We start from the raw sequence: 69,473 nt of genomic DNA, 5'->3' as shown, positions 1-69,473 counted from the left end.
ATGATCATTAGGGAGTTTGGGGAGAGGAATGGCAGAGCAGGAGGGCAGGAAGCCGTTCAGATAATCCCCCTACCTGGGGTGAGACCTGCTGACAATTCTTTGGCTGGTTCCATCAGGCAGCTACAAACCCGACCCAAAGAGCAATGACATGAGGGTGTGCCGGTCCTTGGGCTATTGGTCCTTCAAAAGAGAGTAACGCAAACTAGTAGAAATCTGCAGAGCCTGGGAGCTGAGGAGAGGAGGAGAAAGCCAGAAGTTTATGGAGCCTCATAGCCCCCTAACTTCTGATGCCAAGTTTAAATCAATGAAATATTTTAAGTTGAGAGCGGGTGAAGGCTTTTTCCCCTACTGGGCTCTTTTTGTTTCTCTTGCACCTCATCGCTTCCGCAGGTGACCCACGTGAGGGTGAAGGAGCAGTCTGAAAGCTTGGGCAGCCGAGGAAAATGAGTAAGAAGCAAGGAGCAGCACACAGAAACCCTTATGCCTTGACCCCAACCTCCTGTGGCGCCCACCACCTGTCCGAAGGGATTGGGAAGGAAACGTGCAGTGAAAACATGGGGAGATGAGACTAGAAAGAATGGGGAGAGAGGTGTTGGACTGAATTTGACCCTGGGAAAGGGGGAGGAAAGGTGTTTCCCTGAGTTGTTTTTTGTCCTTTTTTTTTTTTCTCAATACTCGAATCAATAATTAAAAGTTTATGTTAATTGGTAACATTCTTTGTCCACCCTCCTTTTACGTGCTGCTCCTGGCAGCCCTCCACACGGACCCGCTATGCTTTCAGCATTGCATTTCCACCAGCTAGGCTCTCTGTGTTCATGCTTCCCAACATATGGTTCATTGGCATTTTTAGACATCCAGCCCATTTTTAACACGCTTCTATTGCGGCACAAGGGGCTGCCTGGATACGTGACATCTGCGACTCTTTGAGCAGCAGAGAACAGCGATGTTGAGGTGGTGGCATCCATCTCTCTGTTCTGCCCCACCTGGTCTCACAAATGGTGCATGGGGTCATGCCTCAAGGTCCCTGCAGCCAAGCAGCAGCTTCTCTCCTACTCCAAAGTCTCACCTGGTCAACAAGCTAGCTGCACCGGGGACACTTTGCCGCAAGGGGCGAGAGGCCAGAGCCTGGCCCTGCAGCCGGGGAGCGCGTGGAGGTGGGCACAGAGCGTTCATGTTCAAAGGGACCTCTTCAGAAAAGCCTCCCAGCTGCAGTCTCACACCACGACCCCCCCCAGCACGTGGCCCAGCAAGCCAGATGTGAGCCTGCTGGGCAGCCTGGTGCTCCAGATGTGAGCCCACTGTACAGTCCAACGGATGGGTTCCCATTCGTTGCAAGCTAAGGCACCTGATTTGTCTGTCTGAAATGTGGTCTCCTTTCCCCTGTGAGGCCTCTCGTCGTGTTCAGAGTTCACTGAGGAATGGGAAGGCATGGATGGGGGGGAGGCTCACTGTGGACAATGCAGAGATGAAACAGCAAAGCATCTTGCCTACTGCACACCACTTCCCAATTCTTTCAGCCTTTCCCATTCCCATTCCCGGGGTCTCTGCACTGCGGTTGCAGTGCTGTGACTGTAGAGCACTTAGCAAGGCAGGCGGTGGCCCACCCAGCCAGGAGGAGACCTCTCGTAGAGCTAGAGAAGAAATTCTGGGGAGTACTGGGCACCTGGGGTGGTTGCGGGGGTCTCCCAGACATGGTGGCAGTAATGAACTGCTTGAGGTTTGTGAAAGGAGACAGGGAAAGTCATCTGGGAATCTGCATTAGGCATCAGTCATTCCTTGGCCAAGGGAAACAGCTTAGAGGGAACGTAAATCACTGTGCTACCTCCATTTTCTGCTGCAAGGTACTGTTAGCATTTTTCGGAAAGGCAAGAGTTAATGTTGGTCTTCTGGAGCTGAACACGGGAGGGTGAGAATTACGTGGAGATTCCCTGCTGGTTTGTGAGAATCTTCCCCCTGGAGACAGCTGAGCTATAAACTCTGCAGCTGCAGGTCACCCTTTGGAGTCTGCTCAGCAGGCTGGAGGGACTGAGGGCCTTGGAGGAGAAGAGCTGTCACATACTGACAGCTCGTTCGGAAAGCTGGTGAGTCCTCTCCGGGAATCTGTTCACATGAGCATTGCTGTGCTGTTTGGGGCAGGCACCGGAGCGAGCGAGAGCAGAGGAAAGAGAGAGTTTGAACCAAGCCCTGAGGTAGGTCCACATCTGTAGTGGGATGAAAAAAATCACACTTGAATTCTTCCGAGGTATGGCTTTACTTTTAGTTTAGTCTGGGAAGCTGTGTTGGGTTCTAGCACGTCAGTCTCGAGGGACTGTATAGTATATGTAGACTGACAGAAAGGGGTCTGCACTTAGACAGCTAAACAAGTGACCCAGTTTTCACTAGGCTCTTGTTAAGTGCCCTTCTTCCCCCAGAAGCTTATAAGCTCAAGCCAGGATAAAAGGAGCAACCTTTAGCCTTGCCTGCTGGTTGCTGGCTGTGGGTAGGACTCAGAGGCAGCTTATCTTTCTAGGATATAAAAAGCTTGTGCGGGGTCAAACCAGAAGCCTGCCTAGGCTGGGAACTGGTCTCCAGCTGTGGCTGCACCTCCGTATGTAGCTGGCAGAGTCTGCCCAGGTGTGGTGCAGGGGTCCTGGAAGACCAGTGTTGGAGATGTCTCGGGAGGAGGCTGTCAGGGCTGCGTGGGCCTCCCACAAAGAAGATCCAGCCCTTGCCTCCAGCTCCTTGCCGAGATGCCGTGAGGGCACAACATGGCTCTCACTGCACCAGGCGATAATCTTGGGCAGCACATGCCAAGGTACAGGCTCAGCTGATACTCAGAAAAGAAACCTCCAGGTGGAGCTCCTTAAAATGGACAGAGCTGCAGCCAGGAATGGGCTGCCTAGTTCATTGCTTCACACACACGCTCAGTTGCCACAGCAGTGGGCATGGGCATGAGCTCTAAGGCAATGCAAAGCCCTGTGTTGCAAGGCAGGACCAGTTAAAACTGACAGGTCTCCTGAAGGGAAGGGCATGCGATGCAGACCAGGCTGTGAGAGCCACATGCAGAGCGATGGACATAAATCCCGACTCAGTAACACATCCACAGACTTGAAGGATAGAAGGCTCTTTTCTCATCATGGCATCTCGCTTACTGCCTTAGCCATGCTAGAGAATCCAGTCGATAATTCCTGGGTCAGCCTCAGAAACATGGGCTTGAACAAGTCCGTCTTGTCTAGAACCATGCCCAGCTTCTAATGAGAGGAGAGAAACTAAAGGAACATTTCTGGCATCTCTGGGAAATTCTCTTCTGATGCTTCGTTGCATCTTAGTTGCAGCTGTACAGCCCAGTTGTGTCTGAAGGTTGGAGATTTCACAGTGGTTTCACAATGCAGAGTAACAAATCAACTTCACACATTATAAGGGTTGGCAGTGAAAGTAGCACAAACTGTGTATGTTTTGCAAAGTCTAATGATTCTTCCTACTATGTTTTATTGAAAAGAAAGACTTCAAGGTGAAGCTTACAAAGGATGCTTCTCCATGTCAACTTCTCTGCTTCCAGCAACACCACCGCACTTGTGTTTTTCCTGACTGGCATCCCTGGCCTGGAAGCTATGCACCGCTGGATTTCCATCCCGTTCAGCACAGTGTTTGCCATAGCCCTTCTTGGGAACAGCACCCTCTTGTATGTGATGAAGACAGAGCCATCTCTCCACAAGCCCATGTTCTATTTCCTTTCCATGCTGGCTCTCACTGACTTGGTGCTGTCCCTGACCACCGTGCCCAAAATGCTGAGCATCTTCTGGTTCAATGCGCGGGAGATCACCTTCAAGGCCTGCCTTGTGCAGATGTTTTTCCTTCACTCTTTTGCCATCATGGAGTCGGCAGTGCTGCTGGCCATGGCTTTTGACAGGTATGTTGCTGTGTGCAACCCCCTGCGATACAGCTCCATCCTGACCAACTCCCTGATAGCCAAGATCGGGCTGCTGGCTCTGGTCAGGGCATCCGGCCTCATGTTGCCCCTGCCCTTCCTCCTCCACCGCCTGCCGTATTGCCGCTCCCACGTCATCTCCCATTGCTACTGCGAACATATGGCAGTGGTGAAGCTGGCCTGTGCTGACACCAGATTCAATAATATCTACGGCATCTTTGTGGCTCTCTTCATCGTGGGGTTGGATCTGCTGTGCATTGGGCACTCCTACCTCATGATCCTGAGAACTGTGTTGAGCCTGGCAACCAGGGAGGAGAGACTGAAGGCACTTGGTACCTGCCTTGCCCACATCTGCGCCATCCTGTTCTTCTACACCCCTGTGGTTCTCTCGTCGGTAATCCACAGGTTCGGTCACCACATTGCCCCTCATGTGCACATCTTGATGGCCAATTTGTACCTTCTCTTCCCTCCCATGATGAATCCTATAGTGTATGGTGTCAAAACCAAGGAGATCCGTGAGCGGGTGCTCACTGCATTTTCTCGCAAGAGGCTCTAAGTTCCAGGTGTCACCTGCTGCCGGTCCAAGTTCAGCTGCGCCTTCTTATCACTTAGACCCCCCAGAATGATATAGGGCTCCCAGGAAGCTTCTCCAAACACTTCCCTCCTGAACAGGCCCCGTTATCCCTGCTACACTATGGACATTCTGCCTATATTTGCAAGGACAAGGTCCCTACCGTGTCGTGAGTTACTTGCTCCACTCTGGGATCGGCAGAGTGGGAAGTCTGGCACATCTTTGGCTGATGCAGCACAGGGAGCAGACGATCCAGCTGTGCTGTGGTGATCAGCAGAAACTGGACTTGGGTGCAGTGCTCATGTCTACCTCAACCTGAGACACTGAGGACATGAACACCAGCCCCCATCGTGGTCATCCTGCAAGTGGTTGAAATTGACCTGTACTGCAGGAGGTCACGGTTTACCGCAAAGCTACCAAAGGCCATCAACAGGAGCACAGATGGCTCCATGAACAGTGGTGAGTGGATGAAGAAGATAGGAGGGAACCATTGCATCTGATTTCCCTGCAGTTAAACCAGCATAAACCCAGCACAATATGTACTGAGGACAAATACGGACTGATGTTACTGAGGGACAACACGGCCAAGAAAGAGAACGTGGGCTTCAGTTCTGTCTTTTTGCATAAAAGATGATGCTGCTGCCAAGATTTATATAGAAATATATAGAGCAGAAAAGGAGAGCAACCCAGAGGTGAGAAATCTTCCGACCTGGGAAACTTGTCAGGGGGAACAATGTAGGTCTGATACGGTGTTCTTGAATGCTGACATGAGCGCCGTGCAGATTTGCTTAAGCTCCTAAGCTGTGAAGTGAAGAACAATGCTTATCAACTACGCTATTGTAAGGCTTACTCCCATTGCTGGGCCACAGAGTCCTGTTTTTCTCCCCTCCTTTCCCCCAGCCCTCTCTATCTGTGCATTGGGGTAGTACCATGAGAAGGGTAGACATGCCCACCAGCTAGGCAGGTGGTGAGAGCACAAGCCTGGAAAGCCACCAAGTGAACGGACCTCTGAGGGTGGGGAGGCCCCAGAGGGGCTTCAGCTCCCTAGGACAGTACTTGTGGCAAGTGCAAAGGTATCTGCCTCCAGGGCTTGTGCTGCCATGTGTCAACACTGGAGTCTTCCCACAAAACCTCCTGGCCACCTCACATCAAGCGTACCCCAGCATCAGAGGGCATGGTGCAAGCAGATCACTCTCTTTCCCTCTTTTAAGGTCTTCCTCTTACATTTGTAGCTTCTTTGCTGTGCACTGACTATCCATCCAGTTTTCAGCACTGACACACATTTGCCAGTGCCGACGGCGGAGAGCATTACACACATCCCGCTTCCTCCTCAGTCCCAACCCTGCACTCTGCCCCAGCAGCAATGCCTGTGCTAGCGACTGCTGGGATTGTGCTGCGCTCAGTGCTGCTGGGGTGTCTTGGATGTGCTGCTGGCGTGGCTGCAGGACCAAGCGCCCGGGGCGATGCAGACACAGGAGCTACCTGGGTGTCAGCCCCATATGGACTAAGGCTTGGCATGGGCTTTTACCGCTCCACCTGCCAAGAAAGCACAAGCTCTGGGCACGCACTGCCGAGGGGACTGCAAGTACCCAAGCTAAGGTGAGGGCTGAGGTGGGGGCATGGAAGTGCAGGTAGATATCCAGCCTGTACTGGCTTTAAACAAGTGGTTGACTTGCCAAAGGTGGGCTGACCAGGCAAGGAATTTAACCGCAGTCTCATGAGGCAGCCACTAGGAGGATGGGAGGGAGCTGGAGAGCTGGTAGCACCTCTGGCCATCCTGGCCAGGGCCTCATTAGCTGCAGGAGTTTCAGAGCAGCTTGGAGCTACTCTCAATTCAACTGGTTGGCAGCTTTTCTTAAGCAATCATCCAACACCTGGCTGGGGCAGAGATCGCCAGCTCAACAGCTGGGCCTGATCCTCCAAGGACTGGAGGTGGATCCTCCCAGTCTGTAAGTGTGGGGTGCTACAAGTGCTGCAAAGACAGGTGCAGAGTGTCAGCGTCCTGCTGGGACTCCTAAATGTCAAGCACCCACTTCCTGCCCCCAAGCTCCCTCCTCTGTCTCTCGTGCAGGGTAGCAGTTCTGCAGGAAGACCCCCTGGCAGTGTGCAGTCATGCCTGCACCAGTCCAACAGACAAGTGCGTGTTTTGTGCTTCCAGCATGCCTGTCACACACCTCACCCCCAAGCACCAGATGCAGAGTGTGGGGAAGGTGTGTGAAAACAGCTGGATACCCAGGCACTGGGCACACCTGGTGCAGGTCTTTTGCTCAGCCAGCACAACGAATACCAGAGAAAACTTGAGAAGACTAGTCCTGCTATCACTTACAGCGTGTGCATGATTGCATGGAGAAAGGAAAAAAACTTCTTCAGCCTTTCTCTTTATTGCATGTAGAGATGTGCTGTGAGATCTGAGTGAGCCCACGCAAAGTTACCCTTACAAGCTGTCTTGTCTTGGAATTAAACCAACTGGTATTTCCCAGCTGCACTGGGGACAGGGGTGGGGCAGAGCGGGGATAGGACCTTGTCACCTGAAGAATACCCTGGCAATGCGGGCTCGTATCTGCTTGGTTTTCACACTGTAGACGATGGGGTTCATCAGGGGTGGGAGCAACAGGTAGACGTAACCCATGAGAATCTGCACCAGGGGAGAAGAGCTGCCCCCAAATCGGTGTATTATGGACAAGCCGATCATGGGCGTGTAGAACAGCAAAACGGCACAGACATGGGACACACAGGTGTTGAGGGCCTTGAAACGCTCCTCCTGGGAGGCAATGCTCAGCACAGCTCTGAGGATCATTATGTACGATAACAGGATGAGAAGCGAGTCCACACCAACGGTAGAGATGATGACAAAGAAGCCGTAGATGCTGTTGACTGTGATATCGGAACAGGCCAGTTTCATGACCTCCTGGTGCAGGCAGTAGGAATGGGAGAGGACATTGTGCCGGCAATACTGAAACCTTTTCAGGAGGAAGGGGAGCGGAAATATTAGAGCCACACCTCGCACCATGAATGCTAGTCCCATTCTTACTATTCTAGGGGTAGTTAAGATAGATGCATACCGCAGTGGGTTACAGATGGCGATGTAGTGGTCAAAGGCCATTGACAAAAGCACAGAGGAGTCAATGAAAGAAAGCGAGTGGATGAAGAACAGCTGGACGAAGCAGGCATCGATGCTGATCTCTCTGGAGTCAAACCAGAATATACCCAGGATAGTAGGCATGGTGGAGATGGATAAGCAGAGGTCTGTGAGAGCCAGCATGGAAAGAAAGATGTACATGGGCTCGTGGAGACTCAGGTCTGTTTTTATAATAAACAGGATGACAGAGTTGCCCAGCATGGAAATAACATACATGGAGAAGAACAGGAGGGAGATGCAGAGGTTCATGGCCTCCTGGCCAGGGATACCTGTGAGCAGGAATACTGTGGGCTTCATCTGCGTGTCATTGAACACGAACATGGCACATGGGATGGAGCTGAACCCCTCAAAGTGTGCTTCCTGCAAAGGATCACAAGAGATGAGATGACATTTAGTTGTGCTATCCCACTGCCAATTTGAATTGAGGCATTCCAGAGGGCTCAAGGGAAAGGAAGTAGGCAAAAGCAAAATCTTGGGCTTATGCTGTCGATAAAAGATCTGGAATGAACCCCGGCCTGAGATCCCTTTGTTTCTGAAACACCTGATGCTAGTGACTGTCCGGGGAGTTTGCTAAAGATCCCACAATAAAATAAAACAAAAAACAATCCCCTCAGGGAGAGGAGTCCCTGCTCAACTCTGGGGGTTATGTGCAAAAGCAGGAAGGTCTGCAGAACCTTTACAAAAATAGTTCCTTTTCTGTACATATGTTCATTACAAATGCACAATGAAAACAAGGTGTTTATTGCACGTCTTCATCCTGCCTTAACCTTATTTACCCATGTGTTCCAGTGCCTCCTGGGTGGGTGAATATTGATTGTTGCTTCTGCAGCATGGCTATGCATTACAAATAGGGTTTTCTTTTCTTTTTTTGTAAAATCTTCTCTAAACTTGCGGTACCCAGTTCTATCATTCCCTCTTGATGATCTGTCAAGAAAAGGTGAAGGTTCTGGCTCTCCAGGGGCTAGAAGCTGACCTGAAGAATATCTTTCCAGATTCCTTGGTTCTGGTAGACTTCCTCTAGGTTTATAGAACAAATCCGAACCAGTCCATGCCAGCAAGGCACTTATTAGGGTGTAAATCCAAACAGGAGCCTACCTCCTCCGGCCACGTAGTGGTTGTACAAGTACCTGTCTGTTACAAGTCAGTAAGGAGAGCTGCTTTGACTGGTGGGCAACATCGCCGGTGCATGAATTCCTCAGGCAACCTTGGAGGACTGATATTTATCGATGGCACGTGTCATTGTGCACAACGAACAAGTTCCCTTTGCTGCACCTCAGCACCCCTTTTGGCCAGAACTTAAGTCAGTAGTTTTGCTTGCCCATGAGTTTTTAGCAAATACCGCACAGAATAATGCCTCAGACTTGTATATGAAATTTCAAACAGCTCTAGTCCGATTCCAAGAGACAAAACTATGCAATTACTTTGTGAACAGATATTTCAAAAGCTCTACTTGCATAAAAAAATGCTTTCGGCATGTTTATTTACTATCCTTTCCAAAGACGTTAGAAAGTGAAGCTACTAGTATTCTCTCCGTATCTTGTCTTTCCCATACACTTCTTTTCTCTTTCTCTGACACATTGGAGAGCTGTGAGAATGATTAAAATCGTGAAAAAGATGCCTTATTGTGAAAAACTCTAAGGAGCTCGGTCTACTGGGTTTATCAAAGTGAATTTGAAAGTCTGAAAAATGACAAACTAGAAGTCACAAACTCAAGAGACAGGATTTTAGCTCAGTCCTCTTCAGCCTAGCTCCCAAGATATAATAAGATGCAATGGTGGAAGTCTGAAGGTAGACAAATTCAAATTAGACACAAGACAACGCTTCAATTATAAATATAAAATTGCAACAGTTCCATTAAGGCTGTACCGGATTCACCATCCCTGGTGATTTTTTTTAATGACTATTGGAGAAGGAATTGGGTGAAGGCTCGTTTGTTCTGTGCCATTTATTTGGAGGGTTTTGTTCTCTCTAATTTAAACAAGATGAACTCGAGGCCAAATGTACAGTCTTGATGAAGATGAAAAACAGGAATACTTGTGCCCTATTGGGTCTTACAGAGTGCAATGTTGAAACCAGTGCCTGGATTAGCATACCCATAATGCTTTGAAAGACTTAGAAAGAACTACTGGGGCCCTGTGGAGCCCAGAGAGAGAGGCCTTCAGCAACACACACGACACCACCACACCCTCTGGGCTTTGCACCCCTGCCAACCTCACACAGGGTCCAAATCCATCTGCAGCCCAGCTGAACAGTCCTTCCTGGAGCAAAACCCTAATGCTGCCACAGAAGAGGACTTCAGGCAGTGTGTGAAGGGCTGGACGGGAAGGGGGAGCAGTGCACAGAGCTGCAGCTCAGGCTTTGGTAGAGGGGTCACATTGCTCACACAGGCAACCTTTCCCTAGGTGCAGTCAGCAATTGCACCTTCATCCCGCAGCGCAGCTGAAATTTAAGAGAAACTCTTTCTGCTCAGCTTCTCTTATTTTGATATGAACCTTTCTGCTTAATAATCTGGAGCAAAGAATGAATGCTGTGGATGATGGTGAGGACAGAAGCAAAAAGCCAGAGCCACACGGGAGATGCTTTTTGTGCTGTTTTATTCTTAGATGTAGGCACCCATACCATACCTATTCGTACCAATATCCAGAGCTGAAAGTGCAGTTGGGGAGACCGAGGCTGTCAGCGCAGAGGAAAGTCCCCACTGAACGAGACTTTATAACACAAGTATACCAACCACACTTCCTCAGCCTGGCAGTTCGCCCAGGAGAACATTTGTCCTAAGCCCATAGCAATATGAGTCTGCTATATAGCCGTGCATGTCCCTTGTACATTTTTCTGCTGGTACATCTCTGGAGGAGATGGTGCACAGGGTATGGTGGAGGCCAGCAGTCCCACAGGCACGTGGGTCACAGAGCTAGCAAGGATGGCTAGAAGCCGGCTGCCAGCGTTCATGGCTCGTTAAGTCACAACACAAATTGCACCCACTGCTTGGCCCGGAGCAGGGCCCCTTCTTTCTGCTCTTCCTTGGTCAGAAGGTCAACGTGCGCACAGCGCCGGGCTGCTCTGCAGCCTCTTGAGGATCCTTTGCCGGATCTGGGTTATTTTGATGCTGTACACAATGGGATTCAGCATGGGGGGGATGAGGACATAGATGAAGCCCATGAGGATGTGCACCAGCGGGGAAGCATGCTCGCCAAACCGGTGCACAATGGTCAGCCCTATGAGGGGGATGTAGAAGATGAGGACAGCACAGAGGTGGGAGACGCAGGTGTCCAGAGCCCGGAGGCGCTCCTCCCCAGAGGCAATGTTGAAGACTGTCTTCACGATGATGACATAGGAAAGGAGAATGAGCAGGGAGTCAATGCCACATGTGGCCAGGACTGCAAAGAGGCCGTAGATGATGTTGACTCTCCTGTCCGAGCAGGCAAGCTTCATCATGTCCTGGTGCACGCAGAACGAGTGGGAGAGAGTGTTGACTCTGCAGTACCGCAGCAGCCGGAGGAGGATTGGGGTTGGGAGTGTAAAGAAGGCACCCCTGAAAACCATCGCCAACCCTGTCTTGGCTATCCTGGAATTAGTCAGGATCAGGGAGTATCTGAGGGGGTTGGAGATGGCAACAAAGCGGTCGAAAGCCATTGCCACCAGGGTGCCAGACTCCATGAAGGACAGGGAGTGGATGAAGAACATCTGAGTGGCACAGGCATCAAAGCTGACCGCTCGGGAGTTGAACCAGAAGAGGCGGAGCATGGTTGGCAGGGTGGTGGCAACCAGACACAGGTCTGTCACAGCCAGCATAGCCAAGAACAGGTACATGGGCTTGTGCAGGCTCGCCTCTGCCTGGATGATGGCCAAGATAGTGCAGTTACCACAAATAGCAACGAGATACATCAGGCTTATAGAAATGGCAATCCAAGGGTGACTATTTTCCAGGCCAGGGAAACCAGTCAGTAGGAACATCAAAGGCTTGGAGCTGCCATTAGTGGCCATTGCTGGAGAGGCCTTTCCTTATCCTGTGTCACTGCTTGCCAACCTGCAGGGAAAACAACAGACTGGTTAGTTAGGAGAAAAGGTGTGGGAGGAGAAGATTCCAGCTTTCTCTGCCGGGGGACAGATTTACTCTGATCCTTTCTAAGGTTTCCGTTAGCATTGTGGAAGAAAATTATAAAATCAGTGTTGACAAAATCCACAGATGGCACAAACTTTGGTGGAAGGGTAAACAGGGAGGACAAAAGATTGTGCAGATGGGGGGCGTGGGGGGGGCAACAGCAAACACACTGCTTTGGCCCTGAGAAACTGGGAAATTCACCACTGTAAGATGCAAGTGGTTGTACTTCCTAGAAATTGGCAGGAAGCTGGAGAACGCTTAGAGAGGGGGGTCAAAAGAATTTGGGGGCTGGAAAACAGTTTGTGTTGAAAAATAACTAAGTATTTTACCTGGGAATAGGTCAAGTGGTGACTCCTCTGCAGTCTGTGCATATTACACAGGCAGCAAGTGATGGCTGAGTAAGCAGCCACAGCTGTAACAAAGCCTCATCCTTCGGGTGAGGATAAATGAGAGAAATTGTGTTAAAAAAAGTAGTGGGGTGACTTCTGAAGAGAGTGGGGTATTCTCCATTGACCAGAGGCTTCATCTGAAGGCTGGGTGTGGGGCCGAGGTGGGGAGGGAAGACGGTGCCCTTGGTGTCATTCCAGCCTGCGCTTAGGATGAGCCCAGGATGCACATGGAAATCTGTGTGAGCTGAGACTCACTCCTGGCTCTCACAGCTTGCAGAGAGTCTTCTGCTAGCACCCAGCCTCCTTCAGCCACTAGCTGAGCTCCAAATCAGAACCAGAATGCATTTTTGCCCCCACTACTCTGAGGACAGGCATTTCCAGACCTCCTCATTCAGAGCTCTGGAAAGCATGACATTTCCCACTTGACTTTGCTGCTGCCTGGGCTGCCCTCACCCTTTCGAGCGCCAGCAATGTTCCCTTGCTGAGACAGCACGTACTCTTTCCCTCACTCATGCAATTTCTCTTGCTGCTCAAAATCCACTTTTTTCTCATGCAAGTTTTCCTCTAGTTGCTTTCCCACCTATGCTTCTTGGCACACCGTTGCCTGCTAGACTCACCAGAGTCCCTTAGTGCTGCATACAAATAGACACAAAGATTTCTTTCCACAGCTCACACCTTGCACTTGTTGACACCAAACTTTGTCTGTCATCCAATCGTGTGTTCTCGTAGCTGTGGCCAACCTAAAGAACGCATAACACAGCACCCTGCCTCTGTTGCCCTGTCTCTGCAGGCAAGAGCTGTTGTCCGCAAGCCCCAGGGTGCAATTTTAGGGTATGTCTCATTGTCCTCAATGCTGATCCTCTGCTCTTCTGCCCCAACTCCTTTTTCATCAGGGAATGACTTTTAGCTTCAAGAAGGCACTTAAGTGCCTTCCCCTGCCTCTCTGTGGTTACGTCTGGGGTGCCAAAGGCAAGGCAAGTGACTGTGGAAGCTATGCCTAACTTTCATGAAACACTGCAGAGAAATACCTGATCCTACTGAAGACACCGCTTCAAATGACCGCACCATGACGGTCAGAAGTTGAAATGCAGCTAGAAATCAGGCACGATTACGCAGTTTACCTGTGCTCTGCATCCATCCGCAGGAAGAGGTGTCCGCACGGCACAGGGAGCAAGCAGAGCAGCCTTCTTGGAGAAAGCAATTGGCAGCGCCCCACCAGGAAAGGATTTATAGTGCAGCTCTGCAGGGATCAGCGGGCGCCATGGGAACTGAAGCAGCACCATAAATCACAGGTCAGCCACTTAGTGCCAGCCCCAGGGAAACAGGCTCCATCCTCCATGCCTGGGCTTGGCACTCACTTTAACCCGGGAGGCATGGTCTGATGGTGGGCTTGACAAGTGTTTTGGCAGGGCTTGTAAGATTACCTCTTGTCTTGACTCCAGCTGCGCCTGAGGCTCTCATGGCCAGACCCTGCCCGTACACCAAGCATACAAAGGAACAGAAAGCAGCTGTGGTGCTCCCCACCTTTGCCCTTGGCTGTAGGGTCTTGCCTGTACCATGTTATGGCCAGCAATGGTGCACCAGGCAGACGTCCCTGCAGCAGCACAGACATGCACTGGTAAACATGCGCTGCACAGCACACTGCTGTGAGCGTGTCCTTGCTGGGCCTGGCTGCCAGGGTGCCTCTGTCCTGCCACGGAGCAGGTGCTCTTGCAGGAGCCAGCTCAGAAAGCTCTGCACTGCTCAGGGCTGTGCAGCACAACTTGCGTATCCTGCCTCCATGGCCACATTCCTGTACGAAGAGTGCAAAGAGATCCAGAGCCTGCCTGGTGTCCCATACAGAGCAGGGAGATGGGGAGTGGAGCATGTGCAGGAACATCCCTGAGGGAGCAGACGCCTTCAGAAAGCAGGAGCTGGCGAAGCACTGCTGAGTCGCATCTAAGGGGCAGCTTGGGGTTTCCAGACACCCCATACCTTAGGGTCTGGGTGTTGTGAGCTCAGTTCCCATGTTGCCCAGGCAGATCATACAAAATGGTTTCTCCCACATCTGAGACATTTGGGCCATTCTCAAGCTGTGCCCTGGAGGCTTTTACATAGCCAAAGCAAAACAGGGCCAGGGATCCTGATGACAGAATTACAGAATGGCTGAGGTTGGAAGGGACCTCTGGAGATCCTCTAAGTCCAACGCCCCTGCTCAAGCAGGGTCACTTAGAGCACGTTGTACAGGATGGCATCCAGGTGGGTTTTGAATATCTCCAGAGAAGACGACTCCACAACCTCTCTGGGCAACCTGGTCCAGTGCTCTGTCACCCTCACAGTGAAGAAGTTTTTCCTCATGTTCAGATGGAACTGTCTGTGTTTCAGTTTGTTCCCGTTGCCTTACGTCCTGTTGGTGGACACCACTGAAAAGAGTCTGCCTCCATCCTCTTGACACCCTCCCTTCAGATACTTGTACACGTTAATAAGATCCCCTCTCAGCCTTCTCTTCTGCAGGCTAAACAGGTCCAGCTCTCTCAGCCTTTCCTCATAAGAGAGATGTTCACGTCTCCTAATCATCTTTGTAGCCCTTCACTGGACTTGCTCCAGTAGTGCCACGTCTCTCTTGGACTGGGGAGCCCAGCACTACTAAGAGTACTCCAGGTGTGGCCTCAGCAGGGCTGAGGAGAGGGGCAGGATCACCTCCCTCCACCTGCTGGCAACACTCTTCCTAATGCACCCCGGGATACCATTGGCCTTCTTGGCCACAAGGGCACATTCACAGAATCACAGAATCGCTGAGGTTGGAAGGGACCTCTGGAGATCATCTAGTCCAACCCCCCTGCTAAAGCAGGGTCACCTAGAGCACATTGCACAGGATTGCATCCAGGTGCGTTTTGAATATCTCCAGAGAAGGAGACTCCACAACCTCTCTGGACAACCTGCTCCAGTGCTCTGGCACCCTCACAGTCAAGAAGTTTTTCCTCATGTTCAGATGGAAGCGTCTGTGTTTCAGTTTGTTCCCGTTGCCTCGCGTCCTGTCACTCGGCACCACTGAAAAGAGTCTGGTCCCATCCTCTCGACACCCTCCCTTCAGATACTTGTACACGTTAATAAGATCTCCTCTCAGCCTTCTCTTCTCCAAGCTAAACAGGCCCAGCTCTCTCAGCCTTTCTTCATAAGAGAGATGCTCCAGTGCCCTCATCATCTTTGTAGCCCTTTGCTGGACTTGCTCCAGTAGTGCCACATCCCTCTTGCACTGGGGAGCCCAGAACTGCACACACTATTCCAGATGTGGCCTCAGCAGGGCTGAGGAGAGGGGCAGGATCACCTCCCTCCACCTGCTGGCAACACTCTTCCTCATGCACCCCAGCATACCATTGGCCTTCTTGGCCACAAGGCCACATTGCTGCCTCATGCTTAACTTGGTGTCCAGCAGCACTCCAAGGTCCTTCTCCGCAGAGCTGCTTTCCAGCAGCTCAACCCCCAACCTGTCCTGGTGCATGGGGTTATTCCTCCCCAGGTGCAGGACCCTGCACTTGCCTTTGTTGAACTTCATGAGGTTCTTCTCTGCCCACCTCTCCAGCCTGTCCAAGTCTCTTTGAATGGCAGCACAGCCCTCTGGGGTATCAGCCACTCCTCCCAGTTTGGTGCCATCAGCAGACTTGCTGAGGGTGCACTCTGTCCCTTCCTCCAGGTCATTGATGGAGAAGTTGGACAAGACTGGACCCAGTCCTGACCCCTGGGGGACACCGCTAGCTACAGGCCCCCAACTAGACTCTGTGCCACTGAGCACAACCCTCTGAGCTCTGCCATTCAGGCAGTTCTCAAGCCACCTCACTCTCCACTCATCTAGCCCACACTTCCTGAGCTTGTCTGTAGGGATCTTATGGCAGACAGTATCGAAAGCCTTGCTGCAGTCAAGGTAGACAACATCCACTGCTCTCCCCTCATCTACCCAGCCAGGCATTCCATCATAGAAGGCTATCAGGTTGGTTAGGCATGATTTCCCCTTGGTGAAGTCATGCTGACTACTCCTGATCACCTTCTTTTCCTCCACATGCTTGGAAATGGCCTCCAGGATGAGGTGCTGCATCACCTTTGCAGGGATGGAGGTGAGGCTGACTGGCCTGTAGTTCCCTGGGTCCTCCTTCTTGCCCTTTTTGAAGACTGGGGTGACATTGGCTTTCTTCCAGTCCTCAGGCACCTCTCCTGTTCTCCATGACCTGTCAAAGATGATGGAGAGTGGCTTAGCAATAACATGCGCCAGCTCCCTCAGCACTCGTGGGTGCATCCCATCAGGGCCCATGGATTTGTGGGTGTCAAGTTTGCTTAAATGATCTCTAACCCACTCCTCCTCCACCAAGGGAAAGTCTTACTTCCTCCAGACTTTCTCTCTTGCCTCCAGGATCGGGGGTTCCTGAGGGCTGGCCTGAGCAGTAAAGACTGAAGCAAAGGCAGCATTCAGTAACTCTGCCTTCTCTGCATCCTTCGTCACCAGGGCACCCACCCCATTCAGCAAAGGGCCCACATTTTCCCTAGTCTTCCTCTTGCTGCTGATGTATTTGAAGAAGCCCTTCTTGCTGTCCTTGACATCTCTAGCCAGATTTAATTCCAAACGGGCCTTAGCCTTCCTCGTCGCATCCCTGCAGACTCTGACAACATTCCTATATTCCTCCCAAGTGGCCTGTCCCCCTTTCCACTTTCTGTATACTTCCTTCCTCTGGTTGAGTTTTGCCAGGAGCTACTTGCTCATCCATGCAGGTCTCTTGCCTCCTTTGCTTGACTTCCTACTCATAGGGATGCAGTGCTCTTGAGCCTTGAGGAAGTGATGTTTGAATATTAACCAGCTCTCTTGAACACCCCTTCCTTCTAGGGCCGTAACCCATGGGATTCCTCCAAGTATGTCCCTGAAGAGGCCAAAGTTTGCTCTCCTGAAGTCCAGGGTTGCAATCCTACTTGGTGCCCTGCTGCCTCCTCGCAGCATCCTGAACTCCACCATCTCATGGTCACTGCAGCCAAGGCAGCCCCTGACCTTCACATCTTCCACCAGTCCTTCTTTGTTTGTTACTACGAGGTCCAGCAGCACACCTCTCCTTGTTGGCTCCTCCACCACCTGTGTCACGAAGTTATCACCAATGCTCTGCAGGAACCTCCAGGACTGTTTGTGCCTAGCTGTGTTGTCTTTCCAGCAGATATCGGGGTGGTTGAAGTCCCCCATGAGAACCAGGGCCTGGGATTGTGAGGCTACTTCCAGCTGTCTGTAGAAGGCCTCATCGACTTCCTCATCCTGATCAGCTGGCCTGTAGTAAACACCCACAACACGGTCACCCATGCTAGCCTGCCCTTTGATCCTTACCCACAAGCTCTCCACTCGCTCTTCATCCACCCCTAGGCACAGCTCCATACATTCCAGTTGCTCTCTCACATAAAGAGCAACTCCACCACCTCACCTTCCTGGCCTGTCTTTCCTAAAAAGCACGTAGCCATCCATGACAGCACTCCAGTCATGCGAGCTATCCCACCAGGTCTCTGTAATGGCAATGAGACCATGGCCCTGCGACCGCACACACATCTCTAGTTCTTCCTGTTTGTTCCCCAAGCTGCGTGCATTGGTGTACAGGCATTTCAGAGAGGTGATCGAGCATGCAGGTTTCCCAGGAGGGATACCAGAGGATCCTCCATAGCCATGTCCCATGCACACTTCCCTGGCTGCATTCACCTGCTGGAGGCATCCCGACTTGAGCAGTCTTTTGCCAACTACCCTGTCACTATAACTCTCCCCTTCCCCCATCTTTCCTAGTTTAAAGCCCTCCTTACCAGCTTGGCCAACCTGTTGGCAAAGACCCGCGTGCCCCACCTCGTGAGGTGGATCCCATCTCTCCCCAGCAGTTGTCGATCTTCAAACAGGGTCCCATGTTCATAGAAACCAAAACCCTGTTGCCAACACCAGCGGCGCAGCCAGTTGTTAACCTGGAAAGTCCGTCTCCTCCTCCTCTCATCCATCCCCCTCACTGGCAGGATGGAGGAGAAGATGACCTGGGCTCCCAGACCCTTGACCACCATCCCCACAGGGCTGAAATCCTATCTGATGGTCTCCAGTTTGCCCTTGGTGTCATTGGCGCCCACATGGAAGAGCAGCAGTGGGTAATAGTCCGAAGAATGGACGAGCCTAGGCAGTCTTTGCATGACATCTCTCACACGAGCCCCCGGCAGGCCACAAACCTCTCTAGACATGAGGTCAGGTCGGCAGATAGATGCCTCCGTCCCCTGCAGCAGGGAGTCCCCCACAACAATCACCCGCCGCTTTTTCCGGGCGTTCCGGCAGGGCACAGGGTCTGTTGTCCCAGGTACTTCCCTGGCAGCCATGCCCATCTCCTCCTCATCCTGGAGGGCTCTAAACCTGTTCTTCAGCTTCAGGTCTTCAGGAGGAGTAGGAGCCTTTCTCCTCCCACGAGCAGTGACCAGTTTCCAGTCTTCTTCTATGATGTTATGATGTACCGTTTCACACGGCACAGAGCCCTCTGGCAACTCCACTGCTGCAGGGGGTTGGGACTCCCGAAGCTGCACAGTCTCCGAGAATACCCTGTCTATCTCTTGCTCCGCTTCTCGGATGCTGCGCAGCCTACTGACCTCCTCCTGTAACTCCCTTACCTGACAACAGAACTCTTCAACAGCAGCACACCTCCTGCAGGAGAGCTGGCTGCCAGCTCAGGCCTCCCGGAGAGGCCCCAAGCACTCCCTACAGCCTGAGACCTGCAGAGCTGCATCTGCTGTCAGAGGGTCAGTCTGGGTCGCAGCCTCTGACACAGCAACTCCAACAGCCACTGGGGAACGCGCTGTGTGGCGTGTCACGACCATACTTGAGGAAACTTACACCACAGGGAACAGAAACAAAGGTCCCTTCACACACCCTTCTGCACAAACTGCCACCTCTGTTCACTGAGCTCTGGGCCTGGCTCTTATATAGGCCTCTCCCTAGCACTGACTCACAGGGTGCTTGACCCGCCCTAATCAAGGGCCACCTGGATCAAAGGCCCCAACTCCCTCTGGTCAGGGGCAACCCAGAGAGCTTGTTAGCAGCAGCCACTCCTAGCTAGAGCTTTTCCCACGAGCTTTTCCCAGGAGAAGTCAAGGCCTCCTGCAGTTGTCCTTGCCTAGCTTCCCCTTTCCTGTTCGCAGCAATCACCTTCTAGTTCCTCGGGGATCCTCAGGAAGGCCACAACTTCCAACAAGATCCTCAAGTTCTAGTCAGAGCCCAAACACTGCTGCGCAAACTGCTGCGTCTGTTCACTGCCTCTGTTAGCTGCGCTCATTGCTGCCTCATGCTTAACTTGGTGTCCAGCAGCACTCCCAGGGCCTTCTCCACAGAGCTGCTTTCCAGCAGGTCAACCCCCAACCTGTACTGCTGCATGGGGTTATTCCTCCCCAGGTGCAGGACCCTGCACTTGCCTTTGTTGAACTTCAGCAGGTTCCTCTCTGCCCACCTCTCCAGCCTCTCCACGTCTCTCTGAATGGCAGCACAGCCCTCTGGGGTATCGGCCACTCCTCCCAGTTTGGTACCATCAGCCGACTTGCTGAGGGTGCACTCTGTCCCTTCCTCCAGGTCATTGATGGGGAAGCTGGACAAGAGTGTACCCAGTCCTGACCCCCGGGGGCCACCGCTAGCTACTGGCCCCCAACTAGACTCTGCACCGCTGATCACAACCCTCTGAGCTCTGCCATTCAGCCACTTCTCAAGCCACCTCACTCTCCACTCATCTAAACCACACTTCCTGAGATGGCGGAAGAGGATGTTCTGGGAGACAGTGTCGAAAGCCTTGCTGAAGTCAAGGCACACAACATCCACTGCTCTCCCCTCATGTACCCAGCCAGGCATTCCATCCCAGAAGGCTATCAATCAGATTGGTTCAGCATGATTTCCCCTTGGTGAAGCCATACTGACTATTCCTGATCACCTTCTTTTCCTCCACATGCTTAGAGATGACATCCAGGATGAGGTGCTGCATCACCTTTGCAAGGATGGAAGTGAGGCTGACTGGCCTGTAGTTTCCTGGGTCCTCCTTCTTGCCCTTTTGGAAGACTGGGGTGACATTGGCTTTCTTCCTGTCTTCAGGCACCTCTCCAGAGTGGCCTAGCAATAACATGCGCCAGCTCCCTCAGCACTCGTGGGTACATCCCATTGGGGCCCACGGATTTGTGGGTGTCAGGTTTGCTTAAATGATCTCTAACCCCATCCTCCTCAACCAAGCGAAAGTCTTCCTTTCTCCAGACTTTCTCTCTTGCCTCCAGGGTCTGGGGTTCCTGAGGGCTGGCATATGTACACTGGATCACGGCAAAGGTTCCTCTTGCCTCCTGTTTTATGCCCAACATCAAAAGCAGGAAGAATATGACAACTGATCAAACATCTCATGATACTCCCCGTAACTCCCTGTTCAGCTTCCAGCAATGTGAAGCTCAGGGACTTCCTGAGCAGGATGTAGTTTCTCTGCTTTTATTAACCTCCTCTCAGGACTTTCTCTTTCAGAAGACCATCGGGCCTCTTCTGTGTAAAACTTCAGCATCCACAGGGTCCTGTAGCAAGGAGTTCCACAAATTGACGACACCTTTCGTGAAATAACCACTTGCCTCTGTTCTGAGCGTGATGCTTGCTAGCTTCCTCTGCTGCCCCATAGCTCCTATATCAGAACAGGCAGTGAAGAATCAGTCAAATCTTTGTCCATCCTCCACATGCCACCATGAAATGTGGAAGCAGGAAAACCTTGGACAATGGAAGTTTTATTCCAGACGTGCGGGAGAGTATTTCACTGCTCCATCAGCACCTGCCTACTTAATTTCCCACCCTCACCTGCTGTCTTTCTCTGCATCTAGAACGTCAGGGCTAGAAAAGTCTCCCTCAGTGGCAGAGCTGAGTCCCTGCTAGTCTAGGTGTGGCAGCCTATCTTTCCCGAAAAAACTGATCAGGTGTTGCCCTAGGACTACTTTTTTTCCTTGCATTTGCTGGAAGTCAGCTGCAATCCTCCCCCCTGCTCCAGTGGCTGGGAAATGACCTCCACTTTGCGCTCTCTGCATTCCTATCCAGTTTCTATCACCACTGAAGTTAAATGTGATTACACTTTTCCCTCCCTGGCGTTTGCACCCCAGTGTGTCTCTAGAGCAACAAGGCCCTCTTTTCAGCCTGGCATTTGCTAAGTGAAACAATTGATGCTCTTTTGCCCCATTCCTGAGATCAGAGCTGCATGCCCAGTCACACCAGCAGTTTTCCTCTGAGCTGGGGGTCAGCGGCTCGAAGTGCGATGATGTGACAGCCAGAAGGACCTGCTCGGCTCTGGGCTGCATGGACAGAGACGTGACACCTTGCGGCAGAGAGACAGCGTTGCCCAAGCACCACTCCAATGGCTTGCTGTTCTCTCGGGCACTTCATGGTCAGAAAATAATGACAAACTGGAGGGAATTCAGTGAATGGAAATTAGGGTGAATCTGCAATCACTTCATGGACCACCTTCACAAGCCTTACAGAATAGATGCAAAGGAAAGCTGCTCCAATCTAGCACCCTTGCCCAATGCAAGATCACTAAGCCTACTGGACTTTTGTCCAACTTGCTCTTTTGCACTAATAGCGAGTCCACGTCCCGGGACACTGCACTTCTGTGTTCATCAGTGCATCACTGTCTTCACCACTGGGAAATCTTTCTTAAAGCCTAGGCTGAATTCCTCTTGCTCGTTCTGATGTTTAAGCCCCTGCCTTGCCCTTTCCACAGTGGACATGTAGGACGTATTTTTCCCTTACACTTCACAGTAGTCTTCAACATGCTTCAGGACTCATTGCGACCCATTCCCTAGTCCTGCTGGTCTCCTGAGCTCGCCAGATTGACTTCACCCTATTTTCTATTCACTGAATTCCCTCAAGTCTGGTCCAGTTCTTCATCCACTTCATTAGCAGTTCACAGCTCTTGCATGGTGTCAGCTCTTCACCTGAAAGCAGGCTGGTGGAGGCACATTGCTTGCATAGCTCTGTGTGCAGTACACAGTCAGACACATATGCACACGCACACACACACACACACACGCACACAGATTCACCAAACTTGTTATCTTGTCAGAAAAGGAGATGAGGTTTGTGTGCCAGGAGCGATTTCCCGCAAAGTCATGTTGATTGTCGTTAATTTAATTTGATTCCCATCCTTTAATCCTTTATTGACCAAATCTCCTATTAATTTCTTTGGCGTTCTGCTGGACACTGACGTCAGGCTGACCAGCCTGTAGTTAATCCCATCATCTTCCTTTCTCGCTACAGTAATGGCCCAAGGAAGCATGTCTCCAGCCACCATAGCATGCCAGGACTAATAAAGTTTGGCAGAATAGGCTAAAGACCTCCTCAGCCAGCTTTTAGACACCTTTTCCCTTGTGCAAATTACACAGACCTGCCAATTTATTTATTTATTTATCTTTTTTTTTTATTTTTTATTTTATTCTTAACAGAAGCTGTTTAACATACTTCTTGGCTACTAATGAATTGGCTTACTTTAAAGAATGAAGTCCTCTGATTGCCTTTCTCTCAGGTAGGCGTGGACCTTTCTCCTCTATGCAGAGGGACAGATGCCTTCTTCTGCTTTCATCTGCTTTCGCTACACTTAGTAGCTTCTAAGTTATCTCAGACGCTAACTGGCTCCCCTGTTTCACTTTTTCCGTGGTGTTTTAAGTGAAGTATTAAGGGCTCCGTTCACTTTCCTAAGCACAGCCGTCCTTTCCTGCACGCATGCCAGGGTGCAGGTTTGGCTATTCGCTGCATTCATTCAAAACATCTCTCAACTTTCTCTGTGGTTTTCTTGCCTAAATGCCCTCTGCCTTTAAGTTTTATCAGCTTTGGGCAGCTGGAACTTGAGGAAACATTGGCCATGGGTATTACAGATGGAAATGCATTTAGATCCCCACCGCTGGTTCTTAGGCACACACTGGCCCTTTTTTTCCTCACACTGAGGAGAAATGCCTCCCTGTGCAAGGGCCAGGCTGCAGGTCAGGGCATAAATCATGCAGACAGCCCTGCCGGCAGTCTCCTGCTGATAGCGATTCCCCTGACTACAAGCCTTCTCCAGCCATCACCTACAGTAATCTCAGCAAAGGGGCTGACTTTAGCCCCAAGTCACTTCTTGCTCATCTCATTTCTTTTTTTTGCAGACATGGTATCCGTCTGCGTCTGGAGCTAGTCTTCCCGATTTCCCAAATATCTGTGGATAGAAACTATGCTTTTAGGGCAGTATTCATCCCAACCTAAAGCTGATATCTGATACAGTCAGAGGAATTATGCCGCATCTGCCAGTCTCCCTCCCAGGGCTCGTTGTAAGGGAGATGGTGGTGACCATGTGGACTTCTGCCCTTGATGTGTCTGTGGGGGATGAGAGGTGTCCCAGCTCCTTGCCGTCAGACAAAACATGCCATGCAACTCTGCATGCTTTTCTTCTGAATCCTTGCATTAATGGAGCCAGTCCCCCACCTTCATCCCACTGCTCCTCCTCAGCCCTCAGACCTAAGGAGGGTCCTGGCTCCTCTCAGTTCAGAATACTGCCTGCAGAGTATCTCATCATGCAAGGCCAGAGATGCACTTTTCATACGCTGACCCAAAGCTATAGAGCCTCAGACTTGTTGCTCGTGCCTGCACTTTCCAGATAAGACCTCTCATTGCTGGGGGATCTGACCTGTCTGAGCCCTTTCCGGGTGAATCCTGGATTGCAGGAGAGGAAGATTCTTGCACCCAGGGGTGCCACCTTGCTCAGGATGCTGTGACATGCGGACTGGGCCTGTGAATCCTGCTTAGAAGCAGCTGGCTGGCTCAGAGAGGGCTCAGAGAAGTCTGCGAAGCAGCTGATCTACTGGCAGCAAGACCTTGCCCCGCTCAGGACACTCATACCTACGGCATGCTGTCTTGCAGGCCTCTAAGACATGCTAGATTTAGCTGTTTGGGAAAGTGTGGTCATTACAACAAGACACGCGAGTAGTAAATACTCCCAAACCACTCAGTGTTTACTTTCGCCACTACGTGGTGTGGAGACCCGGATCATGCACCTCCCCACTTTGCTTTCCTCACCCAGCTTGTGCAATCTGTTGGATTGACAGAGTCCTTTAAAGAGTTCAGGACGTGTTCTCCCCATCATCGTCATCTGCTTATGGCTCTTCCTCCAGACTGTGGGCATTTCTCTGCCCAGCTCTTCCCAGTACTCTGCAAAACAGCTGGTGAGAGACCATTTTTCTGCTTGGAGCGACTCACCTGTATGCATTATTAGGTGACCAAATTACTTATCGAATGTTCAGTTACCATCATCACCCACAAACCTGGAAAAGCTGAAATAGCTTCTAGCAGGAAATAAAAAAGACAACATAGAAGAACATTGCCCAGTCAAAAGAGAGTGTGTGTATTGACATAAAAATACACGAAGCCCTAAACTGCTGCTTTCAATTATCACAGGAACATTCATGGCACTGGGAACATCTCAAAACTCAACTGTGGTGGCTCACTTTTCTGTATCACCTGGAAAAAAGAGTGGGAAACGTGACCCTGATATTTGCCCCATCCCAGATACCCCTTGTGTGGAAAGCTTCCAGGCCAGGAACACCCACCAGGATGAAAGAGGAAGAGCTGCTGTTGGGGCAGTGGAAGCGGTCTGAAGCCATGCAGGAGAATCTTGCCTTTGTGCTTAGAAAAAGGGGAAATGTAGCAGTTCAGGAGCCTTCAGATTTGCAGAACTAAGAATGATAAGGTGGGGACAGCGAAGCAACCCATGAGCCAAAGCAGGAATCCACGTTATCATGACGTGTGAGATGGGAGCTCTACAGCATAACATGGCTGGGTGGGGGGAATGCATCAGAAATGCAGAAGCAATGGTACTTTTATGGTTTGCGAGTTACTCCAAGGCAAAGAGGAAGGTCATGTTTCCGAGTGTGCCACCTGGCATAACCAACGTACTTGGACAGCACACTGCTTGTGAAACGCTTGTTTCTTGATCAGTTACTTGCCACCACTCACTTAACACCTTGGGATAAGCTGTAAAAGGAGGGTGAATGGTCAGTGGTTTGCAGTCAAACTTCCCACAGACAGAGCTTTTGTCTTAGCTGTCTTGGCTTCCTTGCAATGAAAGACATAGGCTCAACATAGGAAGTTCTTCCAAACTTGTAAGGCAAAAGGTGTTCTCAGAACATGGCCTGGGACATCAACGTGGCCATGAAAGCGTCTTTTGCTACGCTGTCTTCATTCTGTCATTCGCCCATGAGAAAAGCCTGCAAAAGTAGGCAGTAGCAAGAGGGAAAGATTCCTTTCTGAGATTTTATTGTGGCTGCAGAAGCTCAAAGGTAACGCAAAAATGCCAGAGAAAAACCCTGGAGGGACAAGAAGGAGAAGAGTGAGTACTGCGCGCAGGAGCTACACATTCATTTGTGACTAAACGCTGCTACTGCTTCTGCTGCTTCTCCCCACAAAGCTGCAAAGAGCAGGCAAGTGCTGACAGCACCACACCCCTCTGCATTAAGAGAAATGGCTTGCATGATCACCCACCAATAACTTGTGAGCAAGCAGCAAGCTGTGGGGTGGCCCATGAGTGAAAATACTCATGCTAGTGACAAGGCAGAGTAAAATTCCTCTGGGCGCAGCCCAGCCCCCGGATCATTTGGCTAAAAATTAGCATTAGGCGTGGTCAGCATCATACTGATGAGAAGCAGAAGCTAGACAAATTCAGAAGAGTTAACAAAGTAGATCTTGGGAGACAACTAACTAAGGAAAAGCAGCACTTGAAGTTTTAAAATAGAGAGAGGACTTTCGTAGGATACCCCCATCTGAACTACACCTTCACCCTGGCTGTGGGGTTCCTGCGGGAGCTGCTGGATGAAAGGCCAGTCAGAATGGAAATGCTCACCTTCGGGCCTAAAAGACTGTGAATCAGGACATTCTGGAGACTGGAGCAAAACTAAAACTCGTTTTTAATTATTGCATTCCACATCCTGGTAACCAGCAGCTGCAGGAGTCAGCTGTGACTCCAAATTTGCACAGGGCAGTGAGGCTGACCAGTGGCTGCTTTCACGGATACACCTTCCAGAGCAGACCCCACACTGGCAGGGGCAGGGGCAGGGACCAGCCTTGCAGACAAGACCCTCTTGCAAAACACAGCTGTGAACCCTGCGATGCTGCAAGCTGCACTTCAACTCACCTACCTCTGAGTGTCTACGTGAAGGTGTCTCCACACAAACGCGGGGTATGGTGCAGCTGCCTGAACACATGTACCTAGAGCCTTCGGAGATGCCTGGTGTGTCCCTCTTGGCCCCTACTTGCTCTCCAGCAGGCTGCAGGTCCCCTGCAGACCCAGGCTCACAGTCTGCCTCTGCCATATGGATGCCCGAGGGCATCTCCAATGGCTCTAGACATCCAAATAAGGGGCAGTGAAATTACACCCTAAGGGTCCGAGCTCCGGTTGCAGCCAGAGGAGAGAGGGAGCATTGCCGGTGGAGCTTAGTGTGGACCTCAGCTCCCCAGGTGTAGGGGTCTGCCCTAGGGTGAGCTGAGCTGCTCTGCAAGAGCCGCTGACCATATGGGCTAGTTCCCCACTGACTGCACTCATTGCTTAGACACTTACCACTCATGCACACAAGCACACTGGACACCTACCTGCAGGCACCTACAGGTAAGGGTCTGAACCCGGAGCTGAGTCCCCAGGTGCCTACACTGAAGTGAAGAGTATTTCTGCTTCCAGAAGCTCTGCTCCACAAGCCTGGCACAAGCAGGAGATTGTTTCCATAGTATTATCAGCATTGTGGCAGTACTGAGGAAGCCTGATCACTGGCCACGACTTGGCCTGGGAGATGGGAAAACAGCACAGAAGGGCTTTACAGCCAGAGGAAAGACTTCTGATCCCAGGCAGCTGAGAAAGCTGGCACAGGTGTCTGCCTTGTCTGCAGGGCTGCCACCTGGAAGGCTGCAGCAGTGCATCCCTGTGTATCACAAAGTGCAGCAGTGTTGGAGTATTTAATTTGTCTTCTGGGAGTCCCCAGGGAGACGACACATGGAGGACACAGAGACTGCGTTGTCTGTTTTGTGAGGAGATGGAAATTTTCAAGGCGACCTCAGCAGCTGTCATTAGCTCTCCATCATCATGCCACAATGTCGAGGTCTGCTTCCTTCTCTTACCAGCCATATGAAGTCATCCCACCCCGTATAAGGGAAGCAGATACAGTAATTTTACTGCACGTTTGAGCTGCGTAGGGCCATGTAAACATGGTACCGAGACAGGCAGTCGAGAGAGCTTCCATCCATGCTCTGTCCAGCTGAGATCCACTTCTGCTTTGGCCTTTCTCTTCTGCCTGCAAGCTCAGTGCTTGTTGATCCCTCCAAATTGCGGGTAGGAGAGCACAAGTGCAGGATCTGCTGAGCATAGGGTTTCAGCAATGAGGAAATTGTGGGATGGGGGGGAAATGAAGACCTAGTCGTTTATGATGTATGGGGAAAGCTGCTCCTAGAGCAGCAGGGGTTTTGTGAGAAAGGGGAGGCACAGAGCCGAGGCAGGATGAGTGCCTCAGCCCTGAAATTTGGAAAGCTTCACTCTGCCAGAGTTTCGACTTCCAAGCAGCCCCTAGGAGCTACAGCTGAACTCCTGCTCTGGACAGGCCTTTCTACCCTCCGTCCTTCAGGTCCGTCTGGACTCCAAGCAGCGCGTCGCCTTGTTAGCCCTAGTGCCATGCTCTCGCGTGTCCTTTCTTCCTGCCTGCTCCTCCCTCCAGGGGCCCATATCTTTACACCTGAACAAGCCTAGTCAGACAAAAATGCACCCAGCCCTCCATCCTGCAGAGACCTCCGGGTGGCGGATGCCTTTGAGGCCTCCTTGCCAGACACAGGAAATGGCCCCATCCCCTTCTGCATGGAGGGACTGTCTCTAGGCTGCCAGGTCAGGTGGCACAGGAGGGACGCAGCCTTACACTGTAGGGAGGGAGTGTGCTCTTAAGAAAGACTCTGTACTGTTTAGGCTCCTTTGGCATTCCTTTGAGTTGTCGATATGTCTCTGTGGCAGCTCAGGAAGTCTTGGTATGTCCAAGGCAAGACTGTCTTCCCAAGGGAAATCCCCTGTGCTTCTCACCCACTTGGAGACCTGTTGTCTTGTGCATATCAGTGTGCTTATTGCTCTTGCACTGAGGCCATTCCTGGCCTTGGCCCTGACCAAAGAGGGCTGTCATTGCATGCTGAGTGGGCTGGATGTCTACTCACGCCTGTAACCATGCTGAAGATCCCTGCAGATACATAAATTGTGCAAATGCTGTTGTATTCCCTTCTACTATGAACTCACTGGATTGCACAGGGCCACTAGGAAAGTCCATTCCTGAGGCAGGATCCAGACCTGACATTTTCAAGTGGAAAGCTGCTTTGTGCATCCTGCTCTCAGCTACCTGATGTACTCTGATGAAGATCTTCTCCCACCCTGTGGACATGGCTTTGTGCATCTCAAGGTGCGCACCTGTAGGCCATATGTTTTACAAAGGAAGACCTGGAGAGCCTATGGCACATCTCTGTAACCACCATACGCTGGTATGTTCTGCTGACCCCCCAGTAAGTTTTGGTGCCAGGAGATCTGTGGGTACATTTATTCCTCTGCATCTCAGCTAGTGGAGCACTGTGCTGCCACATCCAAACCACAGCAAGGCACGGCGATGGACCAGCCGCATGCAGAAAACCCCCTCCTGTTTTCTCAAGCACGCAGACCTGCGATCATATCATCCCGCCCCTTATCCAGGCTCACTCAGCCCCATCATCCACAGCATCCAAACACACATGTTCTTAGCCCGAACATTTGGGAGTTGTCTGACCTCTCCTCTCATTCCGGACTGGCCCCTGGCTGTTGTCCCCACCTGTCCAGTCCATCATTTGCAATTTAGAAACAGAGTCGGAGTCCATTTCTTTGCCCCTAACGGGAAGATCCAGAACACGTTGGGGCTGGCAGCTCAGTGGGACTCTAATCACCCACACACTTATGCAGTTTGTAAACCACATCCTGTTCTGTAGCTAGCATGTCCCATGCGAGTCCCACCCTTGGGAAATTGCAGCAAATATTTATTTTCACTGTCAACATTTGTTCCCCCCAAGCAATTTTGCTATGAGACCTGGTGCCCGTGTAATGAGCACACTGAATCAGTGCATTGCCCAGCTACACGCTCTTCTTCAGGCTGGCACTGTCAGCTCTGGAGAGCTGGAGCTGGAGCTGAGTGCAAACAACTTTGAGGGAGGCCCTATCTGAATGGGCATCCCGCCTGTAGGGTCCCTGTCTCCTGCCTTAGGAAGGAAAGGCAGCGTCACCCCAGAAGGAAAGAGGGCAGTGTGTTGCAAACCGGAAAAAGGCTGCAGCGCTGGTCCCTTTCCAGCACTACCCCCCCCCCCCCACAGTGCTTTTTACTCCTTAACCTCAAACCCTTGCTGAAAGAGGGAAGTGCTGGGAATCACCTCTCTTTTACGGGGAAAACAGAGGCACAGAAGGGTTAAATCAGCCGCTTGGCAGTATGGGCATTAGATGCAAGTCTCTCAGGTATTCGTACCTTCTGTTTTCCCGACAGGCCAAAAGGCTAGACTTCATCACCTTGGCTTTCCGGACACTTGACTTCTAGACCCCAAAAGAATTTAGTCTCTCCTCCAAACTGCTTTGAGCCCTCCACAGGACCCAAACCAAGAGGCACTGCAACATCTGTTGCTAGGGATTGCTGTTTGCAATCTAAGATCAACTACTGAAAGCCAGCGTTATGAGAATGCTGTCGAGATACTGTTGCCGTTTATTGCAGAGCGAGGACTCTGCAATGTAGTAAGCTCCCTTGGCTATAAATTCTGGAGGCAGAGCCACAGCTGGTACAAGCCAGTCCGGCAGCAGCTGAGTCTCCTGCCAGAATTATTGATCTGGAAAGGGCAAGCTCATCTGAGATCCTACAGTCCTGTGCTCGGAAAAAACACACGCTCCCTCCCTCCTCTCTGTCACTAGTAATTAGTCTACAAACTTAGCGTACTCTTCTGGGCACTGCTGCTTGTAGCTCATCTTGCATAATAAAGCTATCAATGAAGGTTATTAAAAACTGCTGTACGAGAGGCATTGGACTCATTTTTTCCTGGGACCTGATGCCTTACTTTGCTCTTTTTATGTGTGATTCCAGTGCTGTTCCCTTTGTGGGGTCTGATTTCTTGGGTACACGTAAGCACAAGAAGTACCAAGGAGGCCAACAGCTGCCTTTAGCTCAGTCTCTCTGACCAACCCCACTGGGGTTGTGCAAAGAAGCTGTACCCACTGCACTTCCAGTTTCGTCCACTTTACATCCCCTTTCCTCGACATTTCATGCTTCCTCCTCTTCACGTGCTTTGCCACCACGGCACCTAACATAGCGCCCCAGGACCCCGAACGCACACCCCAGGACGTGCCTCTAGTGCCACGGCCCACCTCTGCACAGAGCATCGTACACAGGGGTGCTGTTTCTTCATCTCTTCACCTTCAGCTACATAGAAATGCCGTGCCAGGAAGACTGTTGGGATCTTGGCCGCTTTTGAGTTAGGCATGCAACACAGATGAGGTTGGGAGCAGCACTTTTGCCTTGTTGCTGCTCAAGTGGAGCAACACTTCCAGACCCCTTCATACACTTCTGAGCACTTTCATCATACTTCCTTGGCGCAGCGGTGTTATTTTGTGCAATGAAGTAGTTCCGTAACTTGTACAGTTACGAGTTTTGCTCAGCTGTGGTAGTCAACATCACCCTTGCTTAACGTGCTGTAGCCCATTAGCTTTTGTTGCAAACTTACTGTAATTAAAAAAACCTGTGAAACAGCATGAACTACCCTCAGAGAATGAGAGATGCTCGGTAGTGAACACAGTGCAAAAGGAGTTGAAATGTTTGATTGCGAGCAGGCTGGGACAAGCTTCCCTCACTAGGGAAGCTACTGGCACCTGAGGCTGAGGTTTTAACTCTTTCCTCACCGTTTTTTATCATCTCTGCTCCTCTGCTTCTCTGCAATGATCATTAAATTTACCACGTTTGATGCACTTAGAAGTCTTCACGGTTCTTAGACATGCTAAACCTATCAGCCACACAGCCCGAACCCATAAAGAACCAAAAAGTGTGAAGCCAACCCCTTTTGCCATCACATGTGGATCTGGCCACACTAAGAGCCACCTGGTGGTCCTGATCAGTGTAGTCTGTCATGAACCATCTAGCACAAATACCCAGATGCTCATCTGCTTTTAGCCATGAGGGAAGTCAGGGAGCATGATCCTGCTCCCACCAAAAGGAACCTGTTCACCCTAATCGATCACAGCTGAGGCTTCAGAGATAATCATCATCACAGAGGAGAAACTACTGCCTGGCCCAGGGAATAGCCATGAATAGCAACGGTGTGTAAACAAACGCGCTCCTCTTCCTGCTGCTTGGGTTGTGCGTGTCTCAGCATTAAGCAGTGTCAACCAGGTCTTTGAGAGAGCGGGTCCACAAAGGGGGAAGATTTCTTTCAGCGTGGACAAATACCCCACTGGGCACGGCTGCCAGTTCTCCTGGTGAGCACGCAGTGGCGCACGTGTGCTCTGGAAGGCTTAATCCTGTCCGTACAAAACTCTCTCTGAGTTTGAAGCCAGCATCATCGTACATTTTCTGGGGCAAGAAATAGCAGCATAGATTCACAGGACTGTATATAAATCCCCTTTTTCACCTGAGGATCTCAAAGCATTTGTGAATTTTCGTGAATGCTTTGCAAATTAGTGGCAATCTTCTGGATCTTACTTAGCTATTCTCTGTCCTTGAAATGCCTGAGGGTGGAGGTCACGCAGGAAGCACAGATGATCATTAGGGAGTTTGGGGAGAGGAATGGCAGAGCAGGAGGGCAGGAAGCCGTTCAGATAATCCCCCTACCTGGGGTGAGACCTGCTGACAATTCTTTGGCTGGTTCCATCAGGCAGCTACAAACCCGACCCAAAGAGCAATGACATGAGGGTGTGCCGGTCCTTGGGCTATTGGTCCTTCAAAAGAGAGTAACGCAAACTAGTAGAAATCTGCAGAGCCTGGGAGCTGAGGAGAGGAGGAGAAAGCCAGAAGTTTATGGAGCCTCATAGCCCCCTAACTTCTGATGCCAAGTTTAAATCAATGAAATATTTTAAGTTGAGAGCGGGTGAAGGCTTTTTCCCCTACTGGGCTCTTTTTGTTTCTCTTGCACCTCATCGCTTCCGCAGGTGACCCACGTGAGGGTGAAGGAGCAGTCTGAAAGCTTGGGCAGCCGAGGAAAATGAGTAAGAAGCAAGGAGCAGCACACAGAAACCCTTATGCCTTGACCCCAACCTCCTGTGGCGCCCACCACCTGTCCGTAGGGATTGGGAAGGAAACGTGCAGTGAAAACATGGGGAGATGAGACTAGAAAGAATGGGGAGAGAGGTGTTGGACTGAATTTGACCCTGGGAAAGGGGGAGGAAAGGTGTTTCCCTGAGTTGTTTTTTGTCCTTTTTTTTTTTTCTCAATACTCGAATCAATAATTAAAAGTTTATGTTAATTGGTAACATTCTTTGTCCACCCTCCTTTTACGTGCTGCTCCTGGCAGCCCTCCACACGGACCCGCTATGCTTTCAGCATTGCATTTCCACCAGCTAGGCTCTCTGTGTTCATGCTTCCCAACATATGGTTCATTGGCATTTTTAGACATCCAGCCCATTTTTAACACACTTCTATTGCGGCACAAGGGGCTGCCTGGATACGTGACATCTGCGACTCTTTGAGCAGCAGAGAACAGCGATGTTGAGGTGGTGGCATCCATCTCTCTGTTCTGCCCCACCTGGTCTCACAAATGGTGCATGGGGTCATGCCTCAAGGTCCCTGCAGCCAAGCAGCAGCTTCTCTCCTACTCCAAAGTCTCACCTGGTCAACAAGCTAGCTGCACCGGGGACACTTTGCCGCAAGGGGCGAGAGGCCAGAGCCTGGCCCTGCAGCCGGGGAGCGCGTGGAGGTGGGCACAGAGCGTTCATGTTCAAAGGGACCTCTTCAGAAAAGCCTCCCAGCTGCAGTCTCACACCACGACCCCCCCCAGCACGTGGCCCAGCAAGCCAGATGTGAGCCTGCTGGGCAGCCTGGTGCTCCAGATGTGAGCCCACCGTACAGTCCAACGGATGGGTTCCCATTCGTTGCAAGCTAAGGCACCTGATTTGTCTGTCTGAAATGTGGTCTCCTTTCCCCTGTGAGGCCTCTCGTCGTGTTCAGAGTTCACTGAGGAATGGGAAGGCATGGATGGGGGGGAGGCTCACTGTGGACAATGCAGAGATGAAACAGCAAAGCATCTTGCCTACTGCACACCGCTTCCCAATTCTTGCAGCCTTTCCCATTCCCATTCCCGGGGTCTCTGCACTGCGGTTGCAGTGCTGTGACTGTAGAGCACTTAGCAAGGCAGGCGGTGGCCCACCCAGCCAGGAGGAGACCTCTCGTAGAGCTAGAGAAGAAATTCTGGGGAGTACTGGGCACCTGGGGTGGTTGCGGGGGTCTCCCAGACATGGTGGCAGTAATGAACTGCTTGAGGTTTGTGAAAGGAGACAGGGAAAGTCATCTGGGAATCTGCATTAGGCATCAGTCATTCCTTGGCCAAGGGAAACAGCTTAGAGGGAACGTAAATCACTGTGCTACCTCCATTTTCTGCTGCAAGGTACTGTTAGCATTTTTCGGAAAGGCAAGAGTTAATGTTGGTCTTCTGGAGCTGAACACGGGAGGGTGAGAATTACGTGGAGATTCCCTGCTGGTTTGTGAGAATCTTCCCCCTGGAGACAGCTGAGCTATAAACTCTGCAGCTGCAGGTCACCCTTTGGAGTCTGCTCAGCAGGCTGGAGGGACTGAGGGCCTTGGAGGAGAAGAGCTGTCACATACTGACAGCTCGTTCGGAAAGCTGGTGAGTCCTCTCCGGGAATCTGTTCACATGAGCATTGCTGTGCTGTTTGGGGCAGGCACCGGAGCGAGCGAGAGCAGAGGAAAGAGAGAGTTTGAACCAAGCCCTGAGGTAGGTCCACATCTGTAGTGGGATGAAAAAAATCACACTTGAATTCTTCCGAGGTATGGCTTTACTTTTAGTTTAGTCTGGGAAGCTGTGTTGGGTTCTAGCACGTCAGTCTCGAGGGACTGTATAGTATATGTAGACTGACAGAAAGGGGTCTGCACTTAGACAGCTAAACAAGTGACCCAGTTTTCACTAGGCTCTTGTTAAGTGCCCTTCTTCCCCCAGAAGCTTATAAGCTCAAGCCAGGATAAAAGGAGCAACCTTTAGCCTTGCCTGCTGGTTGCTGGCTGTGGGTAGGACTCAGAGGCAGCTTATCTTTCTAGGATATAAAAAGCTTGTGCGGGGTCAAACCAGAAGCCTGCCTAGGCTGGGAACTGGTCTCCAGCTGTGGCTGCACCTCCGTATGTAGCTGGCAGAGTCTGCCCAGGTGTGGTGCAGGGGTCCTGGAAGACCAGTGTTGGAGATGTCTCGGGAGGAGGCTGTCAGGGCTGCGTGGGCCTCCCACAAAGAAGATCCAGCCCTTGCCTCCAGCTCCTTGCCGAGATGCCGTGAGGGCACAACATGGCTCTCACTGCACCAGGCGATAATCTTGGGCAGCACATGCCAAGGTACAGGCTCAGCTGATACTCAGAAAAGAAACCTCCAGGTGGAGCTCCTTAAAATGGACAGAGCTGCAGCCAGGAATGGGCTGCCTAGTTCATTGCTTCACACACACGCTCAGTTGCCACAGCAGTGGGCATGGGCATGAGCTCTAAGGCAATGCAAAGCCCTGTGCTGCAAGGCAGGACCAGTTAAAACTGACAGGTCTCCTGAAGGGAAGGGCATGCGATGCAGACCAGGCTGTGAGAGCCACATGCAGAGCGATGGACATAAATCCCGACTCAGTAACACATCCACAGACTTGAAGGATAGAAGGCTCTTTTCTCATCATGGCATCTCGCTTACTGCCTTAGCCATGCTAGAGAATCCAGTCGATAATTCCTGGGTCAGCCTCAGAAACATGGGCTTGAACAAGTCCGTCTTGTCTAGAACCATGCCCAGCTTCTAATGAGAGGAGAGAAACTAAAGGAACATTTCTGGCATCTCTGGGAAATGCTCTTCTGATGCTTCGTTGCATCTTAGTTGCAGCTGTACAGCCCAGTTGTGTCTGAAGGTTGGAGATTTCATGTTGCAGTTATTAGAATTTATCATTCTAATATTTTTTTTCCCCCAAATTAGAAAGCACTGAGGAATTTCACACCTCAGCAATGGTGATCATACTTTATATTTTATATCACTTCACTTTGTTTTTGATAAACTCCACAGATTGACCTTGTCATGATTTAATTACAGGCAGAGTAACAAAACAACTTCACACATTATGAGGGATTGACAGTGAAAGTGGCACAAACTGTGTATGTTTTGCAAAGTCTAATGATTCATCCTATTATGTTTTACTGAAAAGAAAGACTTCAAGGTGAAGCTTACAAAGGATGCTTCTCCATGTCAACTTCTCTGCTTCCAGCAACACCACCGCACTTGTGTTTTTCCTGACTGGCATCCCTGGCCTGGAAGCTATGCACCGCTGGATTTCCATCCCGTTCAGCACAGTGTTTGCCATAGCCCTTCTTGGGAACAGCACCCTCTTGTATGTGATAAAGACAGAGCCATCTCTCCACAAGCCCATGTTCTATTTCCTTTCCATGCTGGCTCTCACTGACTTGGTGCTGTCCCTGACCACCGTGCCCAAAATGCTGAGCATCTTCTGGTTCAATGCGCGGGAGATCACCTTCAAGGCCTGCCTTGTGCAGATGTTTTTCCTTCACTCTTTTGCCATCATGGAGTCGGCAGTGCTGCTGGCCATGGCTTTTGACAGGTATGTTGCTGTGTGCAACCCCCTGCGATACAGCTCCATCCTGACCAACTCCCTGATAGCCAAGATCGGGCTGCTGGCTCTGGTCAGGGCATCCGGCCTCATGTTGCCCCTGCCCTTCCTCCTCCGCCGCCTGCCGTATTGCCGCTCCCACGTCATCTCCCATTGCTACTGCGAACATATGGCAGTGGTGAAGCTGGCCTGTGCTGACACCAGATTCAATAATATCTACGGCATCTTCGTGGTTCTCTGCATTGGCGTGTTGGATCTGCTGTGCATTGGGCACTCCTACCTCATGATCCTGAGAACCGTGTTGAGCCTGGCAACCAAGGAGGAGAGACTGAAAGCACTTGGTACCTGCCTTGCCCACATCTGCGCCATCCTGTTCTTCTACACTCCTGCGGTTCTCTCGTCGGTAATCCACAGGTTCAGTCACCACATTGCCCCTCATGTGCACATCTTGATGGCCAATTTGTACCTTCTCTTCCCTCCCATGATGAATCCTATAGTGTATGGTGTCAAAACCAAGGAGATCCGTGAGCGGGTGCTCACTGCATTTTCTCGCAAGAGGCTCTAAGTTCCAGGTGTCACCTGCTGCCGGTCCAAGTTCAGCTGCGCCTTCTTATCACTTAGACCCCCCAGAATGATATAGGGCTCCCAGGAAGCTTCTCCAAACACTTCCCTCCTGAACAGGCCCCGTTATCCCTGCTACACTATGGACATTCTGCCTATATTTGCAAGGACAAGGTCCCTACCGTGTCGTGAGTTACTTGCTCCACTCTGGGATCGGCAGAGTGGGAAGTCTGGCACATCTTTGGCTGATGCAGCACAGGGAGCAGACGATCCAGCTGTGCTGTGGTGATCAGCAGAAACTGGACTTGGGTGCAGTGCTCGCGTCTGCCTCAACCATTTTATCACTGACAGCGCTGTCAGCAAGCCTCTGACTGCGGATCCTGGAGCAGAGAGAAAGAAGATAGAGCGCCTTGTGCTGTTGGAAATGGTTAGTGAAAACTGTCCTTGCAGCAACCACACAGCTCATGAAGCACTCTTCTGGGCCACGCACAGCCCATCCGCACCAGCACGTACAGATCTCTGCACAGTGAACTCCATGTGCAGCCCCTGAGGGGCCACAAAAATTAAGCCGGGACACACAACTGTGCAGCAAGCACACACTCCACTTTACATGCCTCCTGTCTCTTGTCCCAAAACTTTCCAAGTTAATGACCCCATGACTGTGAGATAATTGTACGTATCTGCTAAAAAAGGTTATGTTTTGCCTGCTCACTACCTACAGAGAGGAATGAAGCCTGCCTGGCAGACTGAAAAGGGTGCTAAATCCGGACGTCAGCCAACGCGGAGCTGGAAAATTTTCAGAGTATTCAGCTTTGACGTCACTGTGCTGATGGTGAACGGAACGTAAGTAACATCGTTGTCTGAGCTCCACTGGCTGCATTTCTTCTTTTTTTTGTGTGCTAAGCAAATGAGTTGCAAGAGGCTGTGTTGTCTGTTGGTCTGCAGGTCCTCGCCAAAGGGCTATTGAGCCTGCTGGACAGCTTAACCAAAGTGAGTGGAGGGAAGAGGGGCCAAAAAAGCGAAGCTCCTGCAGTCTTTGTGGTGACAACCAGCCGGAAAGAGCAGAGGTTCAATGCACTGCTCCTCACTGCCGGGAGAGACGGTGGAGCCTATTCTGACCTCTCCTGTGCCAGCAGCTCTAGGTCTGTGGCTGCAGGATCTCTGCAGAGATTGCCTCCTTCCCGTTGAGCTGCACAGCCTTTCCTCTAGCAGGGGTTGAGGCTGAAGGGGTCTCATGTGTGGATGCACCTCCTCTTCTGCTCCATGGACCCCACTGCCATAGTGGCCTGCTTCATTTCACTGCCACTGTGGCCTGCTTCATTTCACCCCAGCAGAGGAGGGCATGCGCTATTTCCCCTGCGTGCTCTCCAGCACGGACATAACAATGAGCACCTCGGCATGCCCAAAGCCTTGTGCAGCTTCTGGCTGAGGCCAGAAATGTTTTCTTCTGCATAGTTTACATGCATACAAATCTGGGCTCCTGAAAAGGAGACTCCTCTTCACAGTGTCTAACAAATTGATGTGGCACAGGAACAAAGTCTGGCCTGTTTCACTAGTTAATCTGCAGCTGCAGCATCCCCTTGCCAGCTGCACCAAGAGCCCTCATGCACATGCATCCCAAACATCCTGTCGAGCTGCGGATGGAGCCTGGAGCGAGGGATTGGAGGGCTGGGAGTAATGGGGAAGAAGAGCAGCCTTGGGCTCAGCGTTCAGCAAAGCTCTCAACGCTGGCTGAGGCAGACGCTAAGGCCAAACCAAGTGCCTGCTGAGAACAGCTGGCAGCTCTCCACGTGACCATCGCTTGAGGTCAGCCTCTCTTCTTTGCGTGACACCAGCTGTAAAAGGGGATGTCCCCTCCTCGCGGTGGGAAGAGGCACACACGGTGCTGCCTTACTTGCAAATGGCAGTAGTAGCCACACAGAAATGCCTAAGAAGAATGCAAGCGATGGCCCGGGGTGTGTGTCATGATGCTGAATAAGAGGGGAAGTCAATGCAGCGAGCAAAGGACAAGCTACGAGAATGCTTAAGGAAGAGCAGGATCATTCCACAGATGTCTTCTGCTTCTCTCTACACTGTCAGAGGATGGATTTCCTGAAGTTCGCAATTCCTCCCTCTTGTTCCTTAACTGGTTCCTAATTTAGGAAACACAACATCAGATTTCTGCTGCAAATTTCTGCTTCCACAGATAGGCTTTCCATGAATATTCAGTGATGTTTACCTAGAATTTGTGCACCCTTCTGAAAAGGTTCCTTCCAAAATCACTTTCTAAATTATAATCAGTGAATACATGCAAAAAAGAAGACACACTGAAAAAATTCGTATTAGACGAAAGTATTTTGCGCAATCTGTTTGTCCCTGCGACTACCTGAGATGCACTGCATAGAAACGAACGAGTCCACAGCTACATGTTAACTCTTACAGGATTCTGACAGTATCCATAAAGCTACCCAGCTGTCTGATGCATGTGGCCTTTTAATACAGTGCTAACACTTAAGCTCCCAATCTGAGTCAAGAGAAGTCAGTACGTGGGTGAAGTTCAATAAGCACTTCTACCATTGGAAATCTGAATTAAACTCAGGGTCCTCCTCTGTATCTCTTTGGTCCTCAGCCTGTAGATGACGGGGTTGAGCACAGCGGGCACCAGGATGTAGATGTTCCCCATGGCAACACAGGCCAGCAGAGCCAGGCCTCTCCCAAACCTGTGCACCACGGAGAGACCAATCAGCAGCACCTAGAAGGCCAGGACCATGCAGATATGGGCGACACGGGTGCTGAACGCCTTGAGCCTCTCCTTCCATGATGCCAGCGAGCACAGAGCACAGAGGGACCCCCATCCAGAAGTGGGCAGCCTCCAGCCCAGGGATGCTGGCCAAGATGAAGGAGGAAGGGCTGAGATCGGAGCTGTTGGGGAAGGGTATGGCACGTGGGGCGGTGCACAGTCACACTAGTCCATCCCCCTTCCTCCACTGCAACAAAATATTATTGTATTTTTATGAACCAGGAAATAAGCATGGTTCAAAGCCATGAAGATGAACACCCAAATATTTGATGGGATTTTAACAGGAGTTTTTATATTATGGGAGAAGTCTAGCTGGGGGCATCAACTACAGATTACTTGAAGTGGTGAGTTCCCAAAGGGAGATGTAGTCATCAAAATCATCACATTTGAGTATATCTCTATTTCTGAATAAAATTTCATTGAGATTTGGGGGTTGTTTTTTCACTGAAACGTTTTGTGCTCTTCCCAATTTAGCAGGTAACCATTAGCGCCGTCTGTTGAGCTGTATGGTGTGAGCAGTGTCATAGGCAAGATACTGTAGTGCTTTAAAAGCCTGTTTCTAACAGTGATGTGGTTTAGATTTTTCAAGAGAATTTGGGAAGCTAGATTTGCCTGCACCTAGTGGGTAACGCAATGACACCAGCATCAGCTTGACACCTAACTCATGCCAATCTCCTGCTGGGGTGCTGCTTTTGGCTCCACTCTCCTGCTAACAGAAACCCACGTTTCCAAGGCACAGCAGATGAAGCCTGCTAATAGGCACCATAACTTTTATGCCAACCCCCTTGCTACCTGTTTAATTTTCCTGATTTTTCTTTCATTGGGCCATCTCAGGATCATTCCAGCTTTAGAGGGGCTGAAGTGCTCTGCTTCGCTAAGTCCAGCATCTGCAGTGTATGAATCACCCTTGACAGAAATCTTCATTCAGAAAATGGGAGAGACTGCTGGCTGGGCTACGCTATGAGATATCCTAACTCAGGATAAGTGAGATAAAGGTCTCCAGAAAATGAGCCTGAACAGCACATAGAACACCCGGTGCTTTGGTGCTTTTTTCCGGTCCAAAATTTTGGCCAACCAGTGCAGAGACAGTTTCCCAACAACTGCTTACATTAAGATAGCCATAAAATCAACAAACCTGTAACCCATTTAGGGACCTACTGAATGGCAGATGGTATCCAGGCCATCTTGTTTAATAGCCACCAACAGCTCCACTCACAGTGAGCTTTTCTAATCCTTTTTTAAACCTGTTTATGCTCCTGGCATTTGCAGCATTCCATGGCAATGAGTTCCACAGTTTCTTGTGCATTTGTTTCTCACAGCTATTTCTCTCCTGAGCCGTTCCTTTTGCAAGACAATGAATTCTCATCTGTTTACTCTCTCTATGCATGGAAACTGTTCCATGACTTGGATCATTTTCTGTCTTTCTTTCTACTACTTTCTTTCCTACCACATCTCTTCTTGAGCTGAGAGAATGAGAAATGCATATAGCATTTCTAATGCCAGATTCATACATTGGCAAAATGATTTTGCTCTTTCCTCCTTCCTTAACAGTTCCTCCTGCTGTGTGCTGTTGTGCATTCTGGGCTGACCTTTCCAGAGACCCACCTGCAATGCCCCTAAGCGTTTCTTCCCTAAATGGCAATGGGCAGTGCAGAGGCTGTCCAAGAAGCCCCATCCCCATCCTAGAAGAATTCCCTGCTGCCGCCAACATTTCCAGTCAGAGGTCTTCAAGAGGGGAATTGTGGGGAGCGAGGCCTGCCCGGGGTAGGTGTGCGGTCACCACAGTGGAGAAGGTGCCATTGCGGGGCTTGGGAGTCAGGCTGTGGAGCTGGGGCCTCACTGCTGTGCACCGGAGGAGCGTTGCAGATGTGTGGGACAGGCTCTGCTGCAGCATGCAGTGGCCTCCCCTGCCCATGGAGGCACAGCTGCTTTTGAGCACTCACAGGGTTAAAATGCAGAAGTGTTTGGTGGCAGATGCTTTTCGCCACTGTTTGGGGACCCCAGGAGAGCGTTGCCAAGATCCCATATAAGCACAGAGGTGGAGTGAGTCTGGGAGGCACCTGTGTGGGCATGGAAAGCCAGCAGGCAGAGACTCTCAGGTCTGAGCCCTGCTCCTGCATAGTGGTGGTGAGTGTGCATCTCGGCTGGGGGGCTGAGAGGGCTGGACCATGATCTCATGCCCATAGGTTTCCATAGAGGCAAGATGCCAGGGTCTCTCATAGCTCTGGAGAGCTGTGTCACTACAGACCCAGGGAGCCAGATGTGCCATCCGGGGCTGCGCCAGCCGCGGTCGCTCCTGTTTGGGCTTATTCGTGAGAGCAGTAGCTCTGGACTGCCTTGGGTCAAGTCTGATTTGGTTCTGCTTTAGGATGAAACACAAGTTTGCCCCATCTCAAGTGTCTCTCCCTCTCCATGGACTGAGATTCCCTTCTCCCTTTCTTTCACCCCCTCCCCTGGCTGATGGCACCCAGCAAGGTGTTTGCAGGCTCTCCCATTTGCCCTCAGGAGCCGCTGCTTCCCAGGACACAGGCAACAGCTTCCCAGGTAGGTCTCATCATTCTTGTTCCTGGACAGGCATCTCTGCCTTGGGCTGCCTGAAAGCCTCTTCCTCACTGTGATGTTCTGCAGGACTGTTCTGTCCTCCCCCTCTTCCTACGCTGCCAGCTTTTGGGACGGTCTCAGCCGGGAGCACATCCTGATATGAAACAGTGGCTCAGTTTCCCATCTCGGTGTCTGGACAGGTCAGGAGCAATGCTATTGCCTTGACTGGTTTGCCTCCAGGTCTGATTGTGAAATTGAGAAGCGTGGGAAGAGTGCTGCCATGTACCTGCACTCTGAAGCCTACCTCACATCTGACATTTCTCTGCCTTTCTGCCTCTCTTCTTTGCTCCTTCAAACAGGAGACCTGGGAGAGGAAGGTCTCTCAGGACGAGAGTTTGTGTGTATTGTGTGTGTGCGTGTGTGTGTGGGGGAATCAAGGGGAGAAAACAGTGGTGGTAAAAGCTGGTGGTAAAAGCTGAAGGCAAGCAGATGAAGACAAGGAGGGCGAGGAGATGAGCTTCATGCTCTTGTCTATTTCCTGACTCCCCATGAAGTGTGTCCATGGGAAGATCATGGAGGGGCTGTGAGTTACAATCAGAAGGCTTGACATTTGACTTGTTTGCCTAGGCTAAACCCGGGGTTAGTTTAGTGATAAGGTGCTGGTATGGCTTTGGTGCAAGCTCCCAGTATTTATACCTGCTACTGCCATCTCCAGAAGGCCCCACATGATCTTTGAATACAGGTTAGTTACATCCAGACCTGGTCAATGCTGTCACAGTCCCATCCTCAGTGGAGTCTCTTGGAACCCGGGCACCAAAGTGCCTGGGATGGGGCAGGCAACGCAGCAGGCAGCAGTTCCCCGAAGGCAACCGGATGATTTCCAGAGGTCCCTTCTAACCTCAATCATTCTGTGATTCTGTGAATGTCATAAAAAAATCCCCCTGTCTGCCTTTCCGGTTGTTCATTTCAGATTCCCCAAGTCTCTTTTCCTTTAGACCAAGTTTTCCTGAGACATCTCTGAAATCCACAGCTGGCCACCAGCCATGCCCTAATCCCATGCACCCACCATAGGAAGTGTCCTAGCCTGTACTCCTCATCTCTGGGCACTGACACTGCAAGTGTGCTCATGGCCTTTGTTGAAGTCCAAGTGCCAGTTTTGTGACTGTGCACTGGGCACGGGCAAAATCCACTGCCTGCTGGTACAGCCAAGCACAGCCCTTGGTAAGGCCAAGACGACTTTGAAGTGGAGTCTCAGCAAGGCTGTGAGCCAGCAGTGAAGATGAAAATGCACAGTTTGCAAAATTTGGCATGTGCGAGGTTGTTCTCCATGCTGGCAACGGATACCCATATGTCCACTTCTCTACAGCGCCTTTGTCATTTCAGGAGGGCTTTTTGCTTGTGCACAGACAGGGTCTTTGACATTCATGCTGCTTTCAACTAACACCACTGCTTTTAGCCCTAGGGCACAGAACTGACAGTATCAGCGTAGTATCATAATGCTTTCCAATCTCACCGTGGACAGCCCAGCCGTATTCCTCCTGACGGGCATCCCCGGGCTAGAAAATGTCCAGTCCTGGCTCACCATTCCACTGTGTACCATGTACATGGTTGCAGTTCTGGGCAACTGCACCATCCTCTTCATCATCCACACGGAGCCGAGCCTCCACCAGCCCATGTACTATTTCCTGAGCATGTTGGCCCTCTCTGACCTGGGCCTCTCGGTGTCCACCATGCCCACAATGCTGAGCATCTTCCTCCTCAACTCCCGGGAGGTGAATGTCAACTCCTGCATTGCCCAACTGTACTTCATCCACACGTTCTCCCTCATGGAGTCAGCCGTGCTGCTGGCCATGGCCTTGGATCGCTTTGTGGCCATCCAGCAGCCCCTCAGGTACACTTCCATCCTGACAGACTCGACTGTCCTCAGGATTGGGCTGGCATTTGCTGTAAGGAGTGCTTTTATGGTAATGCCTACCCCCATTCTTCTCCGCCGGCTGCAGTTCTGCCTTCCCAATGTCCTCTCCCACTCCTTTTGCCTGCACCAGGACGTCATGAAGCTGTCCTGCTCTGACAGAAGAATCAACAGCATCCTTGGGCTGTTTGTCGTTGTCTCCACCATGGGCCTGGACTCTGTGCTCATTGTCCTCTCCTACATCCTGATCATCAGCACGGTGCTGGGCATTGCATCCCGAGAGGAACGCCTCAAGGCCCTCAACACCTGTGTCTCCCACATCTGTGCTGTCCTGATCTTCTACGTCCCCATGATTGGCATTTCCATGATCCACCGGTTTGGGAAACATGCCTCTCCCCTGGTGCATGTCCTCATGGCTGATGTCTATGTGCTGGTGCCCCCAGTGATGAACCCCATTGTATACAGTGTGAAAACTAAGCAAATTCGGCGCCGCATACTCCTGAGATTTCACAGGCAAAGACCACGGGAGGAACACTAAGTTTCTGTTAGACGCCCATTATTCCAACAGCTTTGCTGGTAAGAAGATATTTTTGTCCCAACTATTTGTTTCTGTTCTCTTGCTCGAGTTTACTGCCCCACACCTCTGTTAAAGGCATCATGGGAACATGCCCATGGGAATGTACTGCCGGACCATCCTTTCACCAGCTTGGCCTGGAGGAGGAGATCTCTTCTTGGACCCTGCGGGTAATGGCTCTCCTCACTCCTGCTGCCCTCTAAGGTATGGTGAAGGGGGCACACAAGCACCACACTATTCGCTGCCTCTTGATGCACCCTGCGAGCTCACAGGTGCCACGTCATGGCCACAGGCAAGGCTGGCAAAGAGCAGGCTCACGCTCTCTTGAGATCCCATTTAAAAACAAAAGAGGGGTTATAGCAATGCTTGTCAGGAAGGCATAAGAGCTCCCAAAGAGGTTTATTTCTGGGTGGCTACTAAATAGTAATACAGATGTGACACGGAATTGGGGAAAACTGAGAAATTTCCAAGGTTTAGAACTTTATTTAAACTACACGCATTTAAACCCCTTCAGGTCACTGTTGCAAGACACTAATGAAGCACCTTGCTTAGAAAGCAAAAAGTTTTCTGCGAGAAGAATGTGCATGTCTGTATGAAATTTGAGGGTGAAAAGTAAGAGCCACCATCTCTTTGTGCTTCAAACTATGCAGCTGGGAAGGGCAAGGAGGACTGTGAGGCTTGAAAGCAGTGACTGTTGCTTCGGCAAGCTGGAGTTTGGGAGGTAATCCTCCCCCTCTACTGGGAGGTAATCCTTCCCCTCTGCTCAGCCCTGCTGAGGCCCCATCTGGAACACTGGGGCCAATGCTAGGCTCCTCAATACAAGAGAGACATGGAGCTACTGGAGCAAGTCCAGCGAAGGGCTGCTAAGATGATTAGGGGACTGGAGCATCTCTCTTATGAGGAGAGGCTGAGAGAGCTGGGCCTGTTGAGCCTGGAGAAGAGAAGACTGAGAGGGGATCTTATTAACATGTACAAGCATGTTAAGGGAGGGTGTAGAGAGGATGGAGCCAGACTCTTTTCAGTGGAGCCCAACAACAGCACAAGAGGTAATGGGTGCAAACTGAAACAAGGACAGTTCCAGCTGAACATGAGAAACTTCTTCACTGTGAGGGTGACAGAGCACTGGGCCAGGTTGCCCAGAGAGGTTGTGGAGTCTCCTTGCCTGGAGATATTCAAAAGCTGTCTGGACACAATCCTTGGAAACATGCTCTAGATGAGCCTGCTTGAGCAGGGGAGTTGGACTAGATGATCTCCAAAGGTCCCTTCCAACCTTGACCATTCTGTGATCCTGTGATTCTGAGTTGCAGAACCAATTTAAATGCAAAATGGCTGGAGATACAACACATGGGATTGTTGAAAGTGTAAAGCAGTGTCTGCTCAGAGCACTGAGATAACAGGAGTGGGGACAGCAAGGTGGATTTCAGAAGAAATTCCAACCTGGCCATTTTTGAAAATAATTGACCTTACTGAGACCTCGCCTTGTTGATGCTAAAGGTCACCTGCTACCAGAGTAGATGTACAACTCCCTGCGACCCACCTGAGCATTTCCTGTGTTTGACAAAATTCTTCCTTCTGCTTTTCTGCTCTGTGTCTTTACCCTGCAATGATGAGGTGGTGATTCATCCAGACTTCCCCCTAGAAACTTTCTTTAGGCTGAAGATCACAAATCTATTGCCATGTGCACATTTTTGTGTGCAGATAGCATGTGCAGGCTGTGCTCTCAGTCACAGCTCTGAGCTCTCCGAAGATGTTATTGCCCCATCATCCCCTTCATGCAGTGCATTGGCTCCCGGTTTCTCCCTCGTCAGTGGGATCCCACAATTCGGCCAGCCCTCGCCCTGCCGCCCCTCCGCTGCTCTCCCGTGGTCTCGCAGTGCCTCTCTCAGCCCAGAGCACTTGTCTGCCAGTCCACCCTGCCCACCGTGCGCAGAGCGTCCTCCACATTCACCTCCCACCTTGTGTCCTGCCAAGCTGGGTTTACGACTCAGGGTAAGGAAAGATCCCCACAGAAGTGCTCTCTGCTTTACCAATGCACATTGGAGCAGGACAACAAGAAGGGGCTGAAACGGTTGTAGGTTAATTTTAAAAATAAAATTCCGCTTTCCAGTTTTTGTGATTTTGCCTCTTCTGCTTTTCCAGCACCCTCTTTTATGTATCCAGCCCAAAACTTGCAGGCACTTTCCCTCCCGAGACACTGAGGACATGAACACCAGCCCCCATTGTGGTCATCCTGCAAGTGGTTGAAATTGACCTGTACTGCAGGAGGTCACGGTTTACCGCAAAGCTACCAAAGGCCATCAACAGGAGCACAGATGGCTCCATGAGCAGTGGTGAGTGGATGAAGAAGATAGGAGGGAACCATTGCATCTGATTTCCCTGCAGTTAAACCAGCATAAACCCAGCACAATATGTACTGAGGACAAATACGGACTGATGTTACTGAGGGACAACACGGCCAAGAAAGGGAACGTGGACTTCAGTTCTGTCTTTTTGCATAAAAGATGATGCTGCTGCCGCCAAGATTTATATAGAAATATATAGAGCAGAAAAGGAGAGCAACCCAGAGGTGAGAAATCTTCCGACCTGGGAAACTTGTCAGGGGGAACAATGTAGGTCTGATACGGTGTTCTTGAATGCTGACATGAGCGCCGTGCAGATTTGCTTAAGCTCCTAAGCTGTGAAGTGAAGAACAATGCTTATCAACTACGCTATTGTAGCTAGCAAAACGAATTTAGAGGCAAGAATGAAGCACGGAGAAGGAACAGTATGTTCTGCTTTGATTTCCTGGATTCAGACCCTGTCTGGCTCAGACTCAGCCCTACCTCACTGAAGCCAGGGGAAATATTTACGCTGACTCTAGTAGTAAAGAAAAGGGACTCCTATCTTTCAAATTCCCCTTGAACCGCTTGCACAATTACCACTTGCAACAGTATTCACAGACTCATACCCCGTCATGCTAGGCCCTGAACAGTTGCCATGACCAAAAGCATCTGCACTCCTGAAGGCTTCCTGATCTTGTCTGTCACAGACATAAACAGGTAGTGTTTGTGGAGGAAGGCGGTGGTGGGAAATGCCTTTGTCTCATCACAAGGAGTCATGTTATCTTGCACGGAACAGACATCTCAGGAAAGGGTAAGGTCTGCATTTTTAGTTTCCAGGGCATTTTGAAGGTAAGAGTCAAAAATGGCCTTGCCAAGTCCAAAGTGAGCATCTTCCTGCTGAGTTTAAATTCTGCATTTTTGTGTTCATAGTAGAGCTTGTCAATTCAGATGTCTCCCATCCCTGTGTTCTACAGCTAGTACACAAGCTATGTTCTGCCACAAATAGGCAAACCTCGGAAGGAAAAATATAGTCACAAAGCACTGTCTTGGAACAGCTTTTTTCATCCCACAGTCCTGCTGAAGGCCCTGCTTTACGAACAATAAATTCAGGGTGCACGTGAGGGGGATATGCTGGGAGCACCATAGGAGAAGAGCTGATTTTGACTGTGAGCTCTTCTTTTGCATCTGTACAGCACCTGGGACACTGTGGGTACAGCCCGTGGTGGGAGCTAGCCCTGGGCATGAGGCTGAACATTTGGAAATGGGCTCTGCCTCCAGACGTGTCTCCGGGAGCCCAGTGCCATGCATCAAAGGGCTGCTCAGCTCTTTGGCAGGCTGAGCAGCGTGCTCTGCACCCAGCATTGCAGCACGTGCATCGAGCCACTTCACTGTGCTTCCCCGTCCCTCTGTGGGAACACCATTGACAATGGAGGAAATTCTGGAGACTTTCCAGAATTCTGGAAAAAACAGCTTCCCAAGCTGCTGATAGACCTGCACCTCACAGACAGAACAGTAGGAAGAGAAAGGTGTCCGGGCCAATTCCGGTGCTGCAGAGATTGGACAAACTTCAGGCTGCCCTGTGTTATGGCACACCCTTACCTGTCACTTGGGGCACAGCACTGTGCTGAAATAACTCAGCTGCTCCTGATAATTTTGCCTGTGCATCTTCATTTAAACGTGTCCTCCTGCATGCACAGCTCTGCACTGTGACACAATTCTCAATCTCCTCACCATGCCAGCCACCCAGCACACCAAAATAGTCACCTGTTGCACAGGCCTCTTGAGACAGAGGAGTGAAAACTAGCTGAACTGCTGGGCTCAAAGAGCTGTGATGGGCAGCACCAAGCGCAGCTGGAGGCCGGTCGCTAGTGGTGTCCCCCAGGGGTCAAGACTGGGTCCAGTACGTGGTATGTGCTGCTGTTACTCTCTCCAGTAGGTTAAACCTGGCAAACCACGGCAAGGTGCTTAGAGCACTTCTTGCTGATGGGAGACTGGGTTTCCATGGCCTCCTGGGTAGGAGGAGGTCTGATTTCCACCCTCTGGAGTCAGTGAAACAAGCTGCATTAAAGAGTCATTCATCAAAATGCATAAACAGTCTTGGAGCAAGGCTTACTCCCATGGCTGGGCTACAGAGTCCTGTTTTTCTCCCCTCCTTTCCCCCAGCCCTCTCTATCTGTGCATTGGGGTAGTACCATGAGAAGGGTAGACATGCCCACCAGCTAGGCAGGTGGTGAGAGCACAAGCCTGGAAAGCCACCAAGTGAACGGACCTCTGAGGGTGGGGAGGCCCCAGAGGGGCTTCAGCTCCCTAGGACAGTACTTGTGGCAAGTGCAAAGGTATCTGCCTCCAGGGCTTGTGCTGCCATGTGTCAACACTGGAGTCTTCCCACAAAACCTCCTGGCCACCTCACATCAAGCATACCCCAGCATCAGAGGACATGGTGCAAGCAGATCACTCTCTTTCCCTCTTTTAAGGTCTTCCTCTTACATTTGTAGCTTCTTTGCTGTGCACTGACTATCCATCCAGTTTTCAGCACTGACACACATTTGCCAGTGCCGACGGCGGAGAGCATTACACACATCCCGCTTCCTCCTCAGTCCCAACCCTGCACTCTGCCCCAGCAGCAATGCCTGTGCTAGCGACTGCTGGGATTGTGCTGCGCTCAGTGCTGCTGGGGTGTCTTGGATGTGCTGCTGGCGTGGCTGCAGGACCAAGCGCCCGGGGCGATGCAGACACAGGAGCTACCTGGGTGTCAGCCCCATATGGACTAAGGCTTGGCATGGGCTTTTACCGCTCCACCTGCCAAGAAAGCACAAGCTCTGGGCACGCACTGCCGAGGGGACTGCAAGTACCCAAGCTAAGGTGAGGGCTGAGGTGGGGGCATGGAAGTGCAGGTAGATATCCAGCCTGTACTGGCTTTAAACAAGTGGTTGACTTGCCAAAGGTGGGCTGACCAGGCAAGGAATTTAACCGCAGTCTCATGAGGCAGCCACTAGGAGGATGGGAGCGAGCTGGAGAGCTGGTAGCACCTCTGGCCATCCTGGCCAGGGCCTCATTAGCTGCAGGAGTTTCAGAGCAGCTTGGAGCTACTCTCAATTCAACTGGTTGGCAGCTTTTCTTAAGCAATCATCCAACACCTGGCTGGGGCAGAGATCGCCAGCTCAACAGCTGGGCCTGATCCTCCAAGGACTGGAGGTGGATCCTCCCAGTCTGTAAGTGTGGGGTGCTACAAGTGCTGCAAAGACAGGTGCAGAGTGTCAGCGTCCTGCTGGGACTCCTAAATGTCAAGCACCCACTTCCTGCCCCCAAGCTCCCTCCTCTGTCTCTCATGCAGGGTAGCAGTTCTGCAGGAAGACCCCCTGGCAGTGTGCAGTCATGCCTGCACCAGTCCAACAGACAAGTGCGTGTTTTGTGCTTCCAGCATGCCTGTCACACACCTCACCCCCAAGCACCAGATGCAGAGTGTGGGGAAGGTGTGTGAAAACAGCTGGATACCCAGGCACTGGGCACACCTGGTGCAGGTCTTTTGCTCAGCCAGCACAACGAATACCAGAGAAAACTTGAGAAGACTAGTCCTGCTATCACTTACAGCATGTGCATGATTGCATGGAGAAAGGAAAAAAACTTCTTCAGCCTTTCTCTTTATTGCATGTAGAGATGTGCTGTGAGATCTGAGTGAGCCCACGCAAAGTTACCCTTACAAGCTGTCTTGTCTTGGAATTAAACCAATTGGTATTTCCCAGCTGCACTGGGGACAGGGGTGGGGCAGAGCGGGGATAGGACCTTGTCACCTGAAGAATACCCTGGCAATGCGGGCTCGTATCTGCTTGGTTTTCACACTGTAGACGATGGGGTTCATCAGGGGTGGGAGCAACAGGTAGACGTAACCCATGAGAATCTGCACCAGGGGAGAAGAGCTGCCCCCAAATCGGTGTGTTATGGACAAGCCGATCATGGGCGTGTAGAACAGCAAAACGGCACAGACATGGGACACACAGGTGTTGAGGGCCTTGAAACGCTCCTCCTGGGAGGCAATGCTCAGCACAGCTCTGAGGATCATTATGTACGATAACAGGATGAGAAGCGAGTCCACACCAACGGTAGAGATGATGACAAAGAAGCCATAGATGCTGTTGACTGTGATATCGGAACAGGCCAGTTTCATGACCTCCTGGTGCAGGCAGTAGGAATGGGAGAGGACATTGTGCCGGCAATACTGAAACCTTTTCAGGAGGAAGGGGAGCGGAAATATTAGAGCCACACCTCGCACCATGAATGCTAGTCCCATTCTTACTATTCTAGGGGTAGTTAAGATAGATGCATACCGCAGTGGGTTACAGATGGCGATGTAGCGGTCAAAGGCCATTGACAAAAGCACAGAGGAGTCAATGAAAGAAAGCGAGTGGATGAAGAACAGCTGGACGAAGCAGGCATCGATGCTGATCTCTCTGGAGTCAAACCAGAATATACCCAGGATAGTAGGCATGGTGGAGATGGATAAGCAGAGGTCTGTGAGAGCCAGCATGGAAAGAAAGATGTACACGGGCTCGTGGAGACTCAGGTCTGTTTTTATAATAAACAGGATGACAGAGTTGCCCAGCATGGAAATAACATACATGGAGAAGAACAGGAGGGAGATGCAGAGGTTCATGGCCTCCTGGCCAGGGATACCTGTGAGCAGGAATACTGTGGGCTTCATCTGCGTGTCATTGAACACGAACATGGCACATGGGATGGAGCTGAACCCCTCAAAGTGTGCTTCCTGCAAAGGATCACAAGAGATGAGATGACATTTAGTTGTGCTATCCCACTGCCAATTTGAATTGAGGCATTCCAGAGGGCTCAAGGGAAAGGAAGTAGGCAAAAGCAAAATCTTGGGCTTATGCTGTCGATAAAAGATCTGGAATGAACCCCGGCCTGAGATCCCTTTGTTTCTGAAACACCTGATGCTAGTGACTGTCCGGGGAGTTTGCTAAAGATCCCACAATAAAATAAAACAAAAAACAATCCCCTCAGGGAGAGGAGTCCCTGCTCAACTCTGGGGGTTATGTGCAAAAGCAGGAAGGTCTGCAGAACCTTTACAAAAATAGTTCCTTTTCTGTACATATGTTCATTACAAATGCACAATGAAAACAAGGTGTTTATTGCACGTCTTCATCCTGCCTTAACCTTATTTACCCATGTGTTCCAGTGCCTCCTGGGTGGGTGAATATTGATTGTTGCTTCTGCAGCATGGCTATGCATTACAAATAGGGTTTTCTTTTCTTTTTTTGTAAAATCTTCTCTAAACTTGCGGTACCCAGTTCTATCATTCCCTCTTGATGATCTGTCAAGAAAAGGTGAAGGTTCTGGCTCTCCAGGGGCTAGAAGCTGACCTGAAGAATATCTTTCCAGATTCCTTGGTTCTGGTAGACTTCCTCTAGGTTTATAGAACAAATCCGAACCAGTCCATGCCAGCAAGGCACTTATTAGGGTGTAAATCCAAACAGGAGCCTACCTCCTCCGGCCACGTAGTGGTTGTACAAGTACCTGTCTGTTACAAGTCAGTAAGGAGAGCTGCTTTGACTGGTGGGCAACATCGCCGGTGCATGAATTCCTCAGGCAACCTTGGAGGACTGATATTTATCGATGGCACGTGTCATTGTGCACAACGAACAAGTTCCCTTTGCTGCACCTCAGCACCCCTTTTGGCCAGAACTTAAGTCAGTAGTTTTGCTTGCCCATGAGTTTTTAGCAAATACCGCACAGAATAATGCCTCAGACTTGTATATGAAATTTCAAACAGCTCTAGTCCGATTCCAAGAGACAAAACTATGCAATTACTTTGTGAACAGATATTTCAAAAGCTCTACTTGCATAAAAAGATGCTTTCGGCATGTTTATTTACTATCCTTTCCAAAGACGTTAGAAAGTGAAGCTACTAGTATTCTCTCCGTATCTTGTCTTTCCCATACACTTCTTTTCTCTTTCTCTGACACATTGGAGAGCTGTGAGAATGATTAAAATCGTGAAAAAGATGCCTTATTGTGAAAAACTCTAAGGAGCTCGGTCTACTGGGTTTATCAAAGTGAATTTGAAAGTCTGAAAAATCACAAACTAGAAGTCACAAACTCAAGAGACAGGATTTTAGCTCAGTCCTCTTCAGCCTAGCTCCCAAGATATAATAAGATGCAATGGTGGAAGTCTGAAGGTAGACAAATTCAAATTAGACACAAGACAACGCTTCAATTATAAATATAAAATTGCAACAGTTCCATTAAGGCTGTACCGGATTCACCATCCCTGGTGATTTTTTTTAATGACTATTGGAGAAGGAATTGGGTGAAGGCTCGTTTGTTCTGTGCCATTTATTTGGAGGGTTTTGCTCTCTCTAATTTAAACAAGATGAACTCGAGGCCAAATGTACAGTCTTGATGAAGATGAAAAACAGGAATACTTGTGCCCTATTGGGTCTTACAGAGTGCAATGTTGAAACCAGTGCCTGGATTAGCATACCCATAATGCTTTGAAAGACTTAGAAAGAACTACTGGGGCCCTGTGGAGCCCAGAGAGAGAGGCCTTCAGCAACACACACGACACCACCACACCCTCTGGGCTTTGCACCCCTGCCAACCTCACACAGGGTCCAAATCCATCTGCAGCCCAGCTGAACAGTCCTTCCTGGAGCAAAACCCTAATGCTGCCACAGAAGAGGACTTCAGGCAGTGTGTGAGGGGCTGGACGGGAAGGGGGAGCAGTGCACAGAGCTGCAGCTCAGGCTTTGGTAGAGGGGTCACATTGCTCACACAGGCAACCTTTCCCTAGGTGCAGTCAGCAATTGCACCTTCCTCCCGCAGCGCAGCTGAAATTTAAGAGAAACTCTTTCTGCTCAGCTTCTCTTATTCTGATATGAACCTTTCTGCTTAATAATCTGGAGCAAAGAATGAATGCTGTGGATGATGGTGAGGACAGAAGCAAAAAGCCAGAGCCACACGGGAGATGCTTTTTGTGCTGTTTTATTCTTAGATGTAGGCACCCATACCATACCTATTCGTACCAATATCCAGAGCTGAAAGTGCAGTTGGGGAGACCGAGGCTGTCAGAGCAGAGGAAAGTCCCCACTGAACGAGACTTTATAACACAAGTATACCGACCACACTTCCTCAGCCTGGCAGTTCGCCCAGGAGAACATTTGTCCTAAGCCCATAGCAATATGAGTCTGCTATATAGCCGTGCATGTCCCTTGTACATTTTTCTGCTGGTACATCTCTGGAGGAGATGGTGCACAGGGTATGGTGGAGGCCAGCAGTCCCACAGGCACGTGGGTCACAGAGCTAGCAAGGATGGCTAGAAGCCGGCTGCCAGCGTTCATGGCTCGTTAAGTCACAACACAAATTGCACCCACTGCTTGGCCCGGAGCAGGGCCCCTTCTTTCTGCTCTTCCTTGGTCAGAAGGTCAACGTGCGCACAGCGCCGGGCTGCTCTGCAGCCTCTTGAGGATCCTTTGCCGGATCTGGGTTATTTTGATGCTGTACACAATGGGATTCAGCATGGGGGGGATGAGGACATAGATGAAGCCCATGAGGATGTGCACCAGCGGGGAAGCATGCTCGCCAAACCGGTGCACAATGGTCAGCCCTATGAGGGGGATGTAGAAGATGAGGACAGCACAGAGGTGGGAGACGCAGGTGTCCAGAGCCCGGAGGCGCTCCTCCCCAGAGGCAATGTTGAAGACTGTCTTCACGATGATGACATAGGAAAGGAGAATGAGCAGGGAGTCAATGCCACATGTGGCCAGGACTGCAAAGAGGCCATAGATGATGTTGACTCTCCTGTCCGAGCAGGCAAGCTTCATCATGTCCTGGTGCACGCAGAACGAGTGGGAGAGAGTGTTGACTCTGCAGTACCGCAGCAGCCGGAGGAGGATTGGGGTTGGGAGTGTAAAGAAGGCACCCCTGAAAACCATCGCCAACCCTGTCTTGGCTATCCTGGAATTAGTCAGGATCAGGGAGTATCTGAGGGGGTTGGAGATGGCAACAAAGCGGTCGAAAGCCATTGCCACCAGGGTGCCAGACTCCATGAAGGACAGGGAGTGGATGAAGAACATCTGAGTGGCACAGGCATCAAAGCTGACCACTCGGGAGTTGAACCAGAAGAGGCGGAGCATGGTTGGCAGGGTGGTGGCAACCAGACACAGGTCTGTCACAGCCAGCATAGCCAAGAACAGGTACATGGGCTTGTGCAGGCTCGCCTCTGCCTGGATGATGGCCAAGATAGTGCAGTTACCACAAATAGCAACGAGATACATCAGGCTTATAGAAATGGCAATCCAAGGGTGACTATTTTCCAGGCCAGGGAAACCAGTCAGTAGGAACATCAAAGGCTTGGAGCTGCCATTAGTGGCCATTGCTGGAGAGGCCTTTCCTTATCCTGTGTCACTGCTTGCCAACCTGCAGGGAAAACAATGGAGTGATTAGTTAGGAGAAAAGGTGTGGGAGGAGAAGATTCCAGCTTTCTCTGCCGGGGGACAGATTTACTCTGATCCTTTCTAAGGTTTCCGTTAGCATTGTGGAAGAAAATTATAAAATCAGTGTTGACAAAATCCACAGATGGCACAAACTTTGGTGGAAGGGTAAACAGGGAGGACAAAAGATTGTGCAGATGGGGGGCGTGGGGGGGGCAACAGCAAACACACCGCTTTGGCCCTGAGAAACTGGGAAATTCACCACTGTAAGATGCAAGTGGTTGTACTTCCTAGAAATTGGCAGGAAGCTGGAGAACGCTTAGAGAGGGGGGTTAAAAGAATTTGGGGGCTGGAAAACAGTTTGTGTTGAAAAATAACTAAGTATTTTACCTGGGAATAGGTCAAGTGGTGACTCCTCTGCAGTCTGTGCATATTACACAGGCAGCAAGTGATGGCTGAGTAGGCAGCCACAGCTGTAACAAAGCCTCATCCTTCGGGTGAGGATAAATGAGAGAAATCGTGTTAAAAAAAGTAGTGGGGTGACTTCTGAAGAGAGTGGGGTATTCTCCATTGCCCAGAGGCTTCATCTGAAGGCTGGGTGTGGGGCCGAGGTGGGGAGGGAAGACGGTGCCCTTGGTGTCATTCCAGCCTGCGCTTAGGATGAGCCCAGGATGCACATGGAAATCTGTGGGAGCTGAGACTCACTCCTGGCTCTCACAGCTTGCAGAGAGTCTTCTGCTAGCACCCAGCCTCCTTCAGCCACTAGCTGAGCTCCAAATCAGAACCAGAATGCATTTTTGCCCCCACTACTCTGAGGACAGGCATTTCCAGACCTCCTCATTCAGAGCTCTGGAAAGCATGACATTTCCCACTTGACTTTGCTGCTGCCTGGGCTGCCCTCACCCTTTCGAGCGCCAGCAATGTTCCCTTGCTGAGACAGCGCGTACTCTTTCCCTCACTCATGCAATTTCTCTTGCTGCTCAAAATCCACTTTTTTCTCATGCAAGTTTTCCTCTAGTTGCTTTCCCACCTATGCTTCTTGGCACACCGTTGCCTGCTAGACTCACCAGAGTCCCTTAGTGCTGCGTACAAATAGACATGAAGTTTTCTTTCCACAGCTCACACCTTGCGCTTGTTGACACCAAACTTCATCTGTCATCCAATCGTGTGTTCTCGTAGCTGTGGCCAACCTAAAGAACGCATAACACAGCACCCTGCCTCTGTTGCCCTGTCTCTGCAGGCAAGAGCTGTTGTCCGCAAGCTCCAGGGTGCAATTTTAGGGTATGTCTCATTGTCCTCAGTGCTGATCCTCTGCTCTTCTGCCCCAACTCCTTTTTCATCAGGGAATGACTTTTAGCTTCAAGAACGCACTTAAGTGCCTTCCCCTGCCTCTCTGTGGTTACGTCTGGGGTGCCAAAGGCAAGGCAAGTGACAGTGGAAGCTATGCCTAACTTTCATGAAACACTGCAGAGAAATACCTGATCCTACTGAAGACACCACTTCAAATGACCGTACCGTGACGGTCAGAGGTTGAAATGCAGCTAGAAATCAGGCACGATTACGCAGTTTACCTGTGCTCTGCATCCATCCGCAGGAAGAGGTGTCCGCACGGCACAGGGAGCAAGCAGAGCAGCCTTCTTGGAGAAAGCAATTGGCAGCGCCCCACCAGGAAAGGATTTATAGTGCAGCTCTGCAGGGATCAGCGGGTGCCTTGGGAACTGAAGCAGCACCGTAAATCACAGGTCAGACTCTTAGTGCCAGCCCCAGGGAAACAGGCTCCATCCTCCATGCCTGGGCTTGGCACTCACTTTAACCCGGGAGGCACGGTCTGATGGTGGGCTTGACAAGTGTTTTGGCAGGGCTTGTAAGATTACCTCTTGTCTTGACTCCAGCTGCGCCTGAGGCTCTCATGGCCAGACCCTGCCCGTACACCAAGCATACAAAGGAACAAAAAGCAGCTGTGGTGCTCCCCACCTTTGCCCTTGACTGTAGGGTCTTGCCTGTACCACGTTATGGCCAGCAATGGTGCACCAGGCAGATGTCCCTGCAGCAGCACAGACATGCACTGGTAAACACGCGCTGCACAGCACACTGCTGTGAGCGTGTCCTTGCTGGGCCTGGCTGCCAGGGTGTCTCTGTCCTGCCACGGAGCAGGTGCTCTTGCAGGAGCCAGCTCAGAAAGCTCTGCACTGCTCAGGGCTGTGCAGCACAACTTGCGTATCCTGCCTCCATGGCCACATTCCTGTACGAAGAGTGCAAAGAGATCCAGAGCCTGCCTGGTGTCCCATTCAGAGCAGGGAGATGGGGAGTGGAGCATGTGCAGGAACATCCCTGAGGGAGCAGACGCCTTCAGAAAGCAGGAGCTGGCGAAGCACTGCTGAGTCGCATCTAAGGGGCAGCTTGGGGTTTCCAGACACCCCATACCTTAGGGTCTGGGTGTTGTGAGCTCAGTTCCCATGTTGCCCAGGCAGATCATACAAAATGGTTTCTCCCACATCTGAGACATTTGGGCCATTCTCAAGCTGTGCCCTGGAGGCTTTTACATAGCCAAAGCAAAACAGGGCCAGGGATCCTGATGACAGAATTACAGAATGGCTGAGGTTGGAAGGGACCTCTGGAGATCCTCTAAGTCCAATGCCCCTGCTCAAGCAGGGTCACTTAGAGCACGTTGTACAGGATGGCATCCAGGTGGGTTTTGAATATCTCCAGAGAAGAAGACTCCACAACCTCTCTGGGCAACCTGGTCCAGTGCTCTGGCACCCTCACAGTGAAGAAGTTTTTCCTCATGTTCAGATGGAACTGTCTGTGTTTCAGTTTGTGCCCGTTGCCTCGCGTCCTGTCGCTGGGCACGACTGAGAAGAGTCTGGCCCCATCCTCTCGACACCCTCCCTTCAGATACTTGTACACGTTAATAAGATCCCCTCTCAGCCTTCTCTTCTCCAAGCTAAACAGGTCCAGCTCTCTCAGCCTTTCCTCATAAGAGAGATGTTCCCGTCTCCTAATCATCTTTGTAGCCCTTCACTGGACTTGCTCCAGTAGTGCCACGTCTCTCTTGGACTGGGGAGCCCAGCACTACTAAGAGTACTCCAGGTGTGGCCTCAGCAGGGCTGAGGAGAGGGGCAGGATCACCTCCCTCCACCTGCTGGCAACACTCTTCCTAATGCACCCCGGGATACCATTGGCCTTCTTGGCCACAAGGGCACATTCACAGAATCACAGAATCGCTGAGGTTGGAAGGGACCTCTGGAGATCATCTAGTCCAACCCCCCTGCTAAAGCAGGGTCACCTAGAGCACATTGCACAGGATTGCATCCAGGTGCGTTTTGAATATCTCCAGAGAAGGAGACTCCACAACCTCTCTGGACAACCTGCTCCAGTGCTCTGGCACCCTCACAGTGAAGAAGTTTTTCCTCATGTTCAGATGGAAGCGTCTGTGTTTCAGTTTGTTCCCGTTGCCTCGCGTCCTGTCACTCGGCACCACTGAAAAGAGTCTGGCCCCATCCTCTCGACACCCTCCCTTCAGATACTTGTACACGTTAATAAGATCTCCTCTCAGCCTTCTCTTCTCCAAGCTAAACAGGCCAAGCTCTCTCAGCCTTTCCTCATAAGAGAGATGCTCCAGTGCCCTCATCATCTTTGTAGCCCTTCACTGGACTTGCTCCAGTAGTGCCACATCCCTCTTGCACTGGGGAGCCCAGAACTGCACACACTATTCCAGATGGGGCCTCAGCAGGGCTGAGGAGAGGCGGAGAATCACCTCCCTCCACCTGCTGGCAACACTCTTCCTCATGCACCCCAGGATACCATTGGCCTTCTTGGCCACAAGGCCACATTGCTGCCTCAAGGTTAACTTGGTGTCCACCAGCACTCCCAGGTCCTTTTCCGCAGAGCTGCTTTCCAGCAGGTCAACCCCCAACCTGTACTGGTGCATGGGGTTATTCCTCCCCAGGTGCAGGACCCTGCACTTCCCTTTGTTGAACTTCATGAGGTTCTTCTCTGCCCACCTCTCCAGCCTGTCCAGGTCCCTCTGAATGGCAGCACAGCCCTCTGGGGTATCAGCCACTCCTCCCAGTTTGGTACCATCAGCAGACTTGCTGAGGGTGCACTCTGTCCCTTCCTCCAGGTCATTGATGGAGAAGTTGGACAAGACTGGACCCAGTCCTGACCCCTGGGGGACACCGCTAGCTACAGGCCCCCAACTAGACTCTGTGCCACCGAGCACAACCCTCGGAGCTCTGCCATTCAGCCAGTTCTCAAGCCACCTCACTCTCCACTCATCTAGCCCACACTTCCTGAGCTTGTCTGTAGGGATCTTATGGCAGACAGTATCGAAAGCCTTGCTGCAGTCAAGGTAGACAACATCCACTGCTCTCCCCTCATCTACCCAGCCAGGCATTCCATCATAGAAGGCTATCAGGTTGGTTAGGCATGATTTCCCCTTGGTGAAGTCATGCTGACTACTCCTGATCACCTTCTTTTCCTCCACATGCTTGGAAATGGCCTCCAGGATGAGGTGCTGCATCACCTTTGCAGGGATGGAGGTGAGGCTGACTGGCCTGTAGTTCCCTGGGTCCTCCTTCTTGCCCTTTTGGAAGACTGGGGTGACATTGGCTTTCTTCCAGTCCTCAGGCACCTCTCCTGTTCTCCATGACCTGTCAAAGATGATGGAGAGTGGCTTAGCAATAACATGCGCCAGCTCCCTCAGCACTCCTGGGTGCATCCCATTGGGGCCCATGGATTTGTGGGTGTCAAGTTTGCTTAAATGATCTCTAACCCACTCCTCCTCCACCAAGGGAAAGTCTTACTTCCTCCAGACTTTCTCTCTTGCCTCCAGGATCGGGGGTTCCTGAGGGCTGGCCTGAGCAGTAAAGACTGAAGCAAAGGCAGCATTCAGTAACTCTGCCTTCTCTGCATCCTTCGTCACCAGGGCACCCACCCCATTCAGCAAAGGGCCCACATTTTCCCTAGTCTTCCTCTTGCTGCTGATGTATTTGAAGAAGCCCTTCTTGCTGTCCTTGACATCTCTAGCCAGATTTAATTCCAAACGGGCCTTAGCCTTCCTCGTCGCATCCCTGCAGACTCTGACAACGTTCCTATATTCCTCCCAAGTGGCCTGTCCCCCTTTCCACTTTCTGTATACTTCCTTCCTCTGGTTGAGTTTTGCCAGGAGCTACTTGCTCATCCATGCAGGTCTCTTGCCTCCTCTGCTTGACTTCCTACTCATAGGGATGCACCGCTCTTGAGCCTGGAGGAAGTGATGTTTGAATATTAACCAGCTCTCTTGAACACCCCTTCCTTCTAGGGCCGTAACCCATGGGATTCCTCCAAGTATGTCCCTGAAGAGGCCAAAGTTTGCTCTCCTGAACTCCAGGGTTGCAATCCTACTTGGTGCCCTGCTGCCTCCTCGCAGCATCCTGAACTCCACGATCTCATGGTCACTGCAGCCAAGGCAGCCCCTGACCTTCACATCTTCCACCAGTCCTTCTTTGTTTGTTAGTACGAGGTCCAGCAGCACACCTCTCCTTGTTGGCTCCTCCACCACCTGTGTCACGAAGTTATCACCAACGCTCTGCAGGAACCTCCGGGACTGTTTGTGCCTAGCTGTGTCGTCTTTCCAGCAGATATCGGGGTGGTTGAAGTCCCCCATGAGAACCAGGGCCTGGGATTGTGAGGCTACTTCCAGCTGTCTGTAGAAGGCCTCATCGACTTCCTCTTCCTGATCAGCTGGCCTGTAGTAAACACCCACAACAGTGTCACCCATGCTAGCCTGCCCTTTGATCCTTACCCATAAGCTCTCGACTCGCTCTTCATCCACCCCTAGGCACAGCTCCATACATTCCAGTTGCTCTCTCACATAAAGAGCAACTCCACCACCTCACCTTCCTGGCCTATCTTTCCTAAAAAGCACGTAGCCATCCATGACAGCACTCCAGTCATGCGAGCTATCCCACCAGGTCTCTGTAATGGCAATGAGATCATGGCCCTGCGACCGCACACACATCTCTAGTTCTTCCTGTTTATTCCCCAAGCTGCGTGCATTGGTGTACAGGCATTTCAGAGAGGTGATCGAGCATGCAGGTTTCCCAGGAGGGATACCAGAGGATCCTCCATAGCCACATCCCACACGCACTTCCCTGGCTGCATGCACCTGCTGGAGGCATCCTGACTTGAGCAGTCTTTTGCCAACTACCCTGTCACTATAACTCTCCCCTTCCCCCATCTTTCCTAGTTTAAAGCCCTCCTTACCAGCTTGGCCAACCTCTTGGCAAAGACCCGCGTGCCCCACCTCGTGAGGTGGATCCCATCTCTCCCCAGCAGTTGTCGATCTTCAAACAGGGTCCCATGTTCATAGAAACCAAAACCCTGTTGCCAACACCAGCGGCGCAGCCAGTTGTTAACCTGGAAAGTCCGTCTCCTCCTCCTCTCATCCATCCCCCTCACTGGCAGGATTGAGGAGAAGATGACCTGGGCTCCCAGACCCTTGACCACCATCCCCACAGGGCTGAAATCCTATCTGATGGTCTCCAGTTTGCCCTTGGTGTCATTGGCGCCCACATGGAAGAGCAGCAGTGGGTAATAGTCCGAAGAATGGACGAGCCTAGGCAGTCTTTGCATGACATCTCTCACACGAGCCCCCGGCAGGCCACAAACCTCTCTAGACAAGAGGTCAGGTCGGCAGATAGATGCCTCCGTCCCCTGCAGCAGGGAGTCCCCCACAACAATCACCCGCCGCTTTTTCCGGGCGTTCCGGCAGGGCACAGGGTCTGTTGTCCCAGGTACTTCCCTGGCAGCCATGCCCATCTCCTCCTCATCCTGGAGGGCTCTAAACCTGTTCTTCAGCTTCAGGTCTTCAGGAGGAGTAGGAGCCTTTCTCCTCCCACGAGCAGTGACCAGTTTCCAGTCTTCTTCTATGATGTTATGATGTACCGTTTCACACGGCACAGAGCCCTCTGGCAACTCCACTGCTGCAGGGGGTTGGGACTCCCGAAGCTGCTCAGTCTCCGAGAATACCCTGTCTATCTCTTGCTCCGCTTCTCGGATGCTGCGCAGCCTACTGACCTCCTCCTGTAACTCCCTTACCTGACAACAGAACTCTTCAACAGCAGCACACCTCCTGCAGGAGAGCTGGCTGCCAGCTCAGGCCTCCCGGAGAGGCCCCAAGCACTCCCTACAGCCTGAGACCTGCAGAGCTGCATCTGCTGTCAGAGGGTCAGTCTGGGTCGCAGCCTCTGACACAGCAACTCCAACAGCCACTGGGGAACGCGCTGTGTGGCGTGTCACGACCATACTTGAGGAAACTTACACCACAGGGAACAGAAACCAAGGTCCCTTCACACACCCTTCTGCACAAACTGCCACCTCTGTTCACTGAGCTCTGGGCCTGGCTCTTATATAGGCCTCTCCCTAGCACTGACTCACAGGGTGCTTGACCCGCCCTAATCAAGGGCCACCTGGATCAAAGGCCCCAACTCCCTCTGGTCAGGGGCAACCCAGAGAGCTTGTTAGCAGCAGCCACTCCTAGCTAGAGCTTTTCCCACGAGCTTTTCCCAGGAGAAGTCAAGGCCTCCTGCAGTTGTCCTTGCCTAGCTTCCCCTTTCCTGTTCACAGCAATCACCTTCTAGTTCCTCGGGGATCCTCAGGAAGGCCACAACTTCCAACAAGATCCTCAAGTTCTAGTCAGAGCCCAAACACTGCTGCGCAAACTGCTGCGTCTGTTCGCTGCCTCTGTTAGCTGCGCTCATTGCTGCCTCATGCTTAACTTGGTGTCCAGCAGCACTCCCAGGGCCTTCTCCACAGAGCTGCTTTCCAGCAGGTCAACCCCCAACCTGTACTGCTGCATGGGGTTATTCCTCCCCAGGTGCAGGACCCTGCACTTGCCTTTGTTGAACTTCAGCAGGTTCCTCTCTGCCCACCTCTCCAGCCTCTCCACGTCTCTCTGAATGGCAGCACAGCCCTCTGGGGTATCGGCCACTCCTCCCAGTTTGGTACCATCAGCCGACTTGCTGAGGGTGCACTCTGTCCCTTCCTCCAGGTCATTGATGGGGAAGCTGGACAAGAGTGTACCCAGTCCTGACCCCCGGGGGCCACCGCTAGCTACTGGCCCCCAACTAGACTCTGCACCGCTGATCACAACCCTCTGAGCTCTGCCATTCAGCCACTTCTCAAGCCACCTCACTCTCCACTCATCTAAACTACACTTCCTGAGATGGCGGAAGAGGATGTTCTGGGAGACAGTGTCGAAAGCCTTGCTGAAGTCAAGGCACACAACATCCACTGCTCTCCCCTCATGTACCCAGCCAGGCATTCCATCCCAGAAGGCTATCAATCAGATTGGTTCAGCATGATTTCCCCTTGGTGAAGCCATACTGACTATTCCTGATCACCTTCTTTTCCTCCACATGCTTAGAGATGACATCCAGGATGAGGTGCTGCATCACCTTCGCAAGGATGGAGGTGAGGCTGACTGGCCTGTAGTTTCCTGGGTCCTCCTTCTTGCCCTTTTGGAAGACTGGGGTGACATTGGCTTTCTTCCTGTCTTCAGGCACCTCTCCAGAGTGGCCTAGCAATAACATGCGCCAGCTCCCTCAGCACTCGTGGGTACATCCCATTGGGGCCCACGGATTTGTGGGTGTCAGGTTTGCTTAAATGATCTCTAACCCCATCCTCCTCAACCAAGCGAAAGTCTTCCTTTCTCCAGACTTTCTCTCTTGCCTCCAGGGTCTGGGGTTCCTGAGGGCTGGCATATGTACACTGGATCATGGCAAAGATTCCTCTTGCCTCCTGTTTTATGCCCAACATCAAAAGCAGGAAGAATATGACAACTGATCAAACATCTCATGATACTCCCCGTAACTCCCTGTTCTGCTTCCAGCAATGTGAAGCTCAGGGACTTCCTGAGCAGGATGTAGTTTCTCTGCTTTTATTAACCTCCTCTCAGGACTTTCTCTTTCAGAAGACCATCGGGCCTCTTCTGTGTAAAACTTCAGCATCCACAGGGTCCTGTAGCAAGGAGTTCCACAAATTGACGACACCTTTCGTGAAATAACCACTTGCCTCTGTTCTGAGCGTGATGCTTGCTAGCTTCCTCTGCTGCCCCATAGCTCCTATATCAGAACAGGCAGTGAAGAATCAGTCAAATCTTTGTCCATCCTCCACATGCCACCATGAAATGTGGAAGCAGGAAAACCTTGGACAATGGAAGTTTTATTCCAGACGTGCGGGAGAGTATTTCACTGCTCCATCAGCACCTGCCTACTTAATTTCCCACCCTCACCTGCTGTCTTTCTCTGCATCTAGAACGTCAGGGCTAGAAAAGTCTCCCTCAGTGGCAGAGCTGAGTCCCTGCTAGTCTAGGTGTGGCAGCCTATCTTTCCCGAAAAAACTGATCAGGTGTTGCCCTAGGACTACTTTTTTTCCTTGCATTTGCTGGAAGTCAGCTGCAATCCTCCCCCCTGCTCCAGTGGCTGGGAAATGACCTCCACTTTGCGCTCTCTGCATTCCTATCCAGTTTCTATCACCACTGAAGTTAAATGTGATTACACTTTTCCCTCCCTGGCGTTTGCACCCCAGTGTGTCTCTAGAGCAACAAGGCCCTCTTTTCAGCCTGGCATTTGCTAAGTGAAACAATTGATGCTCTTTTGCCCCATTCCTGAGATCAGAGCTGCATGCCCAGTCACACCAGCAGTTTTCCTCTGAGCTGGGGGTCAGCGGCTCGAAGTGCGATGATGTGACAGCCAGAAGGACCTGCTCGGCTCTGGGCTGCATGGACAGAGACGTGACACCTTGCGGCAGAGAGACAGCGTTGCCCAAGCACCACTCCAATGGCTTGCTGTTCTCTCGGGCACTTCATGGTCAGAAAATAATGACAAACTGGAGGGAATTCAGTGAATGGAAATTAGGGTGAATCTGCAATCACTTCATGGACCACCTTCACAAGCCTTACAGAATAGATGCAAAGGAAAGCTGCTCCAATCTAGCACCCTTGCCCAATGCAAGATCACTAAGCCTACTGGACTTTTGTCCAACTTGCTCTTTTGCACTAATAGCGAGTCCACGTCCCGGGACACTGCACTTCTGTGTTCATCAGTGCATCACTGTCTTCACCACTGGGAAATCTTTCTTAAAGCCTAGGCTGAATTCCTCTTGCTCGTTCTGATGTTTAAGCCCCTGCCTTGCCCTTTCCACAGTGGACATGTAGGACGTATTTTTCCCTTACACTTCACAGTAGTCTTCAACATGCTTCAGGACTCATTGCGACCCATTCCCTAGTCCTGCTGGTCTCCTGAGCTCGCCAGATTGACTTCACCCTATTTTCTATTCACTGAATTCCCTCAAGTCTGGTCCAGTTCTTCATCCACTTCATTAGCAGTTCACAGCTCTTGCATGGTGTCAGCTCTTCACCTGAAAGCAGGCTGGTGGAGGCACATTGCTTGCATAGCTCTGTGTGCAGTACACAGTCAGACACATATGCACACGCACACACACACACACACACGCACACAGATTCACCAAACTTGTTATCTTGTCAGAAAAGGAGATGAGGTTTGTGTGCCAGGAGCGATTTCCCGCAAAGTCATGTTGATTGTCGTTAATTTAATTTGATTCCCATCCTTTAATCCTTTATTGACCAAATCTCCTATTAATTTCTTTGGCGTTCTGCTGGACACTGACGTCAGGCTGACCAGCCTGTAGTTAATCCCATCATCTTCCTTTCTCGCTACAGTAATGGCCCAAGGAAGCATGTCTCCAGCCACCATAGCATGCCAGGACTAATAAAGTTTGGCAGAACAGGCTAAAGACCTCCTCGGCCAGCTTTTAGACACCTTTTCCCTTGTGCAAATTACACAGACCTGCCAATTTATTTATTTATTTATCTTTTTTTTTTATTTTTTATTTTATTCTTAACAGAAGCTGTTTAACATACTTCTTGGCTACTAATGAATTGGCTTACTTTAAAGAATGAAGTCCTCTGATTGCCTTTCTCTCAGGTAGGCGTGGACCTTTCTCCTCTATGCAGAGGGACAGATGCCTTCTTCTGCTTTCATCTGCTTTCGCTACACTTAGTAGCTTCTAAGTTATCTCAGACGCTAACTGGCTCCCCTGTTTCACTTTTTCCGTGGTGTTTTAAGTGAAGTATTAAGGGCTCTGTTCACTTTCCTAAGCACAGCCGTCCTTTCCTGCACGCATGCCAGGGTGCAGGTTTGGCTATTCGCTGCATTCATTCAAAACATCTCTCAACTTTCTCTGTGGTTTTCTTGCCTAAATGCCCTCTGCCTTTAAGTTTTATCAGCTTTGGGCAGCTGGAACTTGAGGAAACATTGGCCATGGGTATTACAGATGGAAATGCATTTAGATCCCCACCGCTGGTTCTTAGGCACACACTGGCCCTTTTTTTCCTCACACTGAGGAGAAATGCCTCCCTGTGCAAGGGCCAGGCTGCAGGTCAGGGCATAAATCATGCAGACAGCCCTGCCGGCAGTCTCCTGCTGATAGCGATTCCCCTGACTACAAGCCTTCTCCAGCCATCACCTACAGTAATCTCAGCAAAGGGGCTGACTTTAGCCCCAAGTCACTTCTTGCTCATCTCATTTCTTTTTTTTGCAGACATGGTATCCGTCTGCGTCTGGAGCTAGTCTTCCCGATTTCCCAAATATCTGTGGATAGAAACTATGCTTTTAGGGCAGTATTCATCCCAACCTAAAGCTGATATCTGATATAGTCAGAGGAATTATGCCGCATCTGCCAGTCTCCCTCCCAGGGCTCGTTGTAAGGGAGATGGTGGTGACCATGCGGACCTCTGCCCTCAATGTGTCCGTGGGGGATGAGAGGTGTCCCAGCTCCTTGCCGTCAGACAAAACATGCCGTGCAACTCTGCATGCTTTCCTTCTGAATCCTTGCATTAATGGAGCCAGTCCCCCACCTTCATCCCGCTGCTCCTCCTCAGCCCTCAGACCTAAGGAGGGTCCTGGCTCCTCTCAGTTCAGAATACTGCCTGCAGAGTATCTCATCACGCAAGGCCAGAGATGCACTTTTCATACGCTGACCCAGAGCTATAGAGCAGCAGACTTGTTGCTCGTGCCTGCACTTTCCAGATAAAACCTCTCATTGCTGGGGGATCTGACCTGTCTGAGCCCTTTCCGGGTGAATCCTGGATTGCAGGAGAGGAAGATTCTTGCACCCAGGGGTGCCACCTTGCTCAGGATGCTGTGACGTGCGGACTGGGCCTGTGAATCCTGCTTAGAAGCAGCTGGCTGGCTCAGAGAGGGCTCAGAGAAGTCTGCGAAGCAGCTGATCTACTGGCAGCAAGACCTTGCCCCGCTCAGGACACTCATACCTACGGCATGCTGTCTTGCAGGCCTCTAAGACATGCTAGATTTAGCTGTTTGGGAAAGTGTGGTCATTACAAGAAGACACGCGAGTAGTAAATACTCCCAAACCACTCAGTGTTTACTTTCGCCACTACGTGGTGTGGAGACCCGGATCATGCACCTCCCCACTTTGCTTTCCTCACCCAGCTTGTGCAATCTGTTGGATTGACAGAGTCCTTTAAAGAGTTCAGGACGTGTTCTCCCCATCATCGTCATCTGCTTATGGCTCTTCCTCCAGACTGTGGGCATTTCTCTGCCCAGCTCTTCCCAGTACTCTGCAAAACAGCTGGTGAGAGACCATTTTTCTGCTTGGAGCGACTCACCTGTATGCATTATTAGGTGACCAAATTACTTATCGAATGTTCAGTTACCATCATCACCCACAAACCTGGAAAAGCTGAAATAGCTTCTAGCAGGAAATAAAAAAGACAACATAGAAGAACATTGCCCAGTCAAAAGAGAGTGTGTGTATTGACATAAAAATACACGAAGCCCTAAACTGCTGCTTTCAATTATCACAGGAACATTCATGGCACTGGGAACATCTCAAAACTCAACTGTGGTGGCTCACTTTTCTGTATCACCTGGAAAAAAGAGTGGGAAACGTGACCCTGATATTTGCCCTATCCCAGATGCCTCTTGTCACAGAGTAGGGTCTGATGTGGTCATTAAAGCTAACGAGTCCTCTGCCCTCCCAGGTCTCTGTACACAGAGTACATTCAGTGGGGATGAAACCGGTGTCTTCTTCTTGGGAAATACGCCTGGAAAGCAGTGGATTCTTCTGTCAGGCGTGAACCTTCCTGGAAAACACCACTTTCAGCACTGCCTGACGGATCTGCTTGGTTCTCATGCTGTAAATGATGGGGTTCAGCATGGTGGGGAGGGTCAGGTAGAGATCGGCCAGGAGAACCTGTGCCCAGGCAGCTACACTGCTGTCAAAAGCCTGTATATATATGGAGACCATTCCAGGGATGTAATACAGCAGCATCACGTAGATATGACACCCACAGGTGCTGAAGGCCTTCCTGCATGATTTCTTTTCCACGGCAGCTTTAATGATCATCCCATAAGACACAGCAATGAAAGCCATGTCCATCCCTACTACAAGAGAAGATCCAGCCATGCTATAAAGGCTGCTGGGCCTGTGGTCTCCACATGCCAGCTTTGCCACGGCCACATGCTCGCAGTACGAATGGGGAACCACACAGGAACGGCAGTAAGACAAATGTGTCACCATCCATGTCAAGGGAGCCATGAAGAGGAGAGCTCTCCCCAAAATGGCCAGGCCTATTTGGACCATTGTCTGGCGATTCAAGACAGTTTCGTACTTGAGAGGGTGACAGATTGCAACGTAGCGGTCAAAGGCCATGGCCAGGAGCACTCCCGACTCCTCCGCTGTTGTGGAGTGAACAAGGAACATCTGAACAAAACAGGCCACGTAACCAGTCTCGGTAGAGTTCAGCCAGAATATGCTCAGCATCTTGGGGACAGTGGACGTCACCATCACCAAATCGATGACTGCTAGCATGCCCAGGAAGCAATGCATGGGGCTACGCAGGGAGTTATCCAGCCCAATGGCAAGCAAAACCACACCATTTCCTACCAAGGTCACGATATACCATGAACAGAAAAGGATGCCCAGCCAGGTGTGGAAAGCTTCCAGGCCAGGAACACCCACCAGGATGAAAGAGGAAGAGCTGCTGTTGGGGCAGTGGAAGCGGTCTGAAGCCATGCAGGAGAATCTTGCCTTTGTGCTTAGAAAAAGGGGAAATGTAGCAGTTCAGGAGCATTCAGATTTGCAGAACTAAGAATGATAAGGTGGGGACAGCGAAGCAACCCATGAGCCAAAGCAGGAATCCACGTTATCATGACGTGTGAGATGGGAGCTCTACAGCATAACATGGCTGGGTGGGGGGAATGCATCAGAAATGCAGAAGCAATGGTACTTTTATGGTTTGCGAGTTACTCCAAGGCAAAGAGGAAGGTCATGTTTCCGAGTGTGCCACCTGGCATA

The 69,473-nt window shown here is 51.0% G+C and overlaps 8 protein-coding genes across 8 annotated transcripts; 3 read left to right on the top strand and 5 right to left on the bottom strand.

The window, feature by feature from the left end:
* Positions 1-3,590: 3,590 nt before the first annotated feature.
* Positions 3,591-4,463, top strand: LOC136993190 (olfactory receptor 52K1-like). The gene has a single exon (XM_067303600.1). The coding sequence runs from the start codon at positions 3,591-3,593 to the stop codon at positions 4,461-4,463; it is 873 nt and encodes a 290-aa protein (XP_067159701.1).
* A 2,539-nt stretch (positions 4,464-7,002) lies between these two features.
* LOC136993179 (olfactory receptor 51G2-like) lies at positions 7,003-7,938 on the bottom strand. Its single transcript, XM_067303511.1, has one exon. The coding sequence runs from the start codon at positions 7,936-7,938 to the stop codon at positions 7,003-7,005; it is 936 nt and encodes a 311-aa protein (XP_067159612.1).
* A 2,705-nt stretch (positions 7,939-10,643) lies between these two features.
* Positions 10,644-11,601, bottom strand: LOC106490790 (olfactory receptor 51G1-like). Its single transcript, XM_013950298.2, has one exon. It carries the CDS (start codon positions 11,599-11,601, stop codon positions 10,651-10,653), a length of 951 nt encoding a protein of 316 aa, XP_013805752.2. The 3' UTR covers positions 10,644-10,650.
* Positions 11,602-35,652: 24,051 nt separating this feature from the next.
* LOC136993220 (olfactory receptor 52K1-like) lies at positions 35,653-36,525 on the top strand. The gene has a single exon (XM_067303691.1). It carries the CDS (start codon positions 35,653-35,655, stop codon positions 36,523-36,525), a length of 873 nt encoding a protein of 290 aa, XP_067159792.1.
* A 6,812-nt stretch (positions 36,526-43,337) lies between these two features.
* LOC136991028 (olfactory receptor 51L1-like) lies at positions 43,338-44,291 on the top strand. The gene has a single exon (XM_067289505.1). It carries the CDS (start codon positions 43,338-43,340, stop codon positions 44,289-44,291), a length of 954 nt encoding a protein of 317 aa, XP_067145606.1.
* Positions 44,292-50,435: 6,144 nt separating this feature from the next.
* On the bottom strand, positions 50,436-51,371 carry LOC136991027 (olfactory receptor 51G2-like). The gene has a single exon (XM_067289504.1). It carries the CDS (start codon positions 51,369-51,371, stop codon positions 50,436-50,438), a length of 936 nt encoding a protein of 311 aa, XP_067145605.1.
* Positions 51,372-54,076: 2,705 nt separating this feature from the next.
* LOC136991086 (olfactory receptor 51G1-like) lies at positions 54,077-55,034 on the bottom strand. The gene has a single exon (XM_067289575.1). The coding sequence runs from the start codon at positions 55,032-55,034 to the stop codon at positions 54,084-54,086; it is 951 nt and encodes a 316-aa protein (XP_067145676.1). The 3' UTR covers positions 54,077-54,083.
* Positions 55,035-68,243: 13,209 nt separating this feature from the next.
* Positions 68,244-69,191, bottom strand: LOC136991026 (olfactory receptor 52I2-like). Its single transcript, XM_067289503.1, has one exon. It carries the CDS (start codon positions 69,189-69,191, stop codon positions 68,244-68,246), a length of 948 nt encoding a protein of 315 aa, XP_067145604.1.
* Positions 69,192-69,473: the final 282 nt, after the last annotated feature.

Source organism: Apteryx mantelli, chromosome 1 (assembly GCF_036417845.1).
Source record: "Apteryx mantelli isolate bAptMan1 chromosome 1, bAptMan1.hap1, whole genome shotgun sequence".
In the NCBI taxonomy this organism is placed as follows: Eukaryota; Metazoa; Chordata; class Aves; order Apterygiformes; family Apterygidae; genus Apteryx; species Apteryx mantelli.
The sequence above is the reverse complement of the archived record's forward strand: the minus strand, read 5'-3'. Positions and strand labels throughout refer to the sequence as shown.

Excerpts from the sequence above, each read along its gene's own strand:
- LOC136993190 (XM_067303600.1), top strand. The coding sequence starts at position 3,591 with ATGCACCGCTGGATTTCCATCCCGTTCAGCACAGTGTTTGCCATAGCC.
- LOC136993220 (XM_067303691.1), top strand. The coding sequence starts at position 35,653 with ATGCACCGCTGGATTTCCATCCCGTTCAGCACAGTGTTTGCCATAGCC.
- LOC136991027 (XM_067289504.1), bottom strand. The coding sequence starts at position 51,371 with ATGTTCGTGTTCAATGACACGCAGATGAAGCCCACAGTATTCCTGCTC.
- LOC106490790 (XM_013950298.2), bottom strand. The coding sequence starts at position 11,601 with ATGGCCACTAATGGCAGCTCCAAGCCTTTGATGTTCCTACTGACTGGT.
- LOC136991026 (XM_067289503.1), bottom strand. The coding sequence starts at position 69,191 with ATGGCTTCAGACCGCTTCCACTGCCCCAACAGCAGCTCTTCCTCTTTC.
- LOC136991086 (XM_067289575.1), bottom strand. The coding sequence starts at position 55,034 with ATGGCCACTAATGGCAGCTCCAAGCCTTTGATGTTCCTACTGACTGGT.
- LOC136993179 (XM_067303511.1), bottom strand. The coding sequence starts at position 7,938 with ATGTTCGTGTTCAATGACACGCAGATGAAGCCCACAGTATTCCTGCTC.
- LOC136991028 (XM_067289505.1), top strand. The coding sequence starts at position 43,338 with ATGCTTTCCAATCTCACCGTGGACAGCCCAGCCGTATTCCTCCTGACG.